Source organism: Mustelus asterias, chromosome 11 (assembly GCF_964213995.1).
Source record: "Mustelus asterias chromosome 11, sMusAst1.hap1.1, whole genome shotgun sequence".
NCBI lineage: Eukaryota > Metazoa > Chordata > Chondrichthyes > Carcharhiniformes > Triakidae > Mustelus > Mustelus asterias.
This window is the reverse complement of record NC_135811.1, coordinates 20,201,310-20,273,398: the sequence shown is the minus strand read 5'-3', so window position 1 is coordinate 20,273,398 and position 72,089 is coordinate 20,201,310.

The window sequence follows — 72,089 nt, the reverse complement described above, 5'->3', positions numbered from 1 at the left end:
GGATCCCAATGCAAAGACATTGAGCACTATTGTGACCTTCCTGGGCACAACAGACACGTATCCTCACCCTGCTCTGACACTGCAGGTCTGGTTGAAAGAGGTGGTAGAATTCCGTGAATACCTCATTTGTAAAGTACTCTTGATGAACACAGTGTTCCTGGCTGAGGTGGTAATAAAAGGTGTGTTCCCATAAGATACGGCCTCCATGCTGAGATCCCTTCTTCTCCCCCTCCTTCATCCTCTGATCCACTTGTCCTCCTTTTTGCTGCCTCCCATGCTGAAGGCCAAGAGGGATTTGCTGCTCTAGCATCTGTGACTAAGAGCAGGTGGCATGCTCAGCTCCCTTGCAGTCACAACCCAGGCATTCCCCCATGTGCGTCACCATTCCCTGAAGACTTCACTGTCTGTAATTGAGTCCTCAAAACACCCAGTACTTCTTCAAACTCAAACAGAACCAGTAGAAAGTAACCAGTGCCTTTTATAGGATCATCAACAACCTGCAAGTTGTTGATGATCCTATCAAAGGAACTGGTGTGGGGGTAACTCACTGCTCAATGTATGTTTAGTTGTGCGTGTTTACAGAGCATATTTGTGCTGACTGATGTCATAATCTGCCAAGTCTGCATACTTCCAGAGTTGTTGACTCCCTCACCTAGATTGAGTTCAAGGCAGAGCATGCTAAAATTGTGCATATGGTACCAAAATAACACTCTTCATACTGAAACCACGGGTGCCACTGAGCCCTATTTTGGAGATAGTTCGAAAAAAATAAATCTCTAAATTGTCTGACCTCTGTTTTCCACATTTCCTGTAACAATTGCTAGTTATTAATCCTTTGTTCATTCTAAATACTTTATTTATTGCAAAGATATGGATCATGCAGAAAAAAGAATTCCCAGTGTTACTCCGGCTGCTCCGGTTTCCTCCCTCAGTCCAAAGATGTACGAATTAGGTGGATTGGCCATGGTATATTGCCCGTTTGTGTCAGGGGGTTAGTAGGGTAAATAAGTAGGTTTATGGGGATAGGGCCTTGGTGGGATTGTGGTCGGTGCAGACTCAATGGGCCAAATGGCCTCCTTCTGCACTGTAGGGATTCTGTAGGATTCTATATCATCAAGCTGAGGGGGTCTTTTTGGGGAGGGGTTGTAGTGTACACCTTTAAACAAATTGCACTTTAATCAATATTTGGGTAAGTTATTCCATTGTTAAAATTTTTATTCGTTCATGAGACATGGAGGTCGCTGGCTGGGCCAATGTTTATTGCCCATCCTTAATTGTCTTTGAAGGGGCAGTTAAGAGGCAACCACATTGCTGTGGATCTGGAGTGATATTTAGGTCAGACCAGGTAAGGATGGCAGATTTCCTTCCCTAATGGACATTACTGAACCAGACTTTTTTTATGATAATGATTTTGTGGCCATCGTTCGACTTATAATTCCAGAATTTTATTGAATTTAAAATTTTATCATCTGCCGTGGCAGGATTCAAACCCGGGTCCCCATAGTATTACCCTAGATCTCTGGATTACTAACCCAGTGACAATACCACTACACAACTGCCTCCCCATTTGACACTGGTGTTTATTTAGCCTGTTAACAAATGCAACAGGCTCTTTAATGCATTAAAGATAATTCTTTAGTGAAGAAAATTGCTTAAAAATATTCTCTCACTTTCTTGCTTTTTAAATTTTTTTCTATAAAGGGTACTTGCGAGAATAGTTGGGGCGGGTTTAAACTAATGTGGCAGGGGGATGGGAATCTTTTCAAGGATTCAGAGTAGGGGCAATTAAGAACAGGAGAAAAAGACAGTCGAGAGAATAAAGAAAGTGACAGGCAGAGAAATCAAGGGCCAGAGTCAGATAAGGACCGAGTAAAAAGTAGTAGGAAAGGGAAAAGAAATGCTAAAAGTGCCCACCTTAAGGTTTTGTACCTGAATGCTTGGAGCATTCAAAACAAAATAGATGAGTTAGTTGCATAGATGGATGTGAAGGGGTATGATATAGTTGGCATTACGGAGACGTGGCTCCAAGGTGGGAACTAAACATTGAGAGCTATTCAGTGTTTAGGAAGGACAGACAGAATGGAAAAGGTGGTGGAATTGCATTGTTGATTAAAGATGATATTGATACGATATTGAAAAAAGATATTAGCATAGATGATGTGGAATCTGTATGGGCTGTGTTAAGAAATAACAAGGGGCAAAAAATATTGGTGGGGGCGGTATACAGACCACCAAACTGTAGTGGTAATGTTAAGAAAACATTAGACAGGAAATCAGAGATGCATGTGTCAAAGGAACACCTGTGATTATGGGCTACTTTAATCTGCATATAGATTGAGAGAGTCAAATTAATCACAGTACAACAGAGAAGGAATTTCTGGAGTGCTTTCTGGAGCAATACATTGAGGAACCAACAAGGGAGCTGGCCATCCTGGACTGGGTTTTGTACAATGAGAAAGGATTAGTTGGCAATCTAGCTATGAGAAAACCCTTGGGGATCAGTGACCATAATATGGTAGAATTTTTTGTCAAGGTGGATAATGATGTAGTTGATTCTGAGACCAGGGTCCTGAATCTCAATAAAGGTAACTATGATAGTATGAGGTATGAATTGGCCATGATGGACTGGGAAACATTACTGAAAGGAAAGACAGTGGACAGGCAATGGCAGGCATTTAAAGAAAGAATAGGTGAACTCCAGAAGTTGTTTATTCCTGTTTGGCGCAAGAGTGGTAAGGGAATTGTGGCCAAACCATGGCTTACAAGGGAAATTAGAGATAGTGTCAGATTCAAGGAAGAAGCATACAAATTGGCAAGAAAAAGCAAAAGGCCCGAGGATTGGGCATAGTTTAAAATTCAGCAAAGGAGGACTAAGGGATTGATTAAGAAGGGAAAAATAGTGTAGGAAAGTAAGTTAGTGGGGAACATAAAAACTGACTGTAAAAGTTTCTATAGGTATGTAAAGAGAAAAAGATTGACAAAAACGAATGTAGGCCTCTTACAGTCAGAAATGGGAGAATTCATAACGAGGAATAAAGAAATGGCGGAGGAATTAAATTTATACTTTGCTTCAGTCTTCACAAAGGAAGACATGAGTAATGTACCAGAAGTGCTGAGAGAAACATGTTACAGTGAGGAACTGAAGGAAATCAGCATTAGTAGATAAATGGTTTGGGGGAAATTGATGGGATTGAAGGTGGATAAATCCCCAGGTCCTGATAATCTTCTTCCCAGAGTACTTAAGGAAGTGGCCATGGAAATAGTAGATCTATTGATGGTTATTTTCCAAAATGTTTTGGACTCTGGACTGGTTCTTACAGATTGGAGGGTAGCTAATATAAGCCACTATTCAAAAAGGATGTAGAGAGAAAACAAGGAACTATTGACTAGTGAGCCGAAGGTCGGTACTGGGAAGTTGCTAGGGTCTATTATCAAGGATTTCATAACTCAGCATTTAGAAAGCAGTAGTCTAATCAGCCAAAGTCAGCATGGACTTACAAAAGGGAAATCATGCTTGACGAATCTATTGACATTTTTTGAGGATGTAGAATGGAGAAAAATTACATTGTGCGACTGTGCAGAGGGACCTGGGGGTCCTTGTGCACGAATCGCAAAAACTCAGTCTGCAGGTGCAGCAGGTGATCAAGAAGGCAAATGGAATGTTGGCCTTTATCGCGAGGGGGATAGAATATAAAAGCAGGGAGGTCTTGCTGCAACTGTACAAGGCACTGGTGAGGCCGCAACTGGAGTACTGTGTGCAGTTTTGGTCCCCTTATTTGCAAAAGGATATATTGGCCTTGGAGGGAGTGCAGAGAAGGTTCACCAGGTTGATACCGGAGATGAGGGGTGTAGCTTATGAGGAGAAATTAAACAGATTGGGTCTGTACTTGTTGGAGTTTAGAAGGATGAGGGGTGATCTTATAGAGACATATAAGATAATGAAGGGGCTGGATAGGGTAGAGGTGGAGAGATTCTTTCCACTTAGAAGGGAAACCAGAACTAGAGGGCACAGCCTCAAAATAAGGGGGGGCCGGTTCAGAACAGAGTTGAGGGGGAACTTCTTCTCTCAGAGGGTAGTGAATCTCTGGAATTCTCTGCCCATTGAAGTGGTGGAGGCTTCCTCGTTGAACATGTTTAAATCACGGGTAGATAGTTTTCTGATCGATAAGGGAATTAGGGGTTATGGGGAGCAGGCGGGTAAGTGGAACTGATTCGCGTCAGGTCAGCCATGATCTTGTTGAATGGCGGGGCAGGCGCGAAGGGCCAGATGGCCTACTCCTGCCCCTATTTCTTATGTTCTTATGTTCTAATGTAACCAGTAGAGTTGACTGAGGAGAACCAGTGGATGCGGTTTATTTAGACTTTCAGAAGGCTTTTGACAAATTCTCACATAACAGACTACTATGTAAAGTTAAAGCACATGGGATTGCAGGGAATGTCTTGAAATGGATAGTAAGTTGGTTTGCAGATAGGAAGCAAAGAATTGGCATAAATGGGTCTTTTTCTGATTGGCATTCTTTGACTAGTGGGGTTCTGCAGGGATCTGTGCTAGGACCCCAACTGTTCACGTTATATATTAATGATTTGGAAGAGAGAACTGAATGTATTATCTTCAAATTTGCAGATGATACAAAGTTGGGTGGGAGGGTGAGCTGTGAGGAGAATGCAGAGATGCTTCAGCGTGATTTGGACAGGCTGAGTTTTAGGGCATGTGCATGGCAAATGCAGTATAATGTGGATAAATGTGAGGTTATCCACTTTGGTAGCAATAATAGAAAGACAGATTATTACTTGAATGGGTGTAAATTGAGAGAGGTGGATATGCAACAAGACTTTGGAGTCCTCGTGCATCACTTGCTGAAAGTAAGCACGCAGGTACAGTACGCAGTAAAGAAGGCAAATGGTATGTTGGCCTTCATAGCAAGAGGATTTGAGTATAAGGATAGGGATGTTTTGCTGCAATTGTATAGGGCGTTGGTGAGGCCACACCTGGAGTATTGTGTGCAGTTTTGGTGTCCTTATCTGTGGAAGGATGTCCTTGCTATAGAGGGAGTACAGTGAAGGCTAACCAAGATGATTCCTAGGATGACAGATCTGTCATATGAGGAGACACTAAATCAATTAGGATTATATTCACTGGAGTTTAGAAGAGTAAGAGGGGATCTCATAGAAACTTATAAAATTCTAATAGGGTTAGACAGGGTAGATTCAGAAAGAATGTTCCCAATGGTGTGAGTCCAAAACTAGAGGTCATAGTTTGAGGATAAGGAGTAAACCTTTTAGAACTGAGGTGAGGAAAAATTTCTTCACCCAGAGGATGGTGAATATGTGGAATTCACTACCACAGAATGTAGTTGAGGCCAAAATGTCATCTGATTTCAAGAAGAAATTAAATATAGCTCTTGGGGCTAAAAGATCAAGGGATTTGGGAGGAAGGGGGGGATCAGGATATTGAATTCAATGATCAAAATGAACGGTGGAGCAGGCTCAAAGGGCCAAATGGCCTATCCCTGCTTCTAATTCCTATGTTTCTATGTTAAATTAATTATGCTATTGGATGCCTTGATTATCAACATTAATAATCTGCTCTATGTTTCAGACGAATGGCAATGCACGACTGTACCATTCTGATAAGTTGAAAAATGGACAAATGAAACACAGGAATAATCATCAAAGCTGTTGTGACAGAAGCAAAGCCTCATCATGACTCAAACAGGAAAACAATCTATTTTTTAAAAATACACAGGCCAGTGTGATTTAAAAACTGCCTTTGGGAGTTGAATTCCCAAAGGAGTTATTTTGTCTTTGCGGCCAGACAGACAATACACAAGACGATCCAAAGATTGCAATTAGTTTTGAGGGAGAACGCTACCATTCGTTGGCAGTGCCACTTCTTGTAATTGGAATCTAATCAGGTCAAGGTTATTTGGACAGGACTGTTTTTGAAATGTTATTGTTTCCAATCCGCAGATTCATATCAAACGTTCAAAGTAGTTTCTGTTGCTGCAATATGTCTAGAGAAAATAACGCAGCAACCAAGAGTCTGCTGATCATTCCTTACCTATTTGAGAGGTGGAAGTACAATATTCTAATTCTTTGACTATCCTTGAGAAGGAACAGTGAATTGTCGAAGAGGGTTGGAGGCTCTCCTCTATTATCCATGTCCTTCTCCATTTCACCTGACGAAGGAGCAACGCTCCAAAAGCTTGTGATTTCACAAAAGACCTGTTGGACTACAACCTGATGTCGTGTGACCTCTCATCTTCTCCACACAACGATATGTGGATTTATATAGCACCTTGGATGAAGTAAAACAACTCAAAGTGCTTCACAGGAACACAATCAGACTCCATGGGGGTGATTCTCCCACCCCGCCGCGCTAGTTTTCTAGCACAGCGGGATGGGAGAATCTTGCGTCTGGGCATGCATGGGATTCGCGCATGCGTTCTCGCCGCACGTACATACCCCAGCCCCAGATTTGTAGCGCCATCAGTTCTGTGCTGGAAACTGGTGGGAAGACCAGGTAAGTTATTTGCATCTATTTTTAATGTTATTTCAATGTGATTAGCGGGCCTGGGACTGGCTTCTCTGGGCCCGCTAGCCTCTCCCACCCAGCCAGTACAAATTCAGTCCAGCGGGGTTTACAGTAGCTCCCTACTTTCAGGGAACTAGCGGAGACACCGCTGGAGTGAAGGGGAGGCAATCAGGCCCTCAGAGGGTCACATGGCCAGGGAGTGGTGCCCCCTATGCAAAGGCACCCTGGCAGCACCAGCCCCCGGCACTGCCCAAGGGGCAAAGTACCAATGTCCAGGGGGCACCTTGGCACTGCCCATTGGGCATGGGGCAGTGCCAAGGGGCACAGAGGTGGACCGATAGGGGCAGGGTCTGATGGGGTGGGACCTGATGGGGGCACGGCCTATGGGGCAATCGGTGGTGGTGGGGGGGGTCCCGCTGCCACACTACATGGGGATCAATGGGGGCAGGAGGGAGACCAGCGACCAGGATGGGCTGGGGGGAGGCTGGAGATTGGGGGAGGGTGCATGTTGCGGGGGGGGGGGGGGGGGGGGGGGGGGCGGGGATGTGTCTGCCAGAGTGGGAAGATGGGGGATATTGGCACTGCAGGTGGAGGGGGGGTGCTGGAGATTGGGACGGACAATGGGCTGTCAGGCTTGGCCCGGGAATGGTCGGAGGGAGGGCTGCGATCAGGCCATGGGCAGGTTGGAGGGGCAGTACTGCTGGGTCCTGGGCTGGCCAGCAAATGAAAGACTGACACTTTGGGGCCACTGCGCATGCGCAGAGACCCGCTGGTTTCAGCCTCTCCAGTGTGAATAGACACCGCCCCCTGAAATCTACTGATATTCACGCTGGTGACCTCTGCATTGCACAGAGTGTGGGAGATTCTAGTGTGAACTCCCACTGAAAACAAACGGTGTGAATTACTCGTTTTCCCGCGAATTCGACACTTAAGAATTTTTTTGGGAGAATCACTCCCCCCTTGTCTGTCCCAGAGGATCGGATTCTCTGACCTCGCTCACAGCTGGGATTCTCCAATTCCCGGTGCAATGAACGTAGATTTGGCTAAGTGTCAAATTCTCCATTCTTGTTGGTCTTTTAACCACACCACAGGATATGGCTACAATTTGAACTTGCAAGACAAGTATAATTAGGCAATGAAACACCTAACAACTCTGGGGATGATCTCTTCTATTTGTTAGCTATTCAGTTTGAAACCATAAACATAATCTTTATAAATGAACTCACAAACAATGAGTAAAAATCATTTCTTTCTATATTTGTGGAAAAAGAACAGGAAGGAAAAGATAGACATTACTGGACTTGTCACTCTCCTTTCATCTTTACACTATTTCCTCTAGCTTCCTGCAATCCTTCCTTTCCTCATTTCCTGTGTCATATGAATGGATATCACCAATTACAGTGATGGTCTTTGGACCAGTTCCAATATGCTGGCAGAATGCATTGTGGTAGATTACAGAGAAGAATAAATAAATGTGCAGAAGGGGTCATTTCATTATCAGAACTAATGTGGAGAACTACAGTCACTTCACTGATTTGTTGAAGCGTTTGTTGTCATTGTTAACAGCAGACACTGCAGAATATAATGGCTTATGCAACTTTGCCTAGTAAGGAAGCACAGACAGATAATCCAAATCTCATGAAGTGCACGCTCTCATAATTCTGTTGCTAATAATGTGATTGAATAGAAGTCATTTGGAAACAAGTAATGAGAGGCTGCAATGCCCTTTTGTGTAATTAGTGCTTTGTCCTCGTCCTTTGTTTTACCACATGCCAATTATCCACATTCATTGTCACTGGGATTCTCTCTCTCTGATTGAATTATGATGGTGCAAATAGTATTTTAAAGCCCTTTTGGTGGACTGTCTTTCCTGAGATCCAATTAAATCTGTTGAATGTGGTCCACAGCTATCTTGTTGCGTTTCCACTCTTCCACTCACTCTTTATCATCACCTTTTTAGCATCTTTGACATCCAGTCAAGGTGCATCATGTTCTGATCTGAGCATGTTGTGAGTTCTCATTGTATCTGCACACCAGCAGAAGAGAGTGTGAAAGGGCTGCTATATCTCTTGCAACTCTCAGCTGGGACCCAACCTTAATTGGATAGGCAAGAAAATACTAAGAATACACAGTGAGTACAATGTAACAGTTCAAAATAGTATTTTATTGTATGCATAATATAATAATAGAGCCATTGAACTACAATACTTGGAATAATACATTTTTATGGTACTTTCTGCTCTGCATACCTACCTTTCACCATTGAGGGAGACAGATAACATGGCAGGACTACTATTTAATGGTGACAGAATAAGCTGAGTTCCATTACTATTATGTGGACCTCTGATCGTTTTTAACTGGTGGCTTGGGATTTGCGTTCTGCAATTCTGCCCGATTATAATAATGCCCATTGGTATCTAAATCCATTTTCAACACATGGGATTTGAAGGTTTCTTTTGGGTATTCTAAAGTGCTGTCCATTATTCCTATGAAAGCTGCAAGTCAGCAATTGCACAGCTCATTATCAACAAAGTCATGAATGCATCACAGTTACCCTAATGGGTGAAATAATATTATTTTATGGAAAGGCATAGAACATTAGGCATTCCCTTTTCTGCATTTATTGCTGACACTAATCATGTATTAGTGAGTATTAACTAAAGATTACCTTAGATCTGACTAGAATAAACAGTTCTGGTACCAGTCATAGAGTTATAGAGCCATTGAGGTTTACAGCTTGGAAACAGGTCCTTCGGCCCAACTTGTCCATGCCGCCCTTTTTTTTAACCCCTAAGCTAATCCCAATTGCCTGCATTTGGCCCATATCTCTCTATACCTATCTTATCCATGTAACTGTCTAAATGCTTTTTAAAAGACAAAATTGTACCCGCCTCTACTACTACCTCTGGCACATTGTTCCAGACATTCACCACCCTCTGTGTGAAAAAATTGCCCCTCTGGACACTTTTGTATCTCTCCCCTCTCACCTTAAACCTATGCCCTCTAGTTTTAGACTCCCCTACCTTTGGGAAAAAATATTGACTATATAACTGATCTATGCCCCTCATTATTTTATAGACCTCTAAAAGATCACCCCTCAGCCTTCTACGCTCCAGAGAAAAAAGTCCCAGTCTATCCAGCCTCTCCTTATAACTCAAACCATCAAGTCCCGGTAGCATCTAGTAAATCTAGTCAATCCCTTAGTGATTATGTAATGTAGAAAACAATCTTGCTGGATGAATCATCCTACTTGCTCTGGCAGGTTAAGTTAAAACTATCATCACTATCATCTCTGTAACCAGACCAATTACTCCCCCATCCCATTCATATTGACATTGAACAAGTGGTGGTGGCATAGCGGTATTGTCATTAGCCTAGTAATCTAGCATCCCAGGACAATGCTCTGGGGACATGGGCTCAAGTCCCACCATGACAGATGGTGAAATATGAATTCAATGAAAATCTGGAATCATTGTCATTAAAATAGCCATCTGATTTGGGATGGAAATCTGCCATCTTCATCTGGTCTGGCCTACATGCAATTCCAGATCCACACTAAAGTGGTTGACTCTGAAATGGCCTAGCAAGCCACTCAGATCATTGGCAATTAGGGATTGGCAACAAATGCTGGCCTAGCCAATGACATCTACACCCTACGAATAAAATGAAATATTCAATTTTAGCATTTTCCCTATAATTGATCATTGCTGAGAGGGATGCATGGTATTTACATAGTACAGGTAGTATAGTGGTTATGTTACTGGCCTAGTAGTCCAGAGAAATTCCATATTGACTATTTGGAAATTTAAATTCAATAAAAAGAAATATGGAAATAAAAAGCTGGTTTCAGTAAAAATTACCAGGAGTTTCTTGGACTACTGTAAAAACCCAGCTGGTTCTTCAAGGAATGAATCCTGCCATCAATTGCTACCTTGATCTGTATGTGAATCCACAGTAGCATGACAAACTCATAACTGAAGTGATTTAGCAAGCCACTCAGATGAACGATACCACTGTGCACTGTGGTTCAAGAGAAAGAACTACCGCCACATTCTCAGAGCAACTAAGGATGGGTGATAAATGCTGGTCTTGCCTATATCCCGAGAACAAATTTTTAAAAAGATCAATTTTGAAAAGAAGCTGAGGTGCTACTATCTAAAGCCCATTGTTGAGCTTTTTTTCAGAGGCCAAGAACTCAAATAGTGCTGCACCTTTTGTAAGCACTCTTTAAAAGTCAATCAATGTATTTTTCCTCTCCACAATAAACTTTAAATGGCATGGATCTCTGTAGAGGGATAAAATTCTTCAACATTATTCAATTCTTGCTCTTTTCTCAGTGCTGATTGCCACACTGTGGTTGGGTAACCTCCAGAAGGTGCCAATTGCTTCAGGCAGATGGATACGTGGAAAAGGGTAATGGTAGCCTTGATGAAGGAAATGCCATCAAAAGACAGATGCATAATCCTTGAATCAGCCGACAGCATCGACCATCTTCAAACCATGACACAGCTGCAGTCTATATAACAAGTCGATGAAGGAGCAAAGAGTTCAGACGACTGCTGACGGATGATGATGTTTTTTTGTTAACCTTAAACTTGCTGAAACCCTTGAAATCAATTTGGGGAGAGTAGAAATCCATGACTAGTAGCTGAAAGATTAAGCCTGGGATGAGCCCAGATGTAAAGATGAATGTGTCAGATTAACTCAGCACTGATAGAGTTAAAGTCTATAATAGCAATGTGCTCCCAGTTGAGTTCTGCATCTATTTTGTACAATGAGCAGTTAAAAACACTGCCACCATAAATATTCTTTAGACCACCTATCTAATAAAATAAAATTGTTTACTTGAGTATTCCCTTAATTATTGCTTTGAAAGTGACAGTGTACACCGACACACAGGTTGCTTCTAAATGTATGGAATGAACTGAAATTCAAAAGCAGTGATGGTTTCCAAAAACATTTAATTTGCTATAATTATCAAAAAAACAGGAGCTTTAATAACATAGCCACAATTTTGGCTTGATTTCCTGAGCATCTTAAATATGAAAAGGGGTTAAATTCTATTTATATATTTTACCTACTTTTAAACCTTCAAATTTATTTGAAAATGCATCTGAAACTTAATCAAAACATTGCTTTAGGATGTGTTTGCAGATGCTGAAAACACTTTTAAAAATATATAGTAATGGTTGGGCTTTGTTGGCATTAGTATCTGAAATGTGACAGATGAGGGGTTTTGTGCCAGGATTATTTACATATTTCCTTCACATCCTTAAGACTTATTTTAAAATTCTACACCCTGTCCATCTTTACATTTTCCGGGGAAAAAAATGGAAGGAAAACCAATTTACTAACGGCAAGTCATCAACTGTTTGCCCGTTTATCTCTTACAGACCACCCCTCAGTCCAATGTTGACAGTACATGATATTCCATTAATCCGCCTAATGAAAATTTAACCAGTGTTATAAACAAATAATTGACTATTATCCTCTCAAAGAGGCATGAACATCCCAAATAAATTACTTCTGCTTATTTCATCATTCAAAAGTGGTCACTGATTGATGTCAAAATATGTGCTTGCTGTTCTTTTGCTGGAAGTGGGTCTCAGCTAAGCCAGTGATTGATTTAATGAGAGTCTTTGGGGTGAGTAAATGTTCCAAATTGCTCAATCATTAGCTTTCGCTGGTCTGTTTAAAGATATGATGAGTCTGCATCGCAGGCTAGTTTTGTTGTGCGATTCGACATCCAATTTCATTTAATTCGTCACTCTGAAGTCAGATAGGCTGAGTTCCTTTCATTATAGTGGTCTTATTTTTCTTTCAACCTAAATGATGTGAAATGCCTCTTCATTTAGCATAATTAACATTAAAATGAGTGAGCTGTAATGAATTATCATTCAAATTATTTAGTAAATGTCATAATCTTTCTCACTGACACCAAGGTTATACTGGCGCACTCTGAGGGAAACGAGACACAATACACCAACCATTCTGAAAATATTTTCTCTTTTGTCTTCCTTGATATTTTAGAGATTCGGGTAATCATTTTGAGCATATCATGCTGCCTTATTTGTAAATGGTAATGTCACACTTTTAAAAAAAACCTTAAGCACTGTCTCAGCATTCAGTTAAAGTAGTTAACTATTTTTGAGTACTCGATGTCCTCTGCGGATTTTTGTTTGAGTGCTTTTTAACCAAAGCAACCTACTGTATCCTCAATATTATCAATTAGATTTCGGGAAATAATTACAGGCTCACAATATTCTTAATACAAATTAAGTTGGTATTTTTTTATAAATTACTTTGGCACAGTCTACTTTCTTATTCATGAAACTCCTTAAGAGCTGTTTACCACATCAGAATAAGGTCAAGCAAAGGGAAGGTTTCTCATATTCTTCTCTGAATTGTAAATCTGTGAAGCACAACATAAAGATTCTGCATACACATAATGAACAGGCAGATGCATGCCAATTAAATAATTGCCTATTTCCTGTGTGCATTCTTTATTGCTTAATAGCTCTTGAGGAGGCAACATACATTAGCGAAAAATAAATATATATTACCACTTCATGAATTCGCACAACATGAAGCAGTCTGGAATTATTATACATTTTATTCGGGCTATAAATAACTAAAATATAAGACAGACGAATTACTAGTGTTCTCTGCCACTTGGAAAAAGGTTATGTCAGGCCAATGTCATTTGGTTCAGATTCTATATGCATCGGCAGCCTTATGTGTATTCGATCCCATTGCTCAGTCTTTAATGTTGGAAAATCTTAAATTTTTGAAGATTATATATTGATGCCAATGGCCACTAATAATCAAATTTAATGTTCCACTTATTTGAAATTCATGTGTAGCATAATAGATGTGTAATATCTGAGTAATTCTGGACCTTCCTGTCATGTGATGCTCTAGATCCCTAACTTTTGTGGTCACTGATGTAACACACGTTTCTGTCTTTAGAAGACATTCATGGAGCACATTTATAAACAATAGCAGTTGGTCTCCATGGTTGCAATCTTGGTAACCGTGCAAAAGCAGAAAGGTATCTTGTCCACTATATATTACAAAGAGTTGCAGTTGCATTCAAGTGAGTAACATAGTCTGAGGTTGAAAATGGCATTCAGAGGCTAAATGCATCGCACACTTAACAGTTTCCAAAATTGCCTGAACTCCTTCATCAGGTTACAGCTTTATAAAGCCGCCCAATCAAACAGTTATTTGATGTGTATTGTATAATGTTATGCTATGCAACCAAACCTAAAATAGCAGCAGAGTTATAGCACTGAAACAAACAGAACACAATGCCAATAACAAAGAACCTATTGTTCACTTTGAGTTTTCATGAAAGAACCCTCATATCTCGTGGTGTACACGTTTAAGAAAGGAAGGCAAATTGGCCATTACATATTTTCCACTTGACATCTCCTGTTTACAGTTTTACCCTATACTTTGTTCCATGTAAATCTATCTAAAAACCATTAGCATTTTATCGAGCTCACTGAAGTTTTGCAGCTAATAATCATGTTCACTCAAGCCAAAGTGGGAATGGAAATATTAACAGCAAAATTCTAACTCAGATTATAAACCATTTCCTTCGTGAGCTTTGTGTTTCAAATTTCATTTTTTGTTTCCGATTTTATGTTTCTCCACCAGAGATCTGCACCTGAAGGAAATGATTTAAAGGTGATGTCTCCCTTGAAAATGCTTTCAGAGAGTACAAAGAAACATTCAGTTTGGTCAGAAGTCAGTACTGTTTAAATGTAGCGTCGCCGCATACATAAATGGAACAGATGGTAAGAGTGCAGCTCGTCTGTGTTTTTATCAGATGAAAATACTGAAGGATTGTTTATTTTGTTCCATTGCTTAATATGTAAAAATACATTTACCATGGAGCATCGCAAATTCAGAACCTTATGATTTTCTGAGAAGTATACATTCAACGAGGTTTAAAGAGATTACTTCAGCCTTATTTTGAATTTGCAAACAGATAGAATACACACCATTCTTACATTTATTTCTGGTTATTTTGTTGCTTTTGCAAAATTAAACAAGTGTAGACTGTGGTTAAATTAAGGGCAGTACAATATAAACATCAACCAACCCTCAAATTGAAATACAGACATGTTACATCAAACATATTAAATTAGTTGACAATTCAATCCCAGACCAGCTTCGTCGATCTTTTTTTAAAAACCAATTGTTACTTAATTTGAATGCTTAGAAATCAGAAGAGGAAGTATTTTAAAGATTGAGTTAGGTTAAAAAAAAAGAGTAAGATGATTAACTGATGGCAGAGGATTATTGTGATTAAATAATTTTTGTGTCTCTGATTTATGAAGAGAAATATTCATGTCCTGTGTTTTGGCTGGACCACTGACAAATAGAGTGCTAACATGGGCTATAGTGTTCCCCGTAACCTAATCTTGAAGCAATCTTGAAGCAATTAACTCCTTCAAATCTTTAACTAACAGAGCCCACCATGCAAGAGGTCCCTTGGGACTACCACTCTAATAGACCTCAGCAAGTACTCTCCATCTTCTGCTGTGATATCCCACATTCAAGAGCTTACTGTAGTGGTCAGAGTGCAATGGTTCATCTGAAACAACACAGATGAATCATCCCAGGATCATAAGCTCTTCATTAACTCCTGATTCCTCTGCTAATTAACAGCAAGCAAAGCAAAAATGCCTGGCAGGCCTGATGGACCCATGGCTCTGTGGTTAATATGATGCAAATGACATAGGATGAAAGTCCTCAGCTGGAGCCTCGGCTGCTGCCAGATAATATATTCGTGGATAGGACAAAATGGTTTCTGTAAACCAATTCAGAATTATTTTGAGCACAAAAAGCAAAAGATGGGAAATCGGTTTCAAATTATTATTGTTCGCAATGCAACTACGTATGAATTTTTTGAGATATAAAGCATGCACATCAATGAGAGATGACTTATAGAGAGTAATCCGTCAGGGGAATGGGTAATTTTCACCCCCAACCCCCCAGTGTGAATGGGGAAGCTGCACAGTTAAAATTGTTCCCGACAACTTATTCCTCTGTTCCCAAATTCATCTGTTCTCCCTCCGCCTTTATTTGGCCCTCAGTTTTTAAAAAAGTAATCAAGTAGCCTGCCTAACTTGGGCAGGAGCCTCATTAATACGGGCAATTGGGGTCCTTCGATGTCTTTGAGAGCCTGGTGCCACTGTAAATGCCAACTTGCCATGTGAAACCTGGGGCAGGATTTTTTCCATCGGCTTTGGGACTCCGCCATCAGACTCAAAGAGGGGGTAAGAAGCCCACGCTGTGTGGGATCAGTCACTCAGCTGTAGTCTTTATCCAAACTGGTCAATTAGTGGTCAGAGGATAGACTCACCATCCAGTTAAGGACAGCAGTTGGGCTCTTGAAGCTGGAGGCCCTCCAATACTGAAGAAGCTGGGAAGTGTGGGAAAGGGTATCTGCGTGGGTTTCCTCCAGGTGCTCCGGTTTCCTCCCACATTCCAAAAGACATGCTGGTTAGGTGCATTGGCTATGCTAAGTTCTCCCTCAGTGTACCCGAACAGGCGCCGGAATGTGGCAACTAGGGGATTTTCACAGTAACTTCATTGCAGTGTTAATGTAAGCCAGCTTATGACACTAATAAATAAACTTTTAAAAAGTTATTTTGAGGTGCCTTCCCTCCAATTTCTTTCAATTTAAGATTTTAAAAAGCCCTTCGTTGCAGGCCACTGTGGAGGAGGCCTCTAAGCCTGCCAGGAGCACTGGTTCCTCATTCTGCCTCCAACTGCCCTGTTCCTAGACACCTCCCATTATCTGGAGGCCAATTAGAAAACTCCAGTCAGCCTCTGACAACAGGCCTTAATAGAACATGAAGAGGATCAAACCACTACTTGTGTTTAAAGGCAAAATACTGCGGAGACTGGAATCTGAAATAAAAACAGAAAATGCTGGAAAATCTCAGCAGGTCTGACAGCATCTGTGGCGAGAGAATGGAGCCAATGTTTCGAGCCTGGATAACCCTTCGTCAGAGCTGAGAGCGAAGCAAATCAGATGAGATTTATATTATGAGAGTGGGGGAAGGGCTGTAATTGGACAAAGGAAATGTAAATGGTGATGATGAAGGCTAAAAGAGGTGGGGGACACTTCACCCCACTCACCACCTACTGCACCTTCAGGAAAATAACCAGAGATGCAGCATGGAGCAGCCATCTCAATGCCTGTCCCACCAAGATTTAAAACTATCCCTCCTACCCCCCTCTCACAAACGCTTAACCTTGACTCCAGGACAAAGAGGTCCAGGACAATAAGCGAGACTTTAGTAGAGCCAGTCGGAACATCTGTGGCAGCTATTGAGCACTGCTGAGACCACCGTGACTTTGAGTGCCAGTGGACAACCATTAGACCATCCAATCTTCACCTACTGGTGGCTGACAACTGAGATGAAAATGAAATTAGTGAGTTATGAGTTAAGATAAGTTAAGACTAAGCTCACTGTATACATTACCCACACTCCACTGCACCACCCCCACCCTCCCCCACACCGTCCTACACACACAAAGAAAACCCCAACCCCACCTACCCCACCCCATGCAGACAGACTCCCAATTTAAAAAGCGACCACTGTCTCAGCGATTCATTTGATGAAACCAATTTTGACAAACAAACAGAGTAAAAGGGTCCTGGGTCTATTCCTGGCCTGTCATCATCAACTGTCCCTTGATTTGAGGATGATGTCTACTCATAGTCATGGGTTTCTGCTATGGGTCTTCATGTGGCTCTCCAGGCCCTTATCCACCCACAGATCTTTGGCTACATGGGGCAGGATGTCCCATGAGATGTTGGAGTGCAGGATTTGCCTCTTTTCTTTCCTTCTCCACCACCACTCTGTCTCATCATTAAGACACTGGGACTCAAAGCATGCTACAGCTTTGTGGACAAGTTATCAGCATTCTGAAAGATGGGCAGCAAGATTTGCTCAGTTGTTCATGTAAATGTGCCACGCTTAAGGAGAGCTTCAGAGTGCATTTGAAATGTTTTCTTTGTCCCCCCCCTTGGAATGTTTGCCATTTGAGAGCTCAGAAAACAGGACTTGGTGGGGAGACATTTTTTCAGCCATCTGCGTCCAGCCCATCAAAGTTGATTTTGCAGGAGTTTTGACTGAATACTTTTGGATGAAATTTGTAAAATGGATCTAACTTCAAGGAGGACACCAGAGTCTGTTTGCTGGTTTTCCTATTGAATCCGAGAGGATGCGGCAGAGGCATCACTGATGGAATTTCTCTCGTGCTCTAATGTGTTGCTGATACACAATCCTGGTCTCATTGCATTGCAGAAGTGTGGTGACAACAACTGCGCTGTACCTTCGGATTTTTATTGATCTGCAGAGATTTTTGTTGTCAAACGCTCTCTGTTGCAGTTTGTCAAAGGCTGAGCTGCTCAACTGATCCGGTGTTGGATCTTCTCATCAGTGGTGGCCTGTTGAGAGAAATGACTGCCAAAGTGTGGGGTGCTCTTAACATATTCCAGAGTCTCCTCCTCAACGTAAATGGAGGTGTAATATTGGCTGACTAGGTGCGGGTTGACACATGAGTTTTGTTTTGCAACATGCAAGGACAAGACAGGTTTCTCATGTGCAGAGCTGAAGAGGTGGAGAGTGGTTTGAAAATCTGCTGCAGAGTCTGCAGTCATCTGTAAACTGCAGATTATGCATACTTATGACGGTGAGTTTAGTTTTGGAATGGAGACGACTGAGGTTAAAGAGTTTTCCATCTGGACTGTATTCAATACTGACGTGGAGATGCCGGCGTTCAACATGTCATTGATGAAGACGAACATCTCGTCAAGGCCATCCCCACACCCCCACTTCTTGCCTTCAAACAACCATGCAACCTCAAACAGACCATTGTCCGCAGCAAACTACCCAGCCTTCAGGAGAACAGTGACCACGACACCACACAACCCTGCCACAGCAACCTCTGCAAGACGTGCCGGATCATCGACACAGATGCCATCATCTCACGTGAGAGCACCATCCACCAGGTACACGGTACATACTCTTGCAACTCGGCCAACATTGTCTACCTGATACGTTGCAGGAAAGGATGTCCCGAGGCATGGTACATTGGGGAAACCATGCAGACGCTGCGACAACGGATGAATGAACACCGCTCGACAATCACCAGGCAAGACTGTTCTCTTCCTGTTGGGGAGCACTTCAGCAGTCACGGGCATTCGGCCTCTGATATTCGGGTAAGCGTTCTCCAAGGCGGCCTTCACGACACACGACGGCGCAGAGTCGCTGAGCAGAAACTGATAGCTAAGTTCCGCACACACAAGGACGGCCTCAACCGGGATATTGGGTTCATGTCACACTATTTGTAACCCCCACAGCCTGCCTGGACCGGCAGAGTTTCACTGGCTCTCTTGTCTGGAGACAATACACATCTTTTTAGCCTGTCTTGATGCTCTCTCCACTCACGTTGTTTGTATCTTAAAGACTTGATTAGCTGTAAGTATTCGCATTCCAACCATTATTCATGTAAATTGAGTCTGTGTCTTTATATGCCCTATTTGTGAACAGAATTCCCACTCACCTGAAGAAGGGGCTTGCAGCTCCGAAAGTTTGTGTGGCTTTTGCTACCAAATAAACCTGTTGGACTTTAACCTGGTGTTGTTAAACTTCTTACTGTTCAATACTGACACCAGAGGGTCGTTGATCTTTGATGAGGTGAACAGTCACTGTTGGATAGATCATAACTAGTATGGGAGCTATCTCACAGACTTGCTTGACCCAAGTCTCGACAATGACTGTTTCAGATCTCCCAGTCAAGATAGTTACAGTTATATCATCATGGAACAATTGCTGGATTCAAATCTCTGGAGCACAATCCACAGAGCTTTGCAGTTTATTGTGTCAAATGCCTTGGTCAGGTTGATGAATGCAATGAAGCATTCCTAGTGTTGTTCTTGACAGTTCTCTTGAATTTGTCTGACAATAAAGTCCATACCAGAGGTTCCCCTGAAAGATCTAAAGCCACAGTATGTCACAGGGACGACTTCCTCAGCCACAGGAAGTAGGTGATTCAGGGCAGCATGGTGGCACAGTGGTTCGCACTGCTGCCTCACTGCTCCAAGGACCTGGGTTTGATTCCCAGCTTGGATCACTGTCTGTGTGGAGTTGGCACGTTCTCCCCATGTCTGCGTGGATTTCCTCCAGGTGCTCCGGTTTCTTCCCACAGTCCAAAGATGTGCAGGTTAGGTGCTTTGGCCATGCTAAATTGCACCTTGGTGTCCTGGGATACGTAGGTTAGAGGGATTAGCGGGGTAAATATGTGGGGTTATGGGGATAAGGCAGAGGTGGGATTATTGTTGGTGCAGACTTGATGGGCTGAATGGCGTCCTTCTGCACTGTAGGGTTTCTATGATTCTATGAAAGTGTGTCAGGATTTTCCCTGCTATGGGCAAGAGGGAAATATCTCAATATTTTCACAGTGTGATTTTATCTCACTACTTGAAGTTAGTTACCATTATCACATGACTGAAGTTGGCAGCGGTGAAGGCATGGGGGATTGCTAGGGAGGGAGTTCCTTTTCCTCACAAATACATAGAATAAGTGCATGGAGTCTTGATGTGAGCAAAAATCCACCAGCTTTGAAGACCTCAGCTGGAATATCATTGGGGCCGCAGGCTTTGTTGTTTTTCAACTGATTGCTTGTTGCAACTCTCCCATCAGTGGCTGTTCACCCATGGATTCTACCACAGGGCACTGGGAGATAGGCTGGAGAGCCTCAGCTGCCACTGTGGATTCACAGTTGAGGAGTTGTTCAAAATGTTCTTTCCAGTGTCATCCTTAAGAAGAGAAACAACATCCCATGAGCAAAGGGGATTTTGACCTTGGTTTACATATGGCCCTGGGGAGGGGTTTCACCACATTTCCGCATTTCAAGGCGGTCAGCATATTGTTGGATTTCTCAGGATTTTTCTTCCCACCAAATGCCTTTATCCTCAGAATTTGTCTTTGGGCTGTGGGAATGCTGTCTTCATGACTTGCAAACTTGGGTTGTTTTGTCAGGAAATGAAGGCTGCTTGTTTTTGTTCTAGGAGGTCTCACATTTCAGCACAGCTTTCATTGAACCAGTCCTGGTGAGAACAATACTCAAACACCCCGGCACAGGAGTCTAGTAGAGCTGACTCTATTTGTTGTGGAGCTGAGCTGAGGATCTCCCAGGTCAGTCATGAGCCACACTTGGAGTTGCACTCATTGGTCAAGCTGCTTTAGGGCTGAGACATGGAGCTTCTTCCTCTTGACCTTTGACCCATGCGATATCTTGGTGCTAGGTGGATGCTCATCACTAATTGGATGAGTCGATGAAATGTCCAGAGGCATCAATCCCCCACTGGGATTGGGATGAAGTAATCCAGGCATCATTTTGATCTCTGGCCCAAAAAGTGACATAATCCAAGAGGTGCCAGCGCTTTGATCTAGGATGCCTCCATGCTTTCCTACTGGTGGGAGGTGATGTTTGTTATAATGAGGCCATGCTGAGCACAGTTTGTCAGCAATAGGACACCATGTGCATTGACTTTTCCCATCCCATTTTGACCCATGGTTTTGCACCAGATATTGGAGTCACCCCAGGCCTGTTCTGAGTCAGCTGATCTCACTCAGGACAGTGCGTGGGGTGCTAGAATTGACCTTAATGCTCCTGGTTCTGAGAGTGACAATCTAAATCAAGCCAGAGTTCTTGTTCCTAATCACTATCAGGAACTAAAGAGCATGCATGTGTATACACATTCCCCTTAAGAATGGATGTGGGATTAGTTTGGTTGGGTAGCCAAAGAAGCAGATGCATTTTCAAACCTCATCTAAACCTCATCTTCCGATTAGTCATGTTGCAGCCTTCTGGACTCAACATTGAGTTCAATAACTTTAGACTGTGACCTTTCCCCTTCATCTTTACCACCCCCCTACCCCCCACATTCCCCTTCCACCACCACCTTTTGTTTCCTGTTATTCACTTCCCCTGACTTGTCCCAACACAACCCCACCCCTCCCCCACATGGTCATCTGCCTCTTGTTGTTCAGTTTTGTCCCCACTGACCTTTGTTCTCCTATTAACACATTCTGCTATGCTACCTTTACCATATCCTACCTTAACACTCTTCGGAACGCCATTAACAGCCCCTTTGTCTTATGTCCATGACATCTTTGTCAGTATCTCCTTAACTCTGATCTATCCCTGACTTTCCATTCTGCCCCCCCCCCCACATTATATTTCTATCCCTTTTTAGTTTTGTAGAAGGGTCATGTGGATTCCAAACGTTAATTTGTTTCTCTCTCCACAGATACTGCCAGATCTGCCGAATTTTTCCAGCATTTTCGGTTTTTATCTCAGATCTCCAGCATCCGCAGTATTTTGATTTTATTTTCAAGTTCCTGTTGGTTTACAATGTTACACTCCCGAGCATGTGCTCTGCCTGCCAGGAGAAGCCGTAACAAATCCAATGGAAAAAGTACCGGAAGTTCGGGACAATCAGCCCAATTTGCCAAATGACAAGTCCTGGCAGAACCACCAGCGATCGGAGTGGGCTCCTCCAGATTTCATCCAGCAGCAGCACAAGTTCCACATTCGAGTGTAGGTCTGCCCCTGGAAGCTGCAGTGCTGTCGAGGTCCTCAATGGCAGTGAATGTCTTGGCGTTCACTGCTATTGGTACAACAGGGCCTTGCTCTTATGCTGCCTCTCTGTCCCCTGAATCTGCAGACTAATTTGTTAATGATGACTTAGAACAATGATTTAGAACCCGAATAGTGCAGAAGGAGGCCATTCGGCCCATTGAGTCTGCACCAACAACTAACCCCCCTGGGCCCTATTCCCGTAACCCCTCATATTTATTGACACTAAGGGGCAATTTAGCATGGCCAATCCACCTAACCCGCACATCTTTGGATTGTGGGAGGAAACCGGAGCACCTGGAGGAAACCCATGCAGACACAGGGGAGAAGGTGTAAACTTCACACAGTCAGTCACCCAGTGCCGGAATTGAACCCGGGTCCCTGGCGCTGTGGGGCAGCAGTGTTAACCACTGTGCCACCGTGCTGCCCATCGAATGATGCATTTTGCTTTTCAGCAAGTTCCAGCCCCCATGGCGGGATGGCACACAGGTAACTAAATTGCTTACCTGGAGCAAGACTCATGCTGTGAGCAAGGCACATCATACTCACGAGGTACATTTTACATGTTTATCATCCTGTAAAGAATTCCATTTATTCAGTGGTTCTTGATCAATTTCATTCATTTTGTTCCTGTGTGCTCTGCCCATGATGTGGAGATGCCGGCGTTGGACTCGGGTAAACACAGTAAGAGTTTTAACAACACCAGGTTAAAGTCCAACGGGTTTATTTGGTAGCAAATGCCATTAGCTTTCGGAGCGCTGCTCCTTCGTCAGATGGAGTGGATATCTCAGTGCAGAAGAGGCCATTCAGCCCATCGCATCTGCACAGACCCTCCAATCTGGGTCCAATCCCCTGCCCTAACCCATTAACCCCACACATGAGCATTGCCAATCCACCTAACCTGTATATCTTGGACACTAAGAGGCAATTTAGCCTGGTCAATCCACCTAAACTGCATATCTTTGGACTGTGGGAGGAAGTTGGAGCAATGGAGGAAACCCACGCAGGCATGGGGAGAATGTGCAAACTCCACACAGACAGTCACCCGGTACACTACAAATTACAAAGTCTCCTTTAAGGGACGATCTGCCAAGAGGGTCTGGTGACCTGCGTAACCAATCAGGGACGAGGGTGGGGGATCTTCCTAGCAAGTGCGGCCTTTTGTATCAGTTCTATCCTGGAAGTTGACTGGCAGGCATGAGGCTGTAAGCCTCTGTATTATAGTTATATGTAAATAAATGCTGCAGTTGTTACCTAACTGGTGGACAGGAATTATGACAGTTCTCCTGCAAAACAATTAAACTTGAATTGCCCAGAGACTGTTATTGATTAACAGTAATTAAACTATGTTCCTTTAAAGGGATATAGATCCAAATTCATAGCCCAATGATGCACTGTGTGACCTTGTCTTGATCAATTTAATTCATTTTGTTCCTGTGTGCTCGGCCCAAAGATAGGTCTTTGGCTCTCTGATACTTCATCTGGAGCTGTTTTCTTGCCAGTATATAAATTATAGATATACAGGAAAGGCTATGATCAATGTGTGGGTTATAGGGTTAGGGCAGGGGATTGGGCCTGGGTGGGATGCTCTTTCAGAGGGTCGGTGCAGACCTGATGGGCTGAAAACCTTTTTCTGCACTGTGGGTATTCTATGATTCTATGACCTGACCTTATAAAGCATTGCATCTTCAGAGTTAACCCTGAGGAAAACTGCAGGAGATCCACCAGTACTATATATTAACTGCTTTACAAAAAATTATTTCTTTCTTCAGGTGTCTCCAAAAGGACAAACAAGGAATCAGCTCTCAGTGTCGCTCTCGAACCTACTATGCTCCATTTTCCCTTCCTTAATTTAATTAAAAAATGCCTGGCCCTGCTTAAGATGGCAGTAGTGTAATTATCAACACACTATGGGGAAACATTTCTTATGGACACCACATGTAATATTTAAGGAGAATGAGTTTGCAAGTAGCATAATAAAGGAAATCGTCCCCTGTCTGGGAGATCGCTGGCTCAAACTCATCTTATTTACTGTGAACCTGAATAAAGAGAGACCACTGTTAAAGAGGAAAAGGGAGAGAAATGTGAGAGAGAAAGAGAGAGGGATGTGTGTGAAAGAAAAAGTTTCTTCATTTAATATTATTTAAATTTTCAAAAAACATTGAACTTGTGACCACATAATTATCTTCAGTAGAAAAGGTCACTTGGTCAGTGCTAATAAATACTCCTGAAATAAGAATTTTAATGACAAACACCTCTGGAAAAATAGGAGAGGCAGGGAGAATGACACAAAAAGAGAGATTAGTTTTCTCCCTCATTCTAACTTGATTTATTTATTAGTGTCACAAGTAGGCTTACTATAAACACTGCAGTGAAGTTACTGTGAAAATCATAGAAACCAGAAGCAGGAGAAGGCCATTTGGCCCTTCGAGCCTGCTCTGCCATTCATTTTGATCATGGCTGTTCATCAAATTCAATATCTTGATCCCCCCTTCCCCCAATATCTCTTGATCCCTTTAGTCCCAAGAGTGATATCTAATTTCTTCTCGAAATCAGACAAAGTTTTGGCCTCAACTACTTTCTGTGGGAAAGAAATATAAATTCTCCAGTCACCAGACTCTGGAGTCTGTTCGGATACACTGAGGGAGAATTTAGCACGGCCAATTCACCTAATCAGCATTTCTTTCGGACTGTGGGAAGAAACTGGAGCACCCGGAGGAAGCCCACGCAGACATGGAGAGCACGTGCAGGCTCCGCACAGACAGTGACCCAAGCCAGGAATCGAATCCAAGTCCCTGGTGCTGTGAGGCAGCAGTGCTAACCACGTGAATAAAAAGAAAAAGTAGGGAGCGGACAAGAAGGTTGAGGGGGAGCAGGCAGGTAAGAGAGAAACTAAATGGGGGAGAGGAGTGGGCTGGGCCCTTACCACCCACATTGGGGTAAACGCAATAGAATTGGGGAGAGTCAATGGAGATTGGAGCACAGTAGCTTCTTTCTCTAAGATATCATGTTGTACTACTCCCCAACCAAAAAGAGAACACAAAAGAGAAAGAAGCAGAAGAGGACAACAAAATAAAAATAAAATTTAAGAACAGTGAACTATAGAAGGAGATGGATGAGAAGAGACAGGCAGAGAAGTAGCAACAAGAGAGACAGGTAAGAGATCGACCATATTCACCAATGTAACACATTCAATGTCATAATAAATAAAAACAAAATACGTGAAATACTCAGCAGGTCAGGCAGCATCTGTGGAGATAGAAATAGAGTTAATGGATGGGATTTTATGGCCTTGCTCGGGTGAGACCGGAAATTCCTGCCCAAGATCAATGGAGATTTCCGTTGTCGGACCCTCGCCCGTGCCGATTCCGTGGGAGGCGAGGTGGTAGAGTTCCAGTCAATGATTCAGATCTGTGGCCTTCTCTCAGAAATGAGAAAAGTTAAGAATGTATTGGTTTTGAGCAAGTAATAGGTGGCAAGGGGCAAGAAGAATAAAATGGAAGATTTCTGTTAGAGGGCAAAAGAGATTAATTGACAAAACATTTCATTGTGCAAAGCCAAAGGAGTGGCAGTTGGACAAGTAAAGAAACAAAAGGTGTGACCAGAAGAGATGTGAATGGCAGGATAACAAACATCTGAATGGAAATGAATATGAGAGAAAAAAATTAATCAGCAAAACTCATTAAACAAAATGGGGGCAGAGATTACAATGCAAAATTGTTGAACTCAGTGTTGAGTCCAGAAGGCTGTGCAATGCCCAGTCAAAACATAGGGTGCCATTCCTTGATCTTCATTAGAACTGCCGGAGGCTGAGGACATAAAGATCAGAGTGGGAGCAACGTGAAGAATTAAAATCACAAATGACTGAAGGATCAGGGTCCTGTTTGCAGACTGAATGGAGGTGTTCCACAAAGTGGTCACCCAATCTGCTTTTGGTCACCCCAGTGTAGTGGAGACCACATTCCTGGATAAAGTAGACAAAATTCAAATGAGTTCAAGCACAATGCTGCTCAGTGTATTCTGGTCTGTAAAGGTTTGACTAAATAGTGCTATGTTGTACCCTAGGTACATCCTTCAAACGTGTTAGGCTTTCCATATGGTTTTCCATATGGAAAGTGTATGGCACTGAATTATACAGCCCAAAAAGCTTAGGTTAGATCCTTGTCATTTGTGTGTGTTCCAGTCTCAGCAGGAGTTTTGATAAGGTTACAATCTGTTCCTGAGCTACAGAGGAGAAAAATCAGCTAGAGTCCCCATTTCTAAACACTTTTAGTAGAAAGTTGTGTGACATCAGGTCATGTCACAATCAGACATACTCCACCCCCCATCTCCAACTCCAACCACTCCCTCAGCCCTCATATCTCCACCATCCAATCTTCAAATAGCTTGCCGAAACTCATGATCCGAATAACCAATTGGGAAAGCAATTGAATGGCAGCTGACACTTATGGAACTGCACAAGAGCATAAATCACAACCTTTGGGAGATCTAGGCAGAACATAAGAGGAAATAAACCCCAAAAACTTGCTAACCAAAACCAGAAAAAGAAAATCAGAAATATGGACCTTACAACTACAAATGCAAACCAACTCAAGCACACTGGTAGAAGGTTAAAGCGACAGTGCTGTTTACAAAGAAAAGATGATCCTCTGTATAATGCAGACAATCTAAAATTAAAACAAAATCCATCTGGTTTATGTATGTGATGTGCATTCTAATGGCATTCTGCAGGTCAGCTCATAAGATGTTTGCACATTTAAAATTAAACAAAAACAGGTGCTGGAAAATAGAAAATTACAAAGGCCATATTCTTGGGTTTTGTCTGAACTTTAGGTTGAATTATTTAGTTTGCGCTGTGTTAATATTATTACTACAAGGTAGCAGAAGTTCAGTAAGTTTCATTAGTTAGTATTTCCTCCAGTACACCCACTTCTTTAATTTGCTTCTTGATAGTTACCATCTTTATGGATGTCCTATTTGACTCAAAAATACACTCGTTTCACTCACTCCTATTTATCCTGTTCATGACTAACAGCCTGTTTCAAGAATTAAATGAGAAATATGCTTTGATGGGCTTCGATGAGTGACGGTGATCCCTATGCTAACCTGCCTTTTTATGGCAATGCTGTTATCAAAATTGGAAACTTCACAACTGTTGTTAATCTGGAATTATGTCAGTTTTCAATTTATTTTAATAACTGTTGTATATTTAACTGAATCTGTGTTGTGTATATGCTTGCTCTAACAATGCAAATTAGTTGCATTTGAAGACCATGTACATGTAGCATTTTAATGTTGTTATGAAGCACTTTCTTCTTTGCTGCAATGTACAGATAAAAAGAGGAACCTGCATATATATATATATATATATAATATGCGCCTTTCATAGCATGAGGGATAACCCAAAGCACTTTAACACTATTGAAGTATATTTGCAAAATAGTCACAATGTTGTAATGCAGCAAACTATTTTTGTACAACAAAGTCCTTCCCAAACGATGAGATAGTGGACAGATAATCTGTTTTAGTAATGCTGGTCGAGGATAAATGATGGTTTGGAAACCAGGCGAACTCCTCTGTTCCTCCTTGATGAGATTTTTTTGTGAGACCTTTTATGCCTGCCTGAAAGAATGAATGGAGCCTGGGTTTAACATCCCATTGGCACCACCAACAGTGCAGCACTCCCCTTGCACTGCGCTGCATTGCACTGAAGTGTGAGCCCTATTATGTGTGTTTAAGTCTCTGATTTGAACCCATAGCATTCTCTTACAGAGGTAAGAGCTCTACTTATGAAGTCAAGGCTGGTTAAATTAAAAAGGTTAATTCTGAATGTTATTTCAAATTAACCATAACTGCAAGACTTAAGGAAATAGGTACTAACGAGCAAAAGACAATTTCAGGACTAATAACAAGAGGTACAAAAAAAGGTTAATTGATTCCTGCAGTGGTTTCCAGAAAGGGTAGTGGCGCTTGTTTTTCCACTATGTTCTGGGAGACTATTGTAAAAGTAAATAGGGTGTTAAGATGCATTACCGGGACTATTAAGTCTAAAATAAGAAAACATATACTCTATCAGACCTCAATTAGAATTCCATATCTAGTTTTGGTCCCCCTATTTGGAACATGATAACAGAGATCCTGAAAAAAGACTTAGAGGAGGGTCACTAAAATGATTACCTAGTTTATTGGCTCTTAGTTGTCAAGATAGGGCGGAGATCTGGAGCCTTTTACTGTAGAAAGAGGAGATTAAATTGAAGATTTTAAAATCATGAAATTATTGTACTTGCTCCAAATGGATAGATTATTCCAGTTAGTTTGGTGCTTTATTCCTCAGTGACCTAAGTATAAATTACACAAGCATAGACTAGGTTAGCTGTTAGGAGGGTTGTCAGCCACTGGCACAAATCGTTGGCACGTGCAGTGAGCGTGGTTTCAAGAACTGGTACAAGGTAGGCAAATCATGGGTATAGTGTCACAAAATTTCCCAATGATCTCCTGAAAGAAATTTCCTAAATTGGCTTAAGGTTTGCTCTGGTTTTTTTCCCATTCCTATTCCCAGGGAATTGTGTGGCTGGAATTCTCCGGCTGTTTACGCCTTGTCACCGCTACCTGTGAGGATGGAGAATTTGGTGCTCAGCCAGATCTCTGTTCACTGCAGCGGGACCAGAGAATCCCAGCTGTGGGTAAGGTCAGCGAATCCAGCCCTGTGTTTGTGTAGGTGGTGGGTTGGTGTACAGAAATTGCACAATGCAAGGATACAAAGGACTTTCTTTACCTTTCCTCCTTTTTCTATGTTCAGGCAATCCTTAAAGATTTAATGTCACTCCTCAAAACAGAGCAAATCATTCTTCTGGTAAAAACTGAAGAATACATATAGGGCAGGGTAGAGAGAACCTCAGTCTGTATTTAGCCCTTACTAAACTTAATGCAGGAGTGTTTCATAATGATTGGGATGTCCAATAAGTTTGTCTTTTAAATTTGCAGTTGATAAAGTGCCACATCAGAGGTTATTGCAGAAAATAAAAGCTCCTGGTGTAGGGGGTAACACATTAGCAAGCATAAGAGGTTGGCTAGCTAACAGGAATGGAGAGTAGGCATAAATGTGTCATTTTATGGTTGGTAAGATGTAATGAATGTGCCACAGGAATCAATGTTGAGGTCTCAACTTTTTACAATTTATATGAATGACTTAAAAGAAAGGACCAATGGCATGGAGTGTGAAATTTTCAGATGATATAAATATAGGTAGGAAAGTAAATTGTGAAGTGGACATCTGGAGCCTACAAAAGGATATAGATAGGTTAAGTGAGTGGGCAAAGAGCTGGCAAATGGGCTATAATGTGGAAAGATGTGACATTGTCCATTTTGGCAGGAATAATAAAAGGAAGCATATTATCTAAATGGTGAAATTACAGAGCTCAGAGAAGGTGAGTATGTGGGTACAGTAAGTAATTAGGAAAGCTAATAGAATATTATCATTTATTTAAGGGAATTGAATATAGAAGTAGGGAGATTACACCTCAGTTATAAAGGGTGAGACATCTGGAGTACTATTGGTCTGGAAAAAGATACAAAAGTCTGCAGTCACGTACCAACCGACTCAAGAACAGTTTCTTCGGAAAACTTGGACAAGATGTGTGGGTTAGGTTGATTGGCCATGTTAAATTGCCCCTTAGTATTAGGGAGATTAGCAGAGTAAATATGAGGGGCTACGAGGATAGGGCCTAGGTGGGATTGAAGGCACAATGGGTCAAAATGCCTCTTACTGCACTGGAAGGATTTGATGATTCTAAGCAGGCTTGTATCCACTGGAGTTTAGAAGAGTAAGATGAAACTTGATTAAAACATGAGGGTCTCAACAAAGCGGATGTGGAGAGGATGATTCCTCTTGTGGGAGAATCTAGAACTGAGAGTCACTCTTTAAAAATAAGGGGTCACCCATTTAAGACAGAGTTGAAGGGATTTTTTTTCTCTCAGAGTCATGAGTCTTTGGAACTCATTTCCTCAAAAGGCAATTGAAACAGAGACCTTGAATATTTTTAAGGCAAAGGTAGATAGGTTCTTGATTAACAAGGGGGTGAAAGATAATAGGGAGGAGGCGGGAATATGGAGTTCTGGTTAAAATCTGATCCACCATGCTCTTATAGAATGGGGGAGCAGATTTGAGGGGCTGAATGATCTACTCCTGCTCCTAATTTGTATGTTTGTATTTTGTATGTACGTAACAGAAGTGTTGTAGTCCATTTCAAAACAGCCATTCCTTTTTTAATTAAGTGATCAGCAAAGCTCTATGCAAGATGATCATTATTTTCTTGGCTGCGTAAACAGCTTAGAGTTTTGTGACATGATTATTGCAGCTTTTTGAAAAGACTATTCCGGTCTTGTGTAAAATGGTTGTCATTATTCATGGAACTGTTACTCCATTCATGAGATTTTACGCACAGAGAGGTACAGCACAGAAGGAGGCTATTTGGCCCAACAAGCCTGGGCGAACTCTTTGAAAAAGCTATCCAATTAGCCCCATCCCGTTTCACCAGTGCCATGCCACATTTTCCCCTTTGTGTATTTATCCAGTCCCCTTTTGAAAGTTATTATTGCATCTGTTTCTGTCACCTTCCAACTCTTAACTTCTCACTGAATATAAAAATCCTCCTCTTGCTCGTGCTTCTTTTGTCAACTACTTTAAATCTGTCTTCTACTCACCGATATGTCTGACACTGGAAACAGTTTCTCTTTATTTACTCCATCAAAGCCCTTCCTGACTTTGAACAACTCTATTACATCGTTCTTTAACCTTCTCTGCTCTAAAGAGAACAACTGACTACTCCAATTTCTCCACAAATTGAAGTCATGCATCCTTGGTAACCATTCTAATAAAGCTCCTCTGTACTCCTTCCAAGGCCTTGACATCTTTCCTAAAGTGTGGTGCATGGAATTGGGCACAATGTTCTAGCTGGGACAGAAGCAGTGATTTATAAGTATTTAGCATAACTTCCTTACTTTTGCACTCTCTGTGCCTCTGTTTATAAAGCCATCTCGGGTCTAAATAGCTGACCCCTTATCCTGAGACTATGACCCCTCGTTCGAGATTCTCCAGCCAAGGGGAAATGGCCTCTTAGCATCGACCATGTCAAGTCCGCTGAAGAATTTTATACATTTCAATGAGATCACCTCTCATTCTTCTAACCTCCAGAGAATGTAAGCCCATTCTACTTCATCCCTCCTTGTAGGACAACCCTTTCATCCCAAGAGGGTCGCACTATGTTTTATGGTGGATCAGGGACTTTGAGTCACTGAAAGTATTTGACTCTGCCTCCTGCTATAATCAGTTCTTGTTCAGCAAATAACATGTTGGAATGTCCATTATAACTACGGAGAGGTTCTTTCAAAAACACTCACATTTTTCAATTCAAAAATGGAAAGTATATCAGGATCATCAGATTGCCCAGATAATTCTCAAGACAGAAAAACATCTGTGAGACAACAGAGGTGCAACAAAATAATAATTATTCTTTCCAGTTTCTAATTCTTGATTTTGAGGGGTTTTAATTACACTGCTTACAAATACTAACAGGAATGGAAAACTTGTGCATGGTCCGTCACATTGCTTCAATTAACTACTCATTTATGCATTCCTATTTTTCACAAACTAAAGTTGGCCAGTAAAATGGGACAACTTCAAATAACATCAAGAGCGATGAACTGTGAGTGATTTTTTTCCCCTTGCTGTGTAGTTAACCTGAAGCAGTATAACAATTACAAAGTCTATAAATACCTAGGTGGCTTTTTCATTTCTCCTTTATCGATTCAATATCATCATCAATATCACTAAATAAAAATTCCAGTTCAACTGCCTGGAAAGCAACATGGGCTAACTTCAGCAGTCATAAAATGCATGTGGCAAAGCTTTCCTCCACACATTCATGTCCCCTCAATGATATTTTAAACATTCTTGTCATTCCAAGCTATTTAAAAACAACAACATTGCAACAATTGTTTTGTTTTAACTAGGTCTCCATGTGTTCTAATTAACACAAGTCAAGGAGAATTTATCTTTGAAAATGTGTTTACTGTTTTAACATCATCAGTGCATAAGTTAAATGTCGTTAGCCAAGCATCAAAGCTATAAACATACCATTTAAAATAAATGACTTTCCATGTACAAAAAGTTCATGTTCCTTCATTATAAAAAAGATCTAAGAAATGTGATTGCATTTTACTTGTTTAGAAATCCAATGACTCAATTTCAAAAGTTATTCATTGGTTATAAGGCACTTTAAGACATCCTGAAAAATTAAAGTTTTTAAAAACATCTTAACTCGGTCTTTTTTCTGTGGTCATGTAGATCTTTTTTTAATTAGAAAAGTATGTAAAATGCAACTTGGATCTATGTCAAGATGCACAGAGGAGTCCATAGAGCTTTGCAGCAGCAGTTACTAAGGGCTTAGAAGACATTTTTTTTAAGGTTGCTATTTTCTCTATCAGTTCAATATGTAACATGGGCAAGCATTTAATACTCTTGCAACAATGCACAGTGAGATCCTTTATTCTAAGGCAAATCATAGGCATTTATGAAAATTAGTACATCATTTTCATTCACATTGGAAATGTTCTCAATGTGGTGGGCATAGGATAACTTGCAATTGCTCATTTTATAATGGCTTCTTTAGATTTTACGTTCATGATTGTTGATTAAGATTATGTTATGTTAACTACCTTATAGCATCTCCCTGCAAATTGCAGTTCATGTTATCTGCTTTCCACTTGTTACATACTGGTGAATTATAAGTTTGGTTTCCAAGTTATATTGACAACCAGTTGAATATTTCTTTATTCGGAAAGCCATGGACTGAATTTTAATGGTGCAACTCTGAATATATGTAATAGTGGAAATTAATATTAGATTGTCAATAGTCTGTGTAGAAGTTCCATGCAGCAATGTCAATCCTGTACCAGTGTGACGCTAGTGTTCCTTTAAAAAAAAATTTTTAAATCATGTTCTCTGCAGATTGGAAGCAGTTTTTCTCACTGTGGCACTGGCAGCCTGCTTAGCAATCCTTTTGTTGCAGCTTCAATGGTTTAAATTGCATTTGGTTTATTTTTACTCTGGGCTTCATGCAGTGCCCGGGATTTTACGACCTTTTGCATTGTGAGGGGGGAGATTGATTGACGAATCAAAGTCAGTTGGTTCCTCCCCAGAAAAATTCAAGGATTCAGTTTCAGTTTTGGGTTTAAAAGTCAGAAGCTGTCCTGGTTGTCAAGTGGCAGGCAGGTCTTCTCTCTCTCCCTGGATTGTAAATTCTGCTGGCTATCTGGAAGCAGATTCCGGCCTTCCTAGAGTGAAAATTCTGCTGTTGGTGGTTTGCTAGTTAGTGCCTAGAGCCTCGCTCTCTCTCTGTGGTGTTTTGGGATGTTGTTCTGACTTCAAGCTTGTCTGTGTGTGTATTAAGAGAACTGCAGCATCCAACCAAAGAACTAAGTTCCAGCATCACATAAGCATTTGTATTTTCTGTGCTAAACCTGTGGCAAGGGTTTTGTTTATGGGATTTGTTTGGCTGGAACGGTGTTTAGCTGTTAAGGTTTATACAATATCATGGTTTTTTTATTGTTGGCAATTGGTAAAAGTTATTGCTAATTTTCTTTCCATACATGTTAACCATATTCTTAAATAAATTTTGTTTGATAAAAGCTTCCTAGTGGGTCAGTGGAATCATACCTGAAGTGAAACATCTCATGCTTACCTCAGCCAAATTTAAATTGCAAAACCAATGATCCAGGCGGACTTCGGAAAACACTTTGGAGTTTCTGACCTGAATTATGACACCAGTAACAGAACAGCTGTGGGACCAAATTTAATATACAGCCTTTGCTGGCTTTAATAACATTGCATTACCACTATAGTGCTGAATATTGAATTAACATGTATCTCTGTTTCAACTTAACTGCACTCAAAGTTCATCGAGAAAAAAAAAATCTTTCATTGTTTTGGAGGCTATTATGGCTACCAATACATTACTGCACAGTTGTGCATTGGGAAGTAACTTTTGGCATCCTTCCATCTGTGAGAGATGGTGAGAAAGCAGCTTCAGAACTTGAGATTATCGGCTATACTTGTTTTGATGGCTAAACAAATCAATTCTGAAAAGAAGTCTGCCACACACATTGCCACTTGAGGATGATGCAGGATGATCTCTGTTGATGCGTTGTTTGTAGGGCTGGAGTTTTGGAAACTCCATTTCATGGTGGCTTATTTCTGGCCATGGCTGTGTTGCCATTTACACTGATCATTAGCAAGACTTTCTCACATGTTGCGATAGATATAGTAGGCTTTTATGTCTCTTTTGATAACATCCTTGAATCAGAGCATTCGGTGTCCTCCTGGTCTCTTGGCATAGGCTGTTTCACCATAAACCATATTCTTGGGGGTGCAGCCATCTTCCATTTTATGCACCTGTCCAAGCCAGTGAAACCTTCTTTGCTTGATTAGCTTTTGCATTCTTGGCATGTTTGTCCTAAAACGGACTGCTTTATTGGTGGCTTTGTCTTTCTATTTGGTGCCGAGTACAAATTATGGAGGCTGAAGACGAATGTAGTTGAATCTTTCTGTAGCTGCAAGTTATCCAGGCTCTGCTGCCATAGCAATGCGCAGAGGACACAGGCCTTGTAGATAAGCATCTTGGTCCTATGGGTCAGTTTGGTCCATGGGCCCTATTCGTGGCTGCCTTTCCAATGTATGTGCGGAGCTCTTTGTCAAGAGGCACATTGTCTTTCACTGTAGATCCAAGGTAGCAGAAATGCGTACTGTATCCAGTGTTGTGTTGTTGACTCTGATCACTGGTGGAGACACAACATCCTGTCCCATAACTATTGTTTTCTTAGTAAGAAGTCTCACAATCACGAGCTTTCGGAGTGCTGCTCCTTCATCAGGTGAGTGGAGAGTTAGAGAACTTACCTCTCCACTCACCTGATGAAGAAGCAGTGCTCCGAAAGCTCGTGACTCCAAATAAACCTGTTGGACTTTAACCTGGTGTTGGGAGACTTCTTATTGTGCCCACCCCAGTCCAACGTTAGCATCTCTACATATTGTTTTCTTGACAGTGATGGTGAGGAAAATATAACACGGGCATGGGACAGGCGATCCGTGAACCTTTGGAGCTGATCTTGTCTGGGTGACTAGTGCAGCATCATCAACATACAGAAGTTCTCTGATCAGGACTTGCCGCAAATTTATCTTTGCTTTCAGTCTTGATAGAATGAGGTCTGATCCTCTGTATGTTGATGATGCTGCACTAGTCACCCAGATGCATGTGGCATATTCCTGTCCCTAATTTATATTTATGTTCGTACATATATGTATATTTCAGAGGGCTATGCGCTGGAGGAAGTTACAGACATTGGGAGGGAAGAGGCCATGGAGGGATTGAAAATAATGAAGAGAACTTTAAAATCAAGGAAATGCTTTAAGTTTAAAGCTTATTTATTAGTGTCGCAAGTAGGCTTACATTAACACTATAGTGAGGTTACTGTGAAAATCCTCCAGTCGCTACACTCCGGCACCTGTTTTGGTACACTGAGGGAGAATTTAGCATGGCAAATGCACCTAACCAGCACGTCTTTTGGACTGTGGGACGAAAGCGGAGCACCCGGAGGAAACCCACGCAGACACGGGGAGAAGGTGCAGATTCCTCAAAGACAGTGACCCAAGCCGGGAATCGAACCCGGGTCCCTAGCGCTGTGAGGCAGCAGTGTTAACCACTGTGCCACCGTGCCGCCACAATGTTACTGACAACCAATGTAGATCAGTGAGCAGATGGGTGAACAGGACTTGGCATAAGTAAGATCATGCGCAGCAAACATTTGGCTAACCTCAAGTTTACGGCGGGCAGACTCGTTAGGAGTGCAGTGGAATAGTTAAGCCCGAATGTAACAAAGACACACATGATGGTGTCAGCAGCTGACGGGGCTGAAGTCAGGTGATATTTGCATTTACTCCATGAGAGGGAATTAGGAAGCGTGTTCTCGATTGAAGGATTTCACTTCTGTGACCATCCTTAAATCAAGAATCAATCAATGTGCCAAGATGGTTACGTTTATTCTTCCAATTACTTTGCAAAAATATCTTATGAAACCTACAGATGTGTGTACAAATCATAACTTTTCTTCAGTAATTGGCAAAGGATATTCATTTTTCATTAAATTGAAGAATCACAATATTGGTAGGGATAACAAGTTTCTCCCGCTGTTCCCTGTTTCAGCTCAATGGTATGTGTGGAGCGGCTGCCCCCATAACTATAGAAGATTCCTTACTACCAAAAATCATTGTCAATTTATCTCATAACCTGTAAACCTCAACATCAATTAACATGGTGTGACGATAACTTGCAATTTTAAACAACATTAATGTTAAAAATATCCAATGGTGTTTCACAGTTGTGCAAATAAAAACAAAGGGATGCCAAACTAAAGGAGGAGATATTTGGAAAGGTGATTTAAAGCTTGGTCTAAAGAGGTGGCTTTTCTGGATGGCCTGAAAGAGAGAGGGAAAAGTTAGGAATCCTAGAGTATTGGGGCTTCGGCTGCCAATACTGGACTCAGATGAGTGGCCGGAATCAAAGAACTCTGTAACAGAGTTAACGTTTAAAGTCCGGATGACTCTCTCCACAGATGTAGTCAGACCTGCTGAGATTTTACAGCATTTTCTGTCTTTGTTTCAGATTCCAGCATAGAATCATCAAATCCCTACAGTGCAGAAGAGGCCATTCAGCCCATCAAGTCTGCACCAACTGTCTGACAGAATGTCTTACCCAGCCCCTCCCTCCGTCCCTCCCTCCCACCCTATCCCCACAATCCCACACATTCACCATGGCCACCCATCCAACCTACACATCTTCAGACACTAAGGGACAATTTAGCATGGCCAATCCACCTAACCTGCACATCTTTGGGAGGAAACCAGGGCACCCAGAGGAAACCTACGCAGACATGGGAAGAGCATGCATACTGCACACAGACAGTCACCCAAGGCCGGAATCGAACCCAGCTCCCTGGAGCTGTGAGGCAGCAGTGCTAACCACTGTGCCACCATGCCACCCTAAACATCTGCAGTAATTTGCTTTTGTCAAAGAACTCTGGATGGTGCAGAAAGAGGTTGTCTGGCTGACTGGAGGAAAAATTAGGGAGGGATCATTAAGGGTTTCAAACATCAGAATTTTTTAACTTTAAAAAATAATTATAACTTAATAGAAGGAAATCAATCATTAGGTGGGTTGTAACCAATCTTTTTGGCAAACCAAATAAACTAATTCAAATTACTGAGGGGACAAATTAAAAGGGGCAGCTCCAAAAGGAGGGGAACCACATGAAACAAAGGACAAAGTGGAAAGGAAACTTAAAACATCAAATCAAAATGTGATTAAAGGGGTGAATAATGCACCCCAGTCCCTGTAGTATCCAGCAGGCATGGAATGTGTTAACGGTGCCCTTGGACACCGCATGCTCCCTCTCCAAGGACACCCGGCCGCAGATATAGCTGCGGTAGAGGGGCAGAGAGTCGGTCAGATGACCCCCTCGATTGTCCGCTGCCTGGACTGGTGGGTTGCAGCCTAATCCACAAGGCCATTTTAAACATTTCCCCTCCCAAGTGGGTGGCATGGTGACACAGTGGTTAGCATCGCTGCCTCACAGCACCAGGGACCCGGGTTCGATTCCCGGCTTGGGTCACTGTCTGTGTGGAGTTTGCACATTGCGTGGGATCTGGGTGGGTTTCCTTCGGGTGCTCCGGTTTCCACAGTCCAAAGATGTGCAGGTTGGGTGGATTGGCCATGGTAAATTGTCCCTTAGTGTCAGGGGGATTAGCTAGGGTAAATGCGTGGGGTTACGGGGTTAGGGCCTGGGTGACATTGTGGTTGGTGCAGACTGGATGGGCTGAATGGCCTCCTTCTGCACTGTAGGATTCTATAACAACCCAAAATAGATTGCTTCCCAGATAAATCATTGCTCCACTATAGTAAAGTCGGATGCCTTGCCGCTTAATCGGTACACTCGCCATTCGGCACCCTGAACACAAACCCATACACTTAACACTGAACCAACTAATACAAACTCCAAACAGCTTTCTTACTGGATGTATCACAACCAGGGGAAGTGATGACTCGGCGGAAACTGGTGTAGTGCACTCCGGGAAATGCAGTTCATCTGGCACACCTTCAACTTTGAGTGATTGTTATTTGCAATCTTCAGCCTCTGACATTGCTTCTATTTTTGTTTTGTTTCTTGCCAGCGGCATATTCCAGGATGGACCATTTGACGCCAGGATCGCGGCCTGAATAATAAATGGAAAAAAATGAAAGGATCGCACTGCAATGTCACTCGCACTCAAAATCCATCCATCCAGCCGGCAGAGGTTCGGCGTGAGCAACATCGCTGGGACTACAGATGAACATCTGGTCTGTTCTACCCTGGTACTCACTCAGTTTAAACCCCGTTACTAAATCAAAGCGGAGGACGAGGCAATCGTAGTGTTATAGGATCCAAATAAAGTTACCGGCAAGTAAAAGCATTGCAAAATAAATACGATTTTTCGAACAGCCCGGATTATGAGTGTGGATTTTTGCCTGCGTGTCGCATTTTAATTACAGTATCAGTTACATATTATGTGCAGGAAGTGGCTGGTCTGTACTTATTAGAATTAATTGATGTGTGTGTGTGTCTACATTTGTTTTTGATAACCCGCGCAATATTCAATTTCTTGTCATCAGCGTCTGGGTTTTGATTTACAATCAGCGCTGCGTTTATTTTAAATGCAATATTTGATGTTAGGTTACTGTTTTATTGCGGTAATTGGATGGGTTTGAAGTTAAGATCAGGCGCTATTAGAACATTTTAAAGTCAGTACCTCCATGGTCATGCATTTCCTGCAAAACTTGCAATTATGAAACCTATTTACAAGATTGCTGCTGGCAATATAAACAGCGTAGGGAACCGCAGCACACAGATGATTAAAGATGTGCTAAGAAATACACATGCAGACATTCTACTCAAAGGAACTCCTTCGCTCCAATAAAAAAGACTGGCTAATGAGTTCAATTCTAAAATGGGGACAAGACGACAATAAAAATAGGGGGGGGGGGTGGTGGTTATTATAAAGCTGTAAATAATAGGGTGAAAATGCATTAGATTTTCCAATCAGATATATCTTCAAAATACTGGCCTGAATGCAGATGTGAAACTTTGTGGTTTGGACTTAAGAATGTATCCTCCCTACATGATGTGACTTTGATCTGATTTAAGATCGGTGATTTCTGGGGAAATGTGTTAGGTTTATTGGAATCCGTAGGCCATTAAAATGAAAGCAGCCCAGCGTATGAAATCATCATCTGAATGAAATGTTTGTTTATTGAGGGTGCTCGGCGAAGTAAAAGTTACAGCAACACGCAGGTCATTTGGGGGAGCCTTTATTGGAACGATTCATTCTGAAGTCTCCCCTCTTCTTAGCTCAACACAAGTCGACGCAGAGGAATAGCTCGGGTTTGCTCCGATTTTGGGATTTATAAAGCTGGTCAGAAATTGGCAAGCAAGGCAGTTTGGGATAGAGACAGTTTTAATGAATAAAGTCAAGCAAGCAGCAAATCGGTCTTTACATCACTTTCATTCTCAAAAGAAAAACAGATGTAATTTTAAGAAGGGTGATTAACAGCAACAATAAGTGAATGGATAGTTATTATCAGTGCATAATACACTTGTGTAATTATAGGCTATCTATTCTGCACCCATCACCGCCCCCGCACTGTTCCCGAACAATACACAACCTGCATTGTTCTTGCAGTTAATGCATAACCCAACCCTTTAAATAAAGTGAAAGTTTGACCTGTCAATTCAGAATGGATTTTTATTGTACAATAATCCAGTAGCTCTGACTGGCACAATTGACGTTAATACTTGTCCCTGTTCCTTCTCAAAGCATTCTCCAGAGTTACTTCCCTTGCCATATAGCCCACGTTCTAACTCGTGGGAATCTGCCAATGAAAGAAATGGGCGTCTGGAGAAAAAAATGGTTTCGACTTCAGTCTAACCACTGAAGTTGACTAAATCGTGCAATTAAATGTGCCGATTTAGATAGGGGAGGGGGGGGCTATATGGTAATCAGTTTACAATCTGACTAATCGTCAGTATTTAGCATTGAGTTAATAATGTGCTTTCAGGATAAATAGTTCAACATTCATAAAAGATGTAATTTGGAGTAGCTGCCTAAATATTACTGCGCGCTGCAAATAGCTGGGCCAGTGTAAAGGATATTTTGTATTCAACCCACTTATTGGCAATCAAACTCTGATGTGGAGATGCCGAATCAAACTCTGGTCAGGGATGTAGTATTTAAACTCCATTTGAAGGCGCGGGGGGGGGGGGGGGGGGGGTGGAGGTGGAAGTTGACGAATTAACACTTCAATTAAAATGAGACCTGCGGCTTTGGCTGTCAACAACTTCTAAGATGTGATTCTAAAGCTCCCCCCCATTTAGCTTTTCCGGACAGCCGTGTCTCGGTTAAAAGCTGGTGTTCGGCCACTGCAGACTTAATCTCATCTCATTAATACAAGTATAATTACCTGCTCCAGGAAGCCAGGTCAGATGGAGTCCTAGCTCAGCGATAACAACACCCGGAGCTCAGTGAAGTCTCTCAAACCAGCTGCCTGCCGCAGATAAAATGACAGGCCGTCATTCCGCCAAAAAAAAACATTTTTTAAACTCTTTTTGTGGAATAAACTTTTTCTTTCCTTCCCTAGAACGACCAACCGTGAATTGCAATTCGCACTCACACGTGAAGCTGGATGACCAACCATCTTTGCCTTAGCATCAGTGCTCTTAAGTTATTACTTGGCCCATATTCTCACTTCTTTTCCAGACCTTCGTTCACCGTGATGGTTGATTCTGTTTCATATTTTAAAAAAACACACAGCTTAAGGTTTAATGAAAGCCAACCCGTGTGCAGAATCACACCTCAAAATGCAAAGACCCACTGCATTATATTGCTTAGCTTCGTCTATTCACACTGATTTTTCCCAGAGTAATCTAAAATCCGGAGAATCAACTTTCAGCAGTTAATGCTTCACATTTGTGGCTATTTATTTTCCAATATGGAACCATACTCTCTATCACAGCAACATTCTCTGTATTCAGTGTTCTATATTCTCTTTAATCAGATTTTAAATTATGACTGGGATGGATTGTGTTACCTGTCTGGTTAGTCTGTGAGTCATTCGCTCAGCAGTCCAGGTTAAGATGGCCAGTGATCTGGCGGGCGAACAGGTTACAGTTGATACGAGATCCACGTTAGAAAATGGGTGTCCGTCAACTCCCCACTGCATTTCCAATGCTAGTCGTAACTTAATTATACCATTAAGCAGAATTAACTACATTTTTTTAAAAATTGGAAACACCACAAAAAACGTTAATAATTTCCATAACGCTCTTTTTAATCCTTGCCATGTGAATGGATGATGGAAAGGTGGGTCTGAAGGTTTACTGTATAGGATGCTAACGTTAAAGGGCTTTTTAGCTTGACGCAAAGTCTGCAATCCGGGGACAAGTACGCGTGAGTTGTAGTTTTACTATGAGGAGGATATGGTGATGTTCATTTTAAATAACAACACGCCGCTTTTTTTTCTTGTTGGGGGGGGGGGGGTGTTGGGGGCGTAAGGAAATATGCTGATGTGTTTAATGCAGTGTGCCATGTTAATGTCTAACTCCATTTGTATATGGCATAGAATGAGTGGCATATGGATTTGATTCTCGCTCAGTGTTGGCCTACAGACATACATATATAAGCATTAGGCACGCCATCAATGGATTCCATTGGAAAAAAAATGCAAACATCAGACTTTGTAACGGGAGGTTAGGATGAATTGTGCTGAGGTGCTCTGTTAAAAAATACATTTATTTTAACTTCAGACATGCTGAAAATAGACGCATTTCAGCGGATCCTTTCAGCAAGCTTGCTCCCCCGTTATGTAATTTGTACCATTACCTCTGGAGGTCAAACGGTTTGGGGTTTTTTTTTGAGGCTCGGATAGTCGTCATTTTGGGAAGGGAAAGGCGAGAGTGTTTTTTTCAGAATAGAATCACTGGCTTGTACAAAGCTTGCTCTCTCGGCTGCCACCCCCCTCAAGCTGAACTTGGAAGTTAGTTTAAATTAAACAGCACTTCTGTGGTAGAATCGTGCAAGACAGGGGTCTTAAGCAACCTGATAGCCTGTCTAGAATCACAGCCTGTGTACCAAATTGATGGCAATGAAAATGATACCAAAGAGACACAAAAGTACACTTGTTTGCAGATTAATGCAGCCTGAATATCTTTTCAGCCCCCCTTTCTGCATGAGTTAACGGGTGCACACTTCTATCGCTCATGACTGGAGTCTTAAATTCTCCATTATTTGGAAACTTTGATGCTCCAGTCGCAAGGCCTGTTGCACAGGAGACTGAAACGCTTCTACTGGATTGGGATAAACGTCGACAATAATAGTTCACTTTCCCAAAGAAATTCCCGTTCGCCTTGAACTTGTAGGGCCATCAGGTTGAGAATATGTACGATTCGAACGAAGTCTGTCTAATTCTTCCTCCAAACACAATTCGGGGAAGTATGCATCGAAGGAAAAATTGCACCTCGGTACTGTTTTTTTTTACGCGAATGAAGTTCATTTCTATCTCAACAGAACTCTGGAAAACACTGCTAGAATTCTCAATCTAATCCAGTCTACATCACTTGCAGTTGGCAATATACTTGGAAAGATGAATATACTCAGAAAGAAATCCGCACATTAAACTTGGTGAAAGGACACAGCGGAAGGACACTTATGGTTTTTCAGAATCCGACTGATCAGTTGTATCCCACAACCCTGGATTGGTGCAGCACTGAAGGCCCATTGTGCCTGTACACTGTTGCCCTCGCCAACAGATAGACGCTTTCAAAATAAGCAAAGCGCCTCCCAAACTACCTGTGGCATTCGAAGCACGGAGTGCAGTTGACATTCATCTATCACTTACTTATTTTAAACTTAATTTTCAGAGATTTGTAAGTTGGGGAACCAATGTTGGACGTTTCTGGTGTAGTTTGCGTTTCTTTCGAGAACATCGAACTAGACAAAGGCTCATAATTACACATGAACACCTTTTTTTTCTACCCGAAATTGTTTTGAATAATAGGTGGCATTAAGCTTATTTATTAATGTCACAAGTAGGTTTACATAGCACTGCAATGAAGTTACTGTGAAAATCCCCTAGTCGCCACACTCCGGCGCCTGTTCGCCTCCAGGGAGAGTTTAGCATAGCCAATACAACTAACCAGCACGTCTTTCAGACTGTAGGAGGAAACCGGAGCACCCAGAGAAAACTCACGCTGACACGGGGAGAAGGTGCAGACTCTGCACAGGGACCCAAGCCAGGAATAGAACCCGGGTCCCTGGCGTTGTGAGGCAGCAGTGCTAACCACGGTGCTGCCACCGTGCCTATCACAGGTGGTTGCTTAGTTTAAAAAATATACCTCACTCTTAAGGGTATTTTCACGTAACTTCATTGCAATGTTAATGTAAGCCTACACTACTAAATAGATTTTAAAATGGGATGTAATTTTAAAGTGAGCAAGTAGACCCAGTTCCATTGTCCAATATAAACATATTTTGTGCAATTTCATTCAGTTGTGGTGTCTAGTTGAGTATTTATTAGCGAAATATTCAATTTACTGCCCAACAGTATCAGAGTGTGCTGTGACTTTTTGCTGTTTGACAGCTAAAGAGCGACAAGTTCAAATGAGTTTTTGGGAGTTGGTGAATGAAACATCTTAGGCATTTTTTTTTGGATCAAGTGCTCTTCGCGGCGGAGCACTGTAGGATCATAATGACCGTCTAATTAGAAGTATCACTGTGGTAATCATTCTTTTTATCCGTGAGAGTCTCCCCAGCCCGGTAAAAAAAAAAATCAGAATCTCTTTCCGCCTGCCTCAGATCTATGACGAGTCGCGGGTCAAAATCGTTACTGTTAGAAAATATTTAGGTTAATGTCTGAAGGCTGGAGCTCATCAGAATAATTAAAGAGAAACACGTCCACGCATTCTAAGCGAGTCGAGGTGAATTATTTGAAGGGGAGAAAGGAGCTCATTCATCTGGTAAAGGATTTACCTGGCTCGCTGCGTTTTATTAATAGAGCGAACAATGGATCTCTTGTCTCGGCCGCAAACAATCACTTTGTTCAGGTTCATCGAGTTGGGCGAGAGGAGAACGGCTTTGAATTCAGTTTCCCTCGTACCTGCAATCTAGTATTGGACTCCTACTACTGATCATATCAGCCCAGTCATAATTTAAAGGCGTGAAAGAGAAGAGAGAATTATCCGGATCCGCGACTTGATCTGTCATTTATTTATTTAAATGTCACTAAGGGACCACACAGTACAGCTTGACCAGGGAGAAACTGAACATTAGCGGCCTGTCCCACATCTCTATAATATTTCATTTCAAATCAGAGTTCTAACTGGAGACAATGCTTTTTCTTAAAATTTACAATTGGAAGATGAACGATATATATGTCCATTAGGATAAAAGGCGCACACAAGATGATAAGATGTTCATTAGGAAAACAAGGCTTCACATATTCTTGTCTCTCCAACCTGGCCTACCCACTCCACCAGGTTAGAATCAGCTGAAGGACCAGATAACTTCAGCCACTGTTTAAACGCAATGCTACCACAGAACAGGTGGGGGGAAAAAACTTCTGAGCAAGTTTGATAGTTAACAGGCCTCTGAAGAGAATTCACCTCAAGTCAGTCATCCGACCCGAGGAGAGATTTAGTAAAATCAGGGGGAAAAGTTAATTTATTAGTCACAAGTACGGCTTGCATCAACACTACAATGAAGTTACTGTGAAATTCCCCTAGTCGCCACGCTCCGGCATCTGTCCGGGTCAATGCACCTAACCAGCACGTCTTTCAGAATGTGGGAGGAAACCCACGTAGACACGGGGTGAACGTGCAAACTCCACACAGACAGTGACCCGAACCGAACCCGGGTCCCTGGCACTGTGAAGCAGCAGTGCTAACCACTGTGCCGCCCACTAAACAACAACCCAGTTTCAAATATTCAAGACCAATGATCAATTTTAATCAAAACGCTTCTTTTGCTCCCAAATGTTGACACGTCTTCAAGTTGCAATGATGTACTGTTAACATTTCAACAAACCACTCCCCCAATGCCTTCAACACTAAGGCGCTTATATAGATCTGGGGCCACATTTGCACTGTTGACGTTTTAACTGCTGCTTACAGACCTGCTCCATATTCCTCCATTGCCCCCGCTTGTTGTTTGAAAATGTACGAAACCCGCCGGCGCGTCTAATCCCCCACCCCGCGCGCGGAGCTCTAAACTAATAAGGGAATATTCATATCATTATCTGCAGGGAATTACTTGCCCTCGAAGAACAGTGCGTCCATTAGTTTAGAAAGGACAGGTTTTGTGGGCTTGCATTTTCAAAGGTGATGTCATGGGGAATAGCTGTGTGTGCACGTACCAATTTAGACCCCTACAATTACCGCTGAATAAGATATCAACGTCAAGTTTCCAGTAATAATATGTCTGTAGAATAGAGACGGCGTTATTAATTACCTCGTTTGGAAGACAGGATGCAACTCTAAGACAAGGGTGAGCAGATTTCATGGCCATTCCTCCAATTAATTAGGATGACTAATCCTCCCCCACCCCCCCACAGGTCGCCCACCTGCAATAACCTAAAGGCCCCCCCGCCCCCGCCGGACATTTAGCTGATACTAAAATTAAGAGGATATTAGAATGCAATAGTCAGAAACATATCATCATCATCGTAATGTTTGATCTGGGAATGAGTATTGGCGGATTAACAGACAAGGTTTGGAGTCCGCCATCACTAGACTTCCTTCCCCCACGTTCATTGGAAACTAGAAATCTTACATCTGACCAAAAAACACATTACTGAAAAATATAGTTTTGTTTACTCCTCTATCCGGTTAAAAAGTCATTTCGAGGCTGTTTTACCGCCAAACAAAATCCCCAGCAACATGTTTAAAAATCCATCAAATTTTATGACATCTGTTAGTATTCATTTCTGGCCAATATTGGAATGTGTTGTTTCTTTTCAAACTGTTCTTAATTCAAGTAATTTCTCACTAAACAGAGATCGAGGGATTACTTATCTTGAACTAATTAGACTTAAAACCACAGAAATCATCTCCTTGCACAGGCCCGTGGAACCTGCTTTAAACCCATCCACTCGCTGCTTTGTGTCAGTGAGACATGATAATAAAGCCATGAATACCCTATTGAGTGTAGATTAGAGGATTGCAACTAATTGGTCAATTGGCTAATTGTTCTTTGTTAATTAGCTGGTGCAGAGAAACAGATGGATCCAGTGAATGACCGCCAGGATTTCCGAGAAATCATTGCTTTACTGAATCTAGCAGGGCCAGTATGATCAGGCGAGTGCATTAATCCTCACCCAAATTGCGCCTTGCAACGGTTGAGATGAGCTGTTTATTTTCCTATTACATTGTCGATTTCCTTAGCCCCACCCCATCTTCTGATTAACGACACTTTCTATGAGAATTTTGTTTAGTCAGGAAACACATTTTTAAACTTTAAGCGTTGTTTATACATTCCAATCATGGATTTTTAAATTTATTTTGTGGCAAATGCGTGGGGTAGATGAGATTCGATTATTGTCATAGTCTATTAATACACGATGAAAAATATTGTTTCTTGTGCACTGTATAGACTCTTTTGGCGAGTCTATACCAAATAGACTCGCCAAATGATCTCCTTCTGCATTGTAGGCGTTCCACAAACTGGTTGTAGCTTGCAGCTGTACCCGATCCCTAGTTGCCCTTGAACTGAGTTAAGGGTAGCTAAGTCAACCAAAACAGTAAATGCTGGAGGAACTCAGCAGGTTTGGCAACATCTGTGGAGAATAGAGCCACTGTTTGGAGTCGGGATGCCTTCCTCACCCTAACTCTCTCTCCACAGATGCTGTCAGACCTGCTGAGCTTTTGCAGCATTTTCTGTTTTTGTTTCAGATTCCAGCATTCACAGTATTTTGCCTTTATCTAACCACACTGCTGTGGGTTACCTGTAGGCCAGACCAGGTAAGGCTGGCAGATTTCCTTTGCTGAAAGGGACATTAATGAACTAAGTGGATGTTTACGCCATGGTACCATTACTGAGAATAGCTTTATTGTTTCAGATTTATTCATTGAATTTAAATTTGATGAAATGGGATTTGAACCCATTTCCCCTCTTTTAGTTCCAACACAGTCAAACAGACTCAAAACGATAGCTCTGTTTTCTCTCGCTACAGATTTTGCCAAGCCTACTGAATTTTTCCAGTATTCTCTGTTCTTGTTCCAGATTCCAACATCTGCATTATTTTGCTTATCATCAAACATTAGCCTGGATCTTGTGATTACTAGTCCATTACCACTTGCCCATTCTCCCTATAATAGCATAAGCAGAGGTGGAGGTTATTTGACCCTTTCACTGTGCACTGGCTCTTTCACAAGAAAAATCTGGCCCAGCAGAATATTTCTAAATAAAATAAAAACTTTTCTTGAACACCTGTTTATTTGCTATGAAAATATTTGTGTGTGGGTGGTGGGTGGGTAAGGTTGTTTGAATGATGATCAACACACATCCAATCTGATAGCTCTTGCCCTCTTTGGCAGCTAATTCTTGGTTGTGTGGTCCCATTCAACAGGCACCTGCAATCATTTGATTCCCTCCCCCTCTCAGAAATGCACTTATTTTCCACAATGTCTTGATCCCTCTCCATTGCCTGGAATGTTTGATTGTCATCTACAGAGCCAGGCAGTGGATGACCGAAGAGGTCGTGCAACCTGACTGTCTGCCCCTGTACTGCAGCTACATTCGCAGCCGGGTATCCCTGGAGAAGGGACATGCGGTGTCCGAGGGCACTGTCAATGCCTTCTGTGCCTGCTGGGCATCGCCGGGACGGGGGTGCATTATTAACCCCTTTAATCACATTTTAATTTGATGTTTTAAGTTTCCTTTCAATTTTGATTTTTGTTTCGGGCGATTCCCCTCCTTTTAGGGAGCTGCCCCTTTGGACTTGTCCCTAAGTTAATTTGATTTTGTTAATTTGGTTGGACAAAAAAGAGTTCCCTGATTAAGGATCCCACCAAAAGATGTCCCTAAGTTAAGTTGATTTTGTTTATTTGGTTGAACACAATGTGTTCCTGATTGGGACATCAATTAGGACTCAATCAGGGAGCCTCATGTTCTATATTTAAACAGGGGTGTCAGTGCCTCTTTTCTGGATGCCGGTAGCACACTGGGAGCACTCTGTATGCTGGAATAGGAGTGTGCGCACAAGAACTTTGAAGGTGAAGGCTTTTGCTGGTGCTAAAGAAAGAAGAACCCCAAGCCCACACCTCCAGCAATGTTTACTGCCAGTCTGCATTCCAGGCAAATAGACAATCTATTGAACAAAGATAGTTTGTCCTTAAATTTGGCAGAATTTAGGAAACACTTGCTTTAAGGTTTTCTATCTAAAAATCCTCCACGTCTTTCTCTTTACGGCTCAAAAGTTTAGCAAAAATACATTTATGGGATGTGGACATTGCTTGATCGGCCAGTGTTTATTGCCTGAGGGCAATGCCCTGGAAAACTGTAATTGATGATGAACCCCTCCGAAATGGAAGGTAGTAATTGATAAATGGATGGTGTTAGCCATCGGTAATGTATTTTTCATGAATTGTTTGATATTGTAACATGTGGTTTTTCTGTTATGATAGTTGGTGGTTTGTTCCGGCCCCCGTCTATTTTCTTGCGTTATTTGTGGCCTGGGGGGCATCCCCCCCTGGATAAAGTCACCCCCGGGGGGTGTGACATCCACTTGGGGAAAGTTCTGGGTGGTGAAGCCCCGGACATAGTAACACCAGAGGGATTTTTATTCTCCGGGAGAAAAATTGGGAAGGAAGGCCCGAACTGAGTATCCTGGAGAGACTCTCCCACCGCCCCGGCTGAAATTCCGGAAGGGATTCCGGATTGAGTAGGCGGGGTGGTTTCCCCTATTTCCCCCCTCCGGCTGAACATCCGTAAGGTGTAACCCCCGGATATGAGTACCACTGGAGGGTTGCATCCCCCGGCAGGTGGACAAACCCAGGGGACGGTGCCCTTATGCTTCAGTGTTTATTTTTTGTTGTGTATAGTTGTAGTGTTAATGTTTGTAGATTTGTAGATTATGATTTGTAAATGGAGGTGTATTTTGAGGGCAATGCCCTGGAAAACTGTAATTGACGATGAACCCTTCCGAAATGGAAGGTAGTAACTGATAAATGGATGGCGTTAGCCATTGGTAATGTATCTTTTTTCACATTTGCTCTTTGTGTATTTGTAATTGTTTTGTATTAACGTATTTGTAATAAACAAAAAGAAATCCCTAATTACCCTTGAGAAGATAGTGCTGAGCTACTTCTTGAACTGCTGCAGTCCATGTGGTGTAGGTACACTAGCAGTGCTGTTAGGGAGTTCTAGCATTTTGACCCAGTGACAGTGAAGGAATAATATATTTCCAAGTCAGGATGGTTTGTGACTTGGAAGGAAACTTCCAGGTGGCGGTGGTCCCATGTGGCTGCTGTCTTTGTCCTTCTAGAGGTTTGTGATTGTAGGTTTGGAAGGTGCTGTCTAAAGAGGATTGGTGAGTTCCTACAGTGTATCTTGTATGTGGTACACACTGCTGCTTCTGTGCATCAGTGTGAAGAGTTTGAATGGGGTAGCAATCCAAACAGGCTGTTTGTTCTTAGTTCTGCTGAAGGGCTAACAAACCTGAACCATTAACTCAGTTTTTCACTCGACAAATGCTGCCTGACCTCCTGAGTATTTTCGGTGCACATCAAAGTCAGAGCTCAATCTGAAACCAAATGACAGTCTCATGTTGGAAGGTGCATTTGGCTTCTACTTTAATTTTCAGTATGGGGGCCATTGCTCCCCAGTTTTTATGGGTTAGAAACTTGCATTAAATCTAACCTGACAGGACATTTCACCAGATGAACAAAGTTAGAAATGTACTCCTTTTAACACTTATTGTTTGAAGTGGGAGTTCTTTATACGCGGTGTACCCTTGAGGTATATTTATGCTGCATCCTTAGTGTTGCCATGAAGCAGTTTCAACAGTGGTACAACAATGATGTTACAGCGTAACTCTGGATGGAATTGGGGCTCAACTCAGCTTTACAGCTAGGTGAGACACCTGGGCTTGATGTGAAACATCTAGTACATGGAGTATACAGACTCAAAATGCTATCAAAACTGATTGAAAATAATCAAGTCTGTTAGATCTGGTGTGGACTTTAAACATTTGGAGATTTATTATATCATTTTGTACAAATAGTAGCTGCAGTGTAAATACTCCATGAAACCTCATGGGCTGCATACATGCTTTTTTAAGTTCATTATGGAATGTCAATCACTGGCTGGGCCAGCATTTATTGTCAATCCCTAATTGCTCTGGAACTAAGTGAGTTAGAGGGCATTTAGGAGTCAACCAAATAGTTGCAATTATTGCCAAGTCAGCCTCTTAAACTACAATGCTAATCTTCTTAAGAAATTCCCTCTAATATTCCTGATGTGTTCAGTCAGCACATTTAGGTCATGCCAGTGTCTGCTGTGTTTCTGTTGGTAGCATTCTTGCCCTTAATTCAGAAAGTTGTGTGTTTAAGTCCCTCACCAGCTGTGGGCACATTACCAAGGAAGTGCTGCAGTACTGAAAGTGCCACCTTTTGGATGAGATGTTAGTGAAGATCTATCTGACCTCTCGAATGGACATAAAAGAACCCATGACACTATTTTGAGGAAGAGCCGTTGAATTGTCCCCAGCGTCACGGCCAATATTTATCCCTTGATCAACATCACTGTTGTTATTGCTGTGTAAATTGGCTGTTATATTCTGATTTTATACCGTGCTATCCAAAATGGGCGAGTAGTGGTAAAGCACTTTGGGACATCTGGTAATCACAAAAGGTGCTACTTAACTGCAAGTCTTCTAACATAATTGTAATTGGCCTTAGGAGCTGGTGATAATGGGCCAGGGTTTCTGATTGTTCAGTGACCTTTAACAAACAAACAAAGAACAATACAGCACAGGAACAGGCCCTTCGGCCCTCCAAGCCCGCGCCGCTCCCCGGTCCAGGATTGAATCCTGAATCCAGGATCCCCGCCCAATTTTCCAGCCTATCTACATACCAATATCCTATCCACCGAGCTGTCCCTCACAGCTACGATGCTTTGTTCATTACAACCTATTAACTCACCCCCACCCCCCCCATTCCTGACCATGTGATCTCCAGGGAGAGGCGAAAACCCAGAGTGAAAAACCCCAGGGCCAATATGGGGAAAAAAAATCTGGGAAATTCCTCTCCGACCCCCTGAGGCGATCGAAACGAGTCCAGGAGATCACAATGGCCCTGATCGGAAAATGCTTCCCAACCCTAGTCATTTCCACTTCCACGAACACCATATGAATTCCCTGCCCCTGAGACAGGTTCCCAACTATCCGCAGTCTCGCTCTGTACTGGCACCAGCAAGATGATCATAGAATGAAGCCATGAAACGAGAAACAAGGAACAATTAGCCCGCGCCGCTCCCTGGTCCAAACTAGACCACTCTTTTGTATCCCTCCATTCCCACTCCGTTCATATAGCTGTCTAGATAAGTCTTAAATGTTCCCAGTGTGTCCGCCTCCACCACCCTGCCCGGCAACACATTCCAGGCCCCCACGACCCTCTGTGTGAAATATGTCCTTCTGATATCTGTGTTAAACCTCCCCCCCTTCACCTTGAACCTATGACCCCTCGTGAACGTCACCACCGACCCGGGGAAAAGCTTCCCACCGTTCACCCTATCTATGCCTTTCATAATTTTATACACCTCTATTAAGTCTCCCCTCATCCTCCGTCTTTCCAAGGAGAACAACCCCAGTTTCCCCAATCTCTCCTCATAACCAAGCCCCTCCATACCAGGCAACATCCTGGTAAACCTCCTCTGTACTCTCTCCAAAGCCTCCACGTCCTTCTGGTAGTGTGGTGACCAGAACTGGACGCAGTATTCCAAATGCGGCCGAACCAACGTTCTATACATCTGCAACATCAGACCCCAACTTTTATACTCTATGCCCCGTCCTATAAAGGCAAGCATGCCATATGCCTTCTTCACCACCTTCTCCACCTGTGACGTCACCTTCAAAGATCTGTGGACTTGCACACCCAGGTCCCTCTGCGTCTCTACACCCTTTATGGTTCTTCCATTTATCGTGTAGCTCCTTCCTACATTATTCCCACCAAAATGCATCACTTCGCATTTATCAGGATTGAACTCCATCTGCCATTTCCTTGCCCAACTTTCCAGCCTATCTATATCCTTCTGTAGCCTCTGACAATGTTCCTCACTGTCTGCAAGTCCTGCCAGTTTTGTGTCGTCCGCAAACTTACTGATCACCCCAGTTACTCCTTCTTCCAGATCATTTATATAAATCACAAACAGCAGAGGTCCCAATACAGAGCCCTGCGGTACACCACTGGTCACAGGCCTCCAGCCGGAAAAAGACCCTTCCACTACCACCCTCTGTCTTCTATGACCAAGCCAGTTCTCCACCCATCTAGCCACCTCCCCCTTTATCCCATGGGATCCAACCTTTTTCACTAGCCTACCATGAGGGACTTTGTCAAACGCTTTACTAAAGTCCATATAGACAACATCCACGGCCCTTCCTTCGTCAACCATTTTGGTCACTTCTTCAAAAAACACCACCAGGTTAGTGAGGCATGACCTCCCTCTCACAAAACCATGTTGACTATCGTTAATGAGTTTATTCCTTTCTAAATGCGCATACATCCTATCTTTAAGGATCTTCTCCAACAACTTCCCCACCACGGACGTCAAGCTCACCGGCCTATAATTACCCGGGTTATCCTTCCTACCCTTCTTAAATAACGGGACCACATTGGCTATCCTCCAATCCTCTGGGACCTCACCTGTGTCCAGTGACGAGACAAAGATTTGCGTCAGAGGCCCAACGATTTCACCTCTCGTCTCCCTGAGCAGCCTTGGATAGATTCCATCAGGCCCTGGGGATTTGTCAGTCTTTATATTCTCTAACAAACCTAACACTTCCTCCTTTGTAATGGAGATTTTCTCCAATGATTCAACACTCCCCTCCGAGACACTCCCAGTCAACACATCCCTCTCCTTTGTGAATACCGACGCAAAGTATTCATTTAGGATCTCCCCTACCTCTTTGGGCTCCAAGCATAAGTCCCCACTTTTGTCCCTGAGAGGTCCAATTTTTTCCTAACAACCCTTTTGTTCCTAACGTATGAATAAAATGCCTTGGGATTCTCCTTAATCCTGTCTGCCAAGAACATTTCGTGACCCCTTTTTGCTCTTCTAATTCCCCGTTTGAGTATTTTCCTACTTTCACTGTACTCCTCCAGAGCTCCCTCCGTTTTTAGCTGATTGGACCTAACATACGCCTCTCTTTTCCTTTTGACCAGTCCCTCAATTTCCCTGGTTATCCACGGTTCTCTAATCCTACCCTTCCTATCCTTCTTTTTTACAGGCACATGCTTGTCCTGTAGCCCTAACAACCGTTCCTTAAAAGACTGCCACATACCAGATGTGGATTTACCCTCAAACAGCCTCTCCCAATCAAGAGCTGCCAATTTCTGCCTGATCCCAATAAAGTTAGCCTTCCCCCAATCCAACACCTTACCCTTGGGACACCACTCATCCTTTTCCATCACTATCCTAAAGCTAACAGAATTGTGGTCACTATTTGCCACATGTTCCCCAACCAAAACTTTGAAGACCTGACCGGGCTCATTCCCCAGTACCAGGTCCAGTATAGCCCCCTCTCTAGTTGGGCTGTCCACATATTGTTCCAACGAACCCTCCTGTACACATTTTACTGGAAGTATGTCTGTATGAATGTTGGATGAAATCAGGAATGGACTCAACAGTAGTGTCCCCACGATCAACTGGGCCAGTGATGTCCACAATCACAGCTTGCAAATGAATAATAGCCACTTGCCAAATGTACTGGAGAAAAACTAACATTTGTTTGAACCAAATTCCACCAAGTGTCACAACCTTTAGGAGAGAACAGTAACCTGGTAAGAAACAAAGGGTCATTAGCTAGTCAAAGGACATCTGAGAGCATTTGATGTGATTTGTGATAGTGGCAATACGACATTTGGTTTCAGATCTGTATTGACTCCTGAGCATGATTGGGGGAGAGGTAATTATGATACGATTAAGCAAGAATTAGGGGGCATAAGATGGGAACAGAAACTGTCAGGGAAAGGCACTAATGAAAAGTGGAACTTTTTCTAGGAACAAATACTGAGTGTCCTCGATAGGTATGTCCCTGTCAGGCAGGGAGGAAATGGCCGAGTGAGGGAACCATGGTTCACGAAAGAGGTGGAATGTCTTGTGAAAAGGAAGAGGGAAGCTTATGTAGGGATGAGGAAACAAGGTTCAGATGGCTCGATTGAGGGTTACAAGTTAGCAAGGAATGAGCTGAAAAAGGGGCTTAGGAGAACTAAGAGGGGGCATGAGAAGTCCTTGGTGGGTCGGATCAAGGAAAACCCCAAGGCTTTTTACTCTTACGTGAGGAATAAAAGAATGACCAGGGTGAAGTTGGGGCCGGTCAAGGACAGTAGTGGGAACTTGTGTATGGAGTCAGTAGAGATGGGAGAGGTGTTGAATGAATACTTTTCTTCAGTGTTCACCAAGGCGAGGGGCCATGTTTTTGAGGAAGAGGAGGTGTTACAGGCTAATGGGCTGGAGGAAGTAGATGTTCGGAGGGAGGATGTACTAGCAGTTTGAATAAACTGAAGGTCGATAAGTCCCCTGGGCCTGATGAAATATATCCTAGGATTCTTTGGGAGGCAAGGGATGAGATTGCAGAGCCTTTGGCTTTGATCTTTGGGTCCTCACTGTCCATGGGGATGGTGCCAGAGGACTGGAGAGTGGCGAATGTTGTTCCTCTGTTTAAGGGAATAAAAATGAGCCTGGTAATTATAGGCCAGTTAGTCTTTCTTCGGTGGTTGGTAAGTTGATGGAAAAGGTCCTTGGGGATGGGATTTACGACCATTTAGAAAGATGCGGATTAATCCGGAATAGTCAGCACGGATTCGTGAAGGACAAGTCGTGCCTCACAAATTTGATAGAATTTTTTGAGGAGGTAACTAAGTGTGTTGATGAAGGTAGGGCAGTTGATGTCATATACATGGATTTTAGTAAGGCATTTGATAAGGTCCCCCATGGTCGGCTTATGATGAAAGTAAGGAGGTGTGGGATAGAGGGAAAGTTGGCCGATTGGATAGGTAACTGGCTATCTGATCGAAGACAGAGGGTGGTGGTGGATGGAAAATTTTTGGACTGGAGGCAGGTTGCTAGCGGAGTGCCGCAGGGATCAGTGCTTGGTCCTCTGCTATTTGTGATTTTTTATTAATGGCCTAGAGGAGGGGGCTGAAGTGTGGATCAGTAAATTTGCTGATGACACCAAGATTGGTGGAGTAGTGGATGAGGTGGAGGGCTGTTGTAGACTGCAAAGAGACATAGATAGGATGCAAAGCTGGGCTGAAAAATGGCAGATGGAGTTTAACCCTGATAAATGTGAGGTGATTCATTTTGGTAGGACAAATTTAAATGTGGATTACAGGGTTAAAGGTAGGGTTCTGAAGACTGTGGAGGAATAGAGAGATCTTGGGGTCCATATCCACAGATCTCTGAAGGTTGCCACTCGAGTGGATAGAGCTGTGAAGAAGGCCTATAATGTGTTAGATTTTATTAACAGGGGGTTTGAGTTTAAGAGCCGTGGGGTTATGCTGCAACTGTACAGGACCTTGGTGAGACCACATTTGGAATATTGTGTGCAGTTCTGGTCACCTCACTATAAGAAGGACGTGGAAGCGCTGGAAAGAGTGCAGAGGAGATTTACCAGGATGCTGCCTGGTTTGGAGGGTAGGTCTTATGAGGAAAGGTTGAGGGAGCTAGGGCTGTTCTCTCTGGAGCGGAGGAGGTTGAGGGGAGACTTAATAGAGGTTTATAAAATGATGAAGGGGATAGATAGAGTGAACGTTCAAAGACTATTTCCTCGGGTGGATGGAGCTATTACAAGAGGGCATAACTATAGGGCTCATGCTGGGAGATATAGGAAGGATGTCCGAGGTAGGTTCTTTATGCAGAGAGTGGTTGGGGTGTGGAATGGACTGCCTGCAGTGATAGTGGAGTCAGACACTTTAGGAACATTTAAGCGGTTATTGGATGGGCACATGGAGCACACCAGGATGATAGGGAGTGGGATAGCTTGTTCCTGGTTTCAGATAAAGCTCGGCACAATATCGTGGGCCGAAGGGCCTGTTCTGTGCTGTACTGTTCTATGATAAAGTTGTAAACTAGTGGACTACCTCTGGAACTAGAATAACTCCAGTCCTGTGCACAGCCACATTTTAAAAATGCTTATCCATTGAATCTTTGAAACATGTTATAAACCCAGTATGAAACTTTTTTTTATTACTGGAAGGAAATCCTCTTGCATGTTTCTGTTTTCTCACAATGATTTGTTGGAGAGTGGAGCTCCGAGATAGAAAAAAGTCATGCACTGCTCTCTCTAGTCTTTGGATTCAGCAGTGTAACTCGGGCCTGCTGGAATATTTCACCTTGTATTCTTGGAGAACTCTTACATGCTGCCACAATTTTAATTAATCAATGCAGTTCTGTATCCTATTTGAATCTTTTGGGTGTTGTTTTTATACTGCTCTTGATTCTAATCGATGTAAGCATTTTGTTTGTTTGCAATTGTGGTTCTTCATCATTTCCTCCACTGCCTCTTTATGTTGTGGTACCGCCTCTGATTTATTTATTTATTCATTCACTGGCTGGGCCAGCATTTATTGTCCATCCCTCATTGCCCTTGAACTGAACAGCTTGCTCGGCCATTTAGGAGTCAGCCACATTTGCTGTGGATCTGGAGTCACATAGGCCAGATCAGGTAAGGATGGCAAATTTCCTTCCCAGATGGTTTTAACAACAATGGTTTCCTGGCCATTTAATTCCAGATTTTTATTGAATTCAAATTTCACCATGTGCCATGGTGGGATTCTAACCCAGAGCTAGATTACTAGTTCATTCTTCCCCAATGTGAGCTAGAACATTCCCTGCAATGATTTGTCCTCTTGTGTCTGCATGGGACCCTAAGTACTCCCGAGTACCCTAAGCTTCATTCTTGATCCATCTTGTTTTCTCATCCATATGATGCCACTCTCTAAACATGGGATCCACTTTCAGATGTTAGTGATATCCAGCTTTCCCTCGCTACGGCAACTGTTGAGTGATGGATGAAGCAACTCTTTTTCTGCTGCTCTGTATTAGAGAGATTGATGCCAATCTGGTTGATGCCTGCCAGAAACTGTGCATCTTAGACCCTTATTCTAATTTTATTCAATATCCTGGATGCCTGCTTAAGCTGAATGCAATGATGCATAACCTGGGCATCCTGCTGCGCCCTAAGCTTAATTTCAAATCTCACATCCCATTCATTATCTGTCCCCCGCCCCCATTTCATGCCCTTTTAAAAGTTGTGGGTGATTCATTGGTTCCACTTACTCCTGTCATCACCACTGCCATCAAATTGCAAACAATACAGTACTGTATTTACAAAAGAATAATTCTTGCACTTTCCAGGCTAGCTGCCAGGGTATAGTGATGAGGACCATTTTCGGTGGCGTAAATTTAAAATGTAAGAATATGAAATGAGTTCCAATCAGAATGTTGTGGGCTCTCTTGAGTATCGATTTAAGGCTCATGAAATTGCAAGCCAAAGAGAGGTAGTTTTGTTTGGTTCAATCTGAGTCACCAGCACAGGGCTCCAGGATGATGTTTAGTGTTCTGGACAGATGCATTTAAAGCAAACGCTAGTTACATGTTTCAACGATTACGAGACTGGCCTGAAACGTGTACTTGATGAATCCTTTTTATTTCAGTATGGCAATATTGACAATAGTTATTTCGCCCCTCACTTAGCTGGTTGTTTTATTTTTACTTAACTGGGGCAATTAACACTTTGAATCATGAATCACGTGACTATATGGAGGAGGTGTCACAAGTGCTAATTAGTTAATTAGACAATAAATCTTGATTTGACAATTCTCACCACCTCAATTTGACTTTTTTTTTACTGATTTTCAAAATATTCTAAGAAAATAGAAATGTGTAGGATGTTAACCTATTGTGTACCTTTTGCATTAACTTGGCTAACAGTAGGCAAAAGGCCTGACAGAATGAGTGGTGTGCCATAGGGATCAATGCTGAGGCCTCAACTATTTACAATCTGTATTCGTGACTTGGACATGCTGAAGGGAATGAGTGTACAATTGCTAAACTTGTGATGACAATAGGTAGGAAAGTAACTTGTCAGGGGATGTGATGGGCACGATCTCAATGGCCGTTCATGCCACACTCCCACTGCAGTGAGGTCAGAATTTGGTGGCCAGCCAAATCTCTAATCACTGTGCGTGAAAGGTGGTAAGATTCTGGCCACTGAGTCTCGCAGCAAAGGAATATAGATAGACTGTGGAGGAACAGAGAGATCTTGGGGTCCATATCCACAGATCTCTGAAGGTTGCCACTCAAGTGGATAGAGCTGTGAAGAAGGCCTATAGTGTGTTAGCTTTTATTGTGTGGAGATGCCGGCGTTGGACTGGGGTAAACACAGTAAGAAGTTTAACAACACCAGGTTAAAGTCCAACAGGTTTATTTGGTAGCAAAAGCCACACAAGCTTTCGGAGCTGCAAGCCCCTTCTTCAGGTGAGTGGGAATTCTGTTCACAAACAGAGCATATAAAGACACAAACTCAATTTACATGAATAATGGTTGGAATGCGAATACTTACAACTAATCAAGTCTTTAAGAAACAAAACAATGTGAGTGGAGAGAGCATCAAGACAGGCTAAAAAGATGTGTATTGTCTCCAGACAAGACAGCCAGTGAAACTCTGCAGGTCCAAGCAGGCTGTGGGGGTTACAAATAGTGTGACATGAACCCAATATCCCGGTTGAGGCTGTCTTCGTGTGTGCGGAACTTGGCTATCAGTTTCTGCTCGGCGACTCTGCGCCGTCGTGTGTCGCGAAGGCCGCCTTGGAGAACGCTTACCCGAATATCAGAGGCCGAATGCCCGTGACCGCTGAAGTGCTCCCCAACAGGAAGAGAACAGTCTTGCCTGGTGATTGTCGAGCGGTGTTCATTCATCCGTTGTCACAGGGTCTGCATAGTTTCCCCAATGTACCATGCCTCGGGACATCCTTTCTTGCAGCGTATCAGGTAGACAACGTTGGCCGAGTTGCAAGAGTATGTACCGTGTACCTGGTGGATGGTGTTCTCACGTGAGATGATGGCATCTGTGTCGATGATCCGGCACGTCTTGCAGAGGTTGCTGTGGCAGGGTTGTGTGGTGTCATGGTCACTCTTTTATTAACAGGGGGTTGGAGTTTAAGAGCCGTGGGGTTATGCTGCAACTGTACAGGACCTTGGTGCGACTACATTTGGAATATTGTGTGCAGTTCTGGTCACCTCACTATAAGAAGGATGTGGAAGCGCTGGAAAGAGTGCAAAGGAGATTTACCAGGATGCTGCCTGGTTTGGAGGGTAGGTCTTATGAGGAAAGGTTGAGGGAGCTAGGGCTGTTCTCTCTGGAGCGGAGGAGGTTGAGGGGAGACTTAATAGAGGTTTATAAAATGATGAAGGGGATAGATAGAGTGAACGTTCAAAGACTATTTCCTCGGGTGGATGGAGCTATTACAAGGGGGCGTAACTATAGGGTTGGGGTGTGGAATGGACTGCCTGCAGTGATAGTGGAGTCAGACACTTTAGGAACATTTAAGCGGTTATTGGATAGGCACATGGAGCACACCAGGATGATAGGGAGTGGGATAGCTTGATCTTGGTTTCAGATAAAGCTCGGCACAACATCGTGGGCCGAAGGGCCTGTTCTGTGCTGTACTGTTCTATGTTCTAGATAGGTTAAGTAATCCATTTGCCAATTTTTTCCCCAATGTTCTAAAATGTGAACTTGTCCATTTTGGCAGGAAGAACAGAAAAACAACATATTAAAATGAAGAGAGATTGCACAACTCTGTGACACAGAGGGATTTGGGTATCTGGTACACGAATCAAAGTTAGTATGCAAGTACAGCAAGTGATTAGGAAGGCAAATGGAATGTTATTGTTCATTCTAAGAGTAATGGAATATAAAAATAGGGATGTTTGCTGCAGTTGTACAGGGCTTTGGTGAGATCACAACTAGAGTATTGTGTACATTTTTGATCTTATTTAAGAACATAGCATTTGAAGCAGTTCAGAGAACTCAACTGATTTCTGGGATGAGGGGGGTTCTTATCCTTTTGAGGAAAGGTTGTGCTAGTATCTATTGGGTGTTAGAAGAATGCGAGATGATCTTATTGAAACATGTAAGGTAACTTGACAGAATGTTGAAAGAATGTTTCCCCCAGGTGGGAGAGACCAGAACCAGAAAACACATTAAAAAAATTAATGGGTCTCCTATTTAAGATGGAGATGAGGAGAAATGTTTCCTTTTTGAGGGTGGGTAGGATGATGCCACAGTGGTTAGCACGGCTGCTTCACAGCACCAGGGACCCAGGTTTGATTCTCGGCTTGGGTCACTGTCTGTGTGGAGTCTGCACGTTCTCCCCGTGTCTGCGTGGGTTTCCTCTCAAGTCCAAAGACGTGCTGGTTAGATTCATTGGCCATGCTAAATTCTCCCTCAGTGTATCTGAACAGGCGCTGGAGTGTGGTAACTCGGGGATTTTCACAGTAACTTCATTGCAGTGTTAATGTAAGCCTACTTGTGACACTAACAAATAAATTTCATGATCCTATGGAACTCTGTTCCCCAGAGAGCAGTAGACGTGGAGTCATTGAATATTTTTAAGGTAGATAGATTATTGACTAACAAAGGGGGTCAGAGGATAGGAGGGTAGGCAGGAAAGTGGTGTTAAGACCACAATCGGCCATGATCTTATTGAATGGCAGAGCAGGCTCAAAGGCCAAATTGCCTATGCCAGCTCCTAGTTTGTATGTAAACCAGCTGTATTTTTGTAAATATTTTAATGAGCTTTTTCTTTTTTTAAACAAAACACGCATAAAACTGGTACAGTACAGCACAATCATTTTATTGTTTAAAAAAAAGGTTAATTAATCTAAACCAGCCCTTCATCCATTTATTCTTTATGTTGAATAGAGGAGTATACACCCTCACATACTGCATGTTCTATAACAAAACCTTATAGAAGTAAACCTGACACTATGGAATCTGAATACTTAAGGTAGGGGCCCCATACATTTTGGAATGAACCGACTTAGATCGAAGTGTACAAGTTATAAATTCCATTGGAATACACTGTAGTAATTTTGTGCCAAAGATGACTTGTCATTGATCCAAGAACATAAAAACAATTTTTTGTGCTGCAAATGTTAGAATATTATGCAAACTTTTCTCATTATCACATTTATCTGGAAGCCCCAGAATCAAAAACCTAGGATCCATCTCCAAGGTCATATCAAATATTTCTTCCAGCTCTCAGTATACCTGACCAATAGTTTTTTTTTTTCACCAGGCACTGTGGACAAGATTTTCCGGCCACGCTTGCCCCAAAATCTAAAATCCCGCCCGAGGTTAACAGACCTTTCCATGGTCCGTTTCCCGCCTGCTACGATTCCCGTAGTGGGCAGGACAGGAAATTTCCGCCCAGCGAGTATAGTCCCCTATTTATATTTTTGGCACAGTGGAGATACGGCGGGGTCCATCTTGTGTCTTCTAATATGCAATCAATGTCAACATTTTTAATTGAATCACCTTCACTCTATTACAGTCAGAAATATTATTTGCCAGACATCCTCCCCCAGATCACTTTATTAATATTCACCACAAGATCCCTTTCCCAAATCTGTTGGATTTAGAATATAATATCTCATAAAACTTAATGAATCATTTTGGTTCCATGAGCAACAATATTTTTTCTACGGTGAGAATGGCATTAAGATGCAAGATTGTTTTATTAAGAATAAAGTCTCTAAGTTGTAGATATCTAATAAAATGTTTGGGGACATCACATTGTTGACACAGTTAAGGAAGCCCTTCTAAACAGATCCACCAATCTTGAGTCCCCTATCATTCTGTGTCAAAACCATTGTCCAGGAGATCTGGAGGGAAATGAGGTTTATCCTCTATCGGAGTGAGAGCAGAAGTTAACATATATCTTCCCCCTAAATCACAGACTCTCTTCCAAGCTCTTAGTATTAATAATTTTTGGATTCTCTGATTTGTCTGACACTGTCTTGAAATCTCAAAGAAACAAAATAATTTGTAAAGAATATTTAGTCTCTGTCAAGCCAAATGGAAGTGCTGTCACTTCTTATCCATTCCCATGTAAATTTAAGATGAGGTTGGCTGATATAATTTTATATTAGGCATATCAAGGAAGTTGCAATTTGGCCTGTATTAAACAAAGTCGCTTTTTGTTCCATATAAAGGGGTTAACACCGCCGCCCCGCCTCCAAAGTTGATTCCCTTCAGGACCTTGGCAAAAGTAAAATTGGTATCATCTGTAGAGGGTGAAACAACTTTGGCAATACATTCATCTTAACTAGAGCTTTCCCGCCCAGTCATGAAGGAGACATAATAGGCAGGATTTTCCAGCTGCGCTCACCCCAAGACTGGAAAATCCTGCCCGAGGTCACCAGATCTTTGCATGGTCCACCCCCGCCTGCTCTGATTCCTGCAGTGGGCAGAATAGGAAAATTCCACCCAATGAGTCTGAAAACGGACATCAGTTAAGTAATTGTACTCCATCTCCCAAACATTTCCCCAACCCCCTCCCCCAACCCCCACCGCCGTCTAGCTTCCTTCAATAGTCACTGCTAGATCCCTTTTCCAAATCTGCAGGACCACTTGCATATTTCTATTGGCTCAAGATCATAATGTGTCATAAAACTTAGTAGGTAAAGAGGTCCTGTGATGCAGATCACACTTTATTGGTATGAGTAATGGGGTAAAGTTTGCCTTGTACAGCTGATAAAATGAAGGAGTAATGAAAATACCTAAATAAGTAAACCCAGAAGGGGACCATGCAAGGGGGAAGGGAGCAAGGGGAGGGGGCCTTCCTAACAGCATAGCCTCAGACTTGGCTAAATTTATTTTATAGACTGAGAAACCAATCTACAATGTCAATATTAGCAGGAACAGAAATTTTAAACTTGGACAAAAGTAGTAAAGTTTCATCAGCGTACAATGTAATCTTTTGCTGCTTTCCACCAACAACTGAACCAAATACCAAAGGGTTCTGTCTAATTGTCTCCACTATAGGCTCTACAGCAAATGCACAATGGGGATAGAGGGCAACTCTGTCTCCTCCCCTACTGAAGACTACAATTGTTCGATCTATAACTGTTAGTGAGAACTGCTGCAAGTGGGTTTTTGTAAGGCATTGTGTCCATTTAATAAAATCCTACCCCCACCCAAATTTATCTAACGTTTAAAATAAATAGTTCCACTCCACCCAATCAAGTGCTTTTTGTGTGTCCTGTGAAACCACTAAGCTGTCTATCACCTGTTTTGCGAAACCTGAATGAAATTTAATAATCTCCTGACATGGTTACATGAATTTCAGCCTCTTATAAACCCAGTCTGACCACCCTGGATAATTTAAATGAAGAATTGTTTCTAGACACAATGCGGTATCTTGGTTAGTAATTCCGGATCTGCGTTTAAAAGCCCGACTAGTCTACAGGAGGTGCAATACACTGGTCTTTTGCCTGTCTTCAAAATGAAAGAAGTATTAGCTTCTCTGAGAGATAATTAGCTGTCCTATTTCAAATGAATGATTATACATACCAATCAAGGGTTGTATTAGCATATCTTTGAATTCCTTCTCAAATTCACTTCCAAAACCATCAGGTCCCAGAGCCTTAACATGATGTGGAGTTGCCAGCGTTGGACTGTGATAGGCACAAGTAAGTAGTCTCACAACACCAGGTTGACATAACACAAAGCTGCCTTGGCCTAATTCTGCTTCTATATTTTATGGTCTAATGAGTTGCTCCTTCACATCAATAGTGAGCAAGCACAATGACTTTAACCAGACTGTTTGGTGAAGGTTTCTTTGGTAGCACGAGCTTTTGGAGCGCTGCTCCTCCATCAGGTGAGTGCACGATTTGTTTCACATACAGGGCATATGTAGACACAAACTCAATTACAAGATAATGGTTACAAGACACATGACAACGCAGAATCGCTGAGTAGAAACTGATAGCCAAGTTCCGCACACATGAGAACGGCCTCAACCGGGATCCTGGGTTCATGTCACACTATCTGTCACCCCCACGACTTTCCTGGGCTTGTAAAATCTCACTAACTGTCCTAGCTCTCCACTCATTGTCTGCACCTGTAAAGACTTGATTCCCTGTTAAGACTCGCATTCCAACCATTAGCTTGTAATTGAGTTTGTGTCTATATATGCCCTGTTTGTGAAACAAATCCTGCACTCACCTGATGAAGGAGCAGCACTCCAAAAGCTCGTGCTACCAAATAAACCAGTTGGACTTTAACCTTGATGTTGTGAGACTGCTTACAGAGCCTTACCAGATTGATGATCTTTCAATGAAAGTAATCCTTCTTCTTTAGAAATAAGGGTGTTTAAGGTTGACCTTTGGTCTTCAGAAATTGTTGGAAGTTCCAAAAAAGGGAAAAAAATCATTTCAGATCTCTTAATGCATATTCGGGCTAATTTGTTTTATAAGTTGACATAAAAACATTTAAATGCCCAATTAATATCCTCAATCTTAAACATCGTATTGTCCTTCGAATCCAATACAGAATAAATAGTCCGAGAGCCTGCTTTCTTCTTTGTAAGGAGAGGCAAGTATCTACTTGAAACAAAAACTCTTGAGGAGTCATCCTGACTCTGTTCCCACTCCACAGATGCTGTCAGACCTGCTGAGATTTTCCAGCATTTTCTGTTTTTATTTCAGATTCCAGCATCCACAATAATTTGTTTTTATCCAAGTATCTACTTGGTTTATTTCCGAATTCACATAGGCCGGAATTTTCTGGCTGTCCATGCCAGTGGGATCCTCTGGTCCTACCGACAGCTCACCAGGGTTTCCTGGCACTGTGGTGTGTAGTCAATGGGCCATCTCATTGACAGTGGCAGGACCAGAAGATCCCCACCATCACCGAATGTCTCCCACTACGAGAAAGGTACTATGGGGAGGCCAGAAAATACCCACCCCCTCATAGTTTTTATTTTGCAAATGTTATATTCTTCCCAGTACGTCGAGTCAAAAGGGAATCCAAAGCTGTTCGAATTGCAGTAATTTCTTTCAACAAATTACTAGGATATTTAACATTCTCTGTTTCTGTTTCGGCAAGTTTCATTTCGAATTGAAGCTGTCACCACACTGTCTTACACTTTCTGTCGGTCATATAGAAAATGTTCAATCCTCTTGCAAAAGCCTTACAGATCTCCCGCAGGATGGAGGGGTTGACTTCAGAAAGAGATTTGATTGGATTAAAAAGATCAAATTCAGATTTAAAATAAGAAATAAAATTGTGATCTTTGAGCAGAGATGTGTTAAATCTCCATAATCCAGATTTCAAATCCATCGCCTTGAGTGAAAATTGCAGAAAGGCAGCAGCATGATCAGAGATCACAATACTAACTGTAGAACAGGAAATCACAATGTAAAATTGTTTTTGGCGTGAAAATAAATCGATTCTGGTATTGCATTGGTGGGGAGCAGAGAAGCTGGTGACCTCTTTGTCCTTAGGGTATAATGTTCTCCAAACATCCCAGTCCATCGCATACAGACATTAATGCCTTCGCCTATTGTGTAGATGGATTTCTAGTTACAGGAAGTTTGTCAAAGGACTTAGGTGGCAGTTGAAGTCCTCTCCTATACATTAATTTGTTGTTGCTAATTCAGTAAAATTCATAAAGACTTTAGCAATAAAATCAGGAGATTAATTTGGAGGACCAGAAACATTCACTATCAAAAGACTTTCCCATGCAGTATTCCTTTTGATATTCACACTTCTTGCCCCTTTATCCTTCACACCGTTCTCGAGTCTAAATTGCAGGTTTTTGTTTATCAAAACCATGACCGTTTGGATACTAATCGAAAAGGAGGTAGAAACCACTTGTCCAACCTATTCCTGCTTCAGTTTCAGATGTTCTTTATCATCCCAGTTGAGTCTCTTGCATCAGTGCTATATCAACATCCTCCTATTTGAGGAAAGATAAAATCTATTTTCTTTTTAGTAGATGTATTTCCCATACATTCCATGAGCAGATTTGCAGTGTAGAAACTGCCATTACTCTGATGAAGGGTCATCTAGACTCAAAACCTTAGCTCCATTCTCTCTCCATAGATGCTGTCAGACCTGCTGAGATTTTCCAGCATATTCTGTTTTGTTTCAGATTCCAGCATGCACAATAATTTACTATCATCCGACTGCCATTACTTGTTCAGTAAAGTAGAATATCAATAAATAGAAAATTAACCTTTTACATGACATTGACTTTCCCTTTTTTGCCTGGGTGTACACCAAGCCTCACCTCCCACATCCCCAGTTGCACAAGAAGCACCAGCAACCTATTAAATTGTTGCTTTCCAACAAATTGACCTTGTCTGTACCCTAGCAAGAACACCAGTTACCAGCTAACGATACTCTAAACTCAACACAAGAACTATTTTAAACAAAATACCTTAGCTCTAAGGGAGTTTTCCTCATTGAATGTGAAGCCTTGTTTGACTGACCAAACATACATTCCATGTTTAGGACCAGGGGCCTCTCTCTTCAAAACAAAAATTCAAAATATAATATAAAGTGAGCGAGGCACCATCTTTGTAACTTAACCTTGCCCATTGAGACTGAAGTCACACACTTGCCTCCCACCTGTAGCACCAATCATATTTAACCTAATGAGAAGAAAACAAATATGTACAAAATTATTACAAGTATAGTTCTCATCCAGCCTTGGTATTGTACAACTTGCAAAGCGTGTTCTGTGATCGGAAAAAAATGAAGAATGTTATTCAAATGTACAAGTCGCACCATCTCTTAAATACAATATTTACTGAATGTATCATAGAAACCCTACTGTGCAGAAGGAGGCCATTTGGCCCATCAAGTTTGCACCGACAACAATCCCACCCAGGCTTATCCCACATGTTTACCCAACTAATCCCTCTAACCGACGCATCCCGGGACACTAAGGGGTAATTTAGCACGGCCAACGCACCTAACCTGCATATCTTTGGACTTTTCAGTAGTTTTCAATTGCTAGTCCATCCCTATTGAAATGATGAATATAAATACAAAATAAAAAGAATAAAATAAAGAGAAATATATGGTCACCTGCAACCTGTTAATCATATAATGCAGCTGAGGCATCTGAATTATTGCCTTCCACGGAATTTTAAAGTTTGTTTATTTGTGTCACAAATAGGCTTACATTAACACTGTAATGAAGTACTGTGAAAATCCCATAGTCACCACACTGCGGCGCCTGTTTGGGTAAACTGAGGGAGAATTTAGAATGGCCAATACACCTAACCAGCACATCTTTCGGATTGTGGGAGGAAACCGGAGAACCCGGAGGAAATCCACGCAGACAGGAACCCAAGCTGGGAATCGAACCCTGGTCCCTGGCGTTGTGAGGCAGCAGTACTAATCATTGTGCCACCCTCATGGAAGCCATGGCTTTAGCTGGGGTATCAAATATTTTTGTAGAGTTGTTGAGTTGACTCTCAGTATAGCTGGATACGTTCGGCCATTCTGTGCTCCGATGACCTTGGGTCATCTTCTAACTGCGTCTCTTTTGTATCGCTGGTAAAAACATCCTGATAGAAAGGGACCTTCGATCCATCAGAGTAAGGATACACACCACATCTAGCTTCCTTCATCACTTTTTGACAATCTTTGAAGTTGTGAAAATGCATAATTATGGGCTGGAATAATTGGTTGTCCCTGAGCCTCAGAGCAAGTGAACCATTTGCCCTTCCCAGTTTAATATGCTTGGCTTCCTTTTCTGTGTTTAGAAAGTGGTAGTCAGCTCTCAAAGAAATTAGGTGGCAGCTTACTCTCAGCTCCCTCCAGTAAACCGATAATCTGAACATTTTTCCTCTCTTAAATCATCTAAGATGTTCTGACATTGTGAGCTGTTTTTCGATAGACTATATACAGGCCTCTACCGAGGAAGTTGTGTTTTCCACAGTAAAATTTCTCTCCTCAGCATCAAGTCTTTTACCAGTATTCTGCAGTTCTATAGCATGAACACTGATGTTTAGCACTAATAGACCAAGTTTTTCATCAATGCTAATATCATTGAGGTCAATCATCAGTTGTAATGCCTTTGAAAGTGCTAAATCAAGAGCTGACTCAGTCACCATGTTGAAGAACGGGTACCTCACTAGTTGCCTCTGGCTGATCTTTCTTATCAGTGGTTTACTCCGTCTTTCTCTGAATTTTGTCAGCAGAGTTTGGCCAAAACTCTGAGACATAATGGCCCATAACTTCAGTGGAGCTATCTCCGCAGACCCCAGCGTGCCACCGGAGGGCCCTAACCATATCTCCTTATGACGAGGCCAGACTGGGTGTGCCTATTGAGGTCCAGCTTGGAAATAGCAGTTTTGCGTTGAAAACAGAGGGATTTCCCTGCTGTTATTAAAGGTATGTTGAAGCTTTATTAAATGTTCTTTTGCTATTTATTTTAAGTAGTAAATCCTATTAATAAGAACATAACATAAGTAGTAGGAACAGGAGTAGGCCATCTGGCCTCTTGAGCCTGCTCCACTATTCAATAAGATCATGGCTGATCTTTTCGTGGATTAAGCTCCACTTACCCGCCCGCTCACCATAATCCTCAATTCCTTCACTGTTTAAAAATCTATCTATCTTTGCCTTAAAAACATTCAATGAGGTAGCCTCAACTGCTTCACTGGGCAGGGAGTTCCACAGATTCACAACCCTTTGTGTGAAGAAGTTCCTCCTCAACTCAGTCCTAAATCTGCTTTCCCTTATTTTGAGTCTATGTCCCCTAGTTCTGGTTTTACCTGCCAGTGGAAACAACTTTACAACTTTCCTTCTATCTTATCTATTCCCTTTATAATTTTATAGGTTTCTATAAGATCCCTCCTCATTCTTCTAAATTCCAATGAATATAATCCCAGTCTATTCAGTCTCTCCTCATAAACCAACCCTCTCAATTCAGAATCAATCTAGTGAATCTCCACTGCACCCTCTTCAGTGCCAGTACATCCTTAAGTAAGAAGACTGTACTCCAGATGTGGCCTCACCAGCACATTTTACAGCTGCAATATGGCACAGTGGGTGGCATGGTGGCACAGTGGTTAGCACTGCTGCCTCAGTGCCAGGAACCCAGGTTCAATTCCCGGCTTGGGTGACTGTGTGGAGTCTGCACGTTTTCCCCGTGTCTGTGTGGGTTTCCTCCGGGTGCTCCGGTTTCCCCCCACGTCCAAAGATGTGCGAGTTAGGTTGATTGGCCATGATAAATTGCCTCTTAGTGTCAGGGGGACTAGCTAGGGTAAGTGCATGGGGTTATGGGGATAGAGCCTGGGTGGGATTATGGTTGGTGCAGACTCAATGGGCCGAATGGCCTCCTTCTGCACTGTAAGATTCTATGATTCTAACAATGTCCCTATTTTTAAACTCCATCCCTCTAGTAATGAAGGACAAAATTCCAGTTGCCTTCTTAATTACCTGCTGCACCTGCAAAACAACTTTTTGCGATTCACATACAAGGACACCCAGGTCCCTCTGCACATCAGCGGCTGCAATTTTTTTTACCATTAAATAATAGTCCATTTTGCTGTTATTCCTACCAAAATGGATGACCTCACATTTATTATTATTATTGGCTCATTCAAAACGTAACTTTTATTTTTTATTTTTTTGTGGGTCATGGGTATCGTTGGCTGACCAGCATTTATTGCCCACCCCTAGTTACCCTTGAAGGGCACTTAAGAGTCAACCATGTTGCTATGGCTCTGGAGTTGCATGTAGGCCAGACCAGGTAAGGATGGCAGATTTCCTTCCCTAAAGGACATTAGTGAACCAGATGGGTTTTTCCTGACAACCACCAATCAGTAGATTCTTAATTCCAGATTTTTTAATTGAATTAAAATTCCACCATCTGCCGTGGCAGGATTCAAACCCAGGTCTCCAGATCATTAACTGAGGATTAACAGTCTGGCGATAATACCATTAGGCTATCATCTCCACTATGATTGAAGAGGAGTATTTAATGTATATGGATTTTGCTATTTGTTCTAAATCTGAAACTATTTCAATCTGCATTATATTCTAATTTTACATGTGGCATGCTTTTAAGTGTTTGTATGTTTTTATTTAGAATATGGAAACTGAAAATTTAATTGGGAAGATGAGAGGCCAGAACTTCTCCGACCATGATTTGGATATCTGCATGAGGTTGAGCAAAAGAGAGTTCACGTTTTGGCCATGGAAAATCTAAATGTGTTTATTATTAGTATTCTTCTGTCTTGCTTATTTAATTTATAGTTATCTCATATTTAACTTCTGTATGTTTCAATAAAGCATTTGTATAATTTCATATTTAAATGTTTTGTTTCAATAAAAGCCTTCGTAGCATTTTGTAGTTTCATGGATAGCATTTATTAACAAAAATAATGTTATAAATACCAAACTTTAAAACCATATTAACATTTAACAAAACTTTTTACTTTAGCGGCTGCACTATGGCATTTTGTTTAATTGCCTCATTTTTTCAAATTTCTTAAAATATATTTTTTCTCTAACACTATCAATAAAATATTTTAGACATTAACACAACAGTTCTGTTGTCTCTAAACAAAGAGGTGAGGGGGAAAGGGAGGGAGGGAAGGGTTTGGATATAAAAACTGTATAGAATCATTAAAACCCTACAGTGCAGAAGGAGGCCATTCGGCCCATCGGGTCTGCACTGATTAAAAATCCCACCTAGGCCCTATCCCCGTAACCCCATATATTTATCCCACTAATCCCTCTAACCTATGCATCCCGAGAGACTAAGGAGTAATTTAGCATAGCCAATGCACATCCTTGGACTGTGGGAGAAAACCCACGCAGACACAAGGAGAATGTGCAAACTCCACACAAACAGTGACCCAACCTAGGTCCCTGGAGCTGTGAGGCAGCAATGCTAACGACTGTGCCACCGTGCTGCCTTCGACGTAGGCCCGGAAGAGTCAGACTATGTACATGTAACCTGACTCTTTGCCTACGTCGAAATCTCAAAAAGGACTTCAATTAAAAAGCCAAGCTAAAAGCGTGATGTACCAGTGGTGATAGAACATGACTCCATATTTTCAATCTGCACTGGATTCTGCCATAGTTCACATCAGCTTGCCGGAGACTTGCACATACTTAAGAAATACTTTCCTAAAGCATTTGAATTAGCCAAACTGCAACAGGATCAAAGTTGCATCAGGGAGACTCTTGAAATTGGGATAAACACTGCTTAAAATATATAGCAAAATCCAATTGCACTTCAGCTGAGATTTATTCCAGACATTAACATCCACCTTGTATTAGATGAATGCACCTTTTACTGGAATTAGTTGTCATGACAAAGTTGTAATTTGTTTTTCACTTTGTGTATTACATATATATGGCAACTATCTTTTTTAAAACGTTTACAAAATAAAGCGCACAAAGTATGCTGCTGCCTCTACTCGCTGCAGCTG